Source organism: Callithrix jacchus, chromosome 12 (assembly GCF_049354715.1).
Source record: "Callithrix jacchus isolate 240 chromosome 12, calJac240_pri, whole genome shotgun sequence".
Lineage (NCBI taxonomy): Eukaryota > Metazoa > Chordata > Mammalia > Primates > Cebidae > Callithrix > Callithrix jacchus.
The window spans coordinates 60,388,633-60,460,062 of record NC_133513.1 but is presented as its reverse complement, the minus strand read 5'-3'; the positions used below and the strand labels follow the sequence as shown (position 1 = coordinate 60,460,062).

Sequence of the window (71,430 nt, the reverse complement as noted above, 5' to 3'; positions counted from 1 at the left end):
CTTGCCTCTGCCTTATTCCAGGGGACTTAGACTCTTCCCTTCCCCTTGGCTCCCAAGCCCTTGAGAAACCAGGGCTGGATGTACCTGGGCTCTACCTACCAGTGCCCTAGTTATGCAGGAGTTAGAAACTCAAATGCTCTCAGTGACCAGACAGGTGTTGGAGAACCGTGTGAAGCAGCTGGGTCCCAAGCACCAGGGAGGGCTGCGGTCTGTGGAGGCCTGGGCGGGACAGACCCCCCCGAGAGGCTTCATGGTGCTGCACAGCCCCTTGTGGGGTAAGGCTGTCACCACTGCAGCAGGGATGCTGGAGCTCCTCCTGGCTGAGGGCAGGCCCCAGGATCTGTGTTCTGGCTCCTTGTCCCCCAGGAACTGTGTGGCCTCAGGCAATTTAGCCCCTTGGCTAAGCCTCAGTTTTCTCTCTATAAATGGGGGGACATAATACCCCTCTTGGGGCTGATATGCAGGAAAAAGTGAAGTTTCACATTCCTTCAGTATTCCATAACATATTCTCAATATAGCAGCTCAGTTTGTTGTCTATGTCATGTCACAAATCACCACAACGTTAGCAGCTAAAACCAACACGCATTTAGTATCCCACAGCTGCTGGGCATGGCTTAGCAAATCCTTTGCAGAGCTGCCAACAGTGCCAGTCACAGCTGGATTCTTATCTGGAGGCTTGACTGGGAAGGGTCCACTTCCAAGCTCCCTGATTACTTATTGAAAGAATAAGCTGCGCTTTCTTGCAGCTGTGGGACTCACTGCAACTCGTTTCTTCACAGCCAGCAATGGAGAGAGACTCCGGAGCTAGCACCGGACATCCCCTCACCTTTGCCATGTTCTGTTGGTTGGAAGCCAGTCACAGGGCGTGCTGAGCAGGGGACAGGATTACAGAAAAGCAAGAACACCAGGAGGCTGGGATCATGGGGTCACCTTAAGTCCATCCTTCATAGCACCCGATAGCTTGATGGCCACAGTTACAATTGATTGGGTGCCCACCATGTGCCAGGCAGGGTGTAGAGGATTTCACGCATATGATTCCATCTGTTTAAATTGTTGTATGGATAAACTAAGACTCAGAAAGCTAGGCAACTTAACTCACTCAGCTGTTAAGTGGTGGGATTTAAACCCAGGTCCCTCTGCTGCCCACGTCTTGGGTCTTACCTGCTCAAGGTCACGGTCAGCATCAAGCCGTCCCGAGGAGCCTTCTAACACCTTAAGCTACTTGTTTCAGAAGTCTCTCATCTCCCTCGGTTCAAGTCTTTTAATTTGTTCAATCAGGGTCTGTCCTTGGCTGCTGAATCTCTGTCTCACTTTCCTTTGACTCTGTCCTCAAATGTCTCTAGAAATGGTTCAAGCTTCTTGTCCCAGATTTATACCCACTGCAATTTGTCTGTCCAATGATTCTCTGTCCCCTCTCAACTCCTCCCTGCTTAATAAGCTAATTCCACAAATAGGCACTGAGAGTCCTTCTATAGGAAGGCGCTGTGCTGGGTGCTGCACTCCATTTTCCCCAAGGTTCTTACAGTCTAATGAGAAGGTGGTGTGTGCAACACTAACTCCAGCAGTTCAGAGCTTTTTGAGGACAAAGACATGAAAATGAAAACAACAGCATCTTTAAACAATATAAGTCATTTGCTCTCTGTAAGTTAGGAGTAGAGAATACAGAGGGGGTTTAGGTGCCTTCACAAGGTTATCAGGAATGCAGACCCCTCATCCAGCAGCTCTGCCTCATCGTTCAAGATGGCTGCAAAGCTCCAGCCATCGTGTCCTCATTCCCATCAGTCAGAAGAAGAAAAAGGCAGAGACACATTATCCCTGACCACCCAGAAAAGGTCCACTTCCTGGTCATACGCTCCCTTGGCACCTTTGCTTCCCCATCACAATGGAGAGAAACTCATTCTTTGTGTTCATGTTTGATGTTGGTTCAGCAACCCTCCCTTGCCTCCCAGCAGGCTAGAAGCTCCATGAAGTCTGGCATTGTGTCTGTCTTCTTTATTGTTCTAGACCTGCCACAGTACTTGGCATGTAGTAGGTGCTCAGTAAGTGGTTATTAATGGAAGGAATGCTCAAGATTGTACTTTAAACATGCTCTTAATATTGGGATGAGTCGGAGTTGGCCTGGCCCAAATCTGAAGTCTTCTGAACTGAGTCTGTGATGATGAGTACCGCTAAGGGCTGTACATACACAACCTAGCTTAATCCTCAGCAGAACCCTGAGAGGAAGGTTCAACTAGCACGTGGGAAGACATCATGAGGTTGTGGAACTACTGAACGGGGAAGCTGTGATTTCAACTTGGCTCTCCAACTCAGAACCTCTATTCACTTACCTAGTGACTTTCCAGGGCACCAGGCTGACCACGGGCCCCTCCTGGCCCCGCTCCTGCAGCCCCGGCGGGCTCCCTTGATTGCCAGCAGGCAGCTCAGGAGCTGTGTGTTCGTTCAGCAGCAGGTGCTGAGGAAGCATCCTGCACTCGGCCCCTTGTCCTGAAGTGGTGCTTCACCTGCAGAAAATGGAGGAAGGACATGGGGTGCCAGCATCAACTGGGAGAATGCCAGTTCTCCAGGGCCTCTCCCTCTCTAGCAGATTTCCAGGAGCCTTGTGGTCCAGGGCTTCTTTCAGAATACAGAGGAGGGCAAGTGGGGCTGCCATGGTCTAGGGGGAGAGTTGGGGCATGTCTTGCAATGGGTGCTGGGTGTGTTACAGCTTCCATTTCTACCCGCTTCTTGGCGGGGCCCATCTGATAAAGGGTAGGTAATGGAAAACTGATGCCCACCTATCCTGGACCCCCTTGAACCACATGAGCCTTACAGAGCTCCCAGGCCATGGAGCAGTTTTGAGGGGCATTGGAGGAGGGGCTCTAGTGTCTCTCCTCAGACTCCACAGAATACCCCAGGTAGGGACTAGATTCTGGCTGGAGTCGAGGCACTCAGAGCTCTTGGGCAATTTGGTCCAAGCCTCTATTGCACAGATGGGACACTAAAGGCCAGTGAGGCAACAGGCTTGCCAAGATCACACAGCCCATCAGTGTCAGAGCTGGTGTTGGCTCTCTAAACTGGATGTGCTATGTGGCTTCTTTGACTGAGTGGTTCTGGCCCACAGGCCATGGGAGGGCATTTGGAGGAGGGTCCCAGTTTGATGCCTGGCTTGAAGAGTGGGTCCCTGGCTCTGCTGTGGAGGTCCTCCTGGGACCAGCCAGTACTGATCATGGCTGCCAGAAGGTGGCACTAGGCACCAGTTGCCACTTAATTCCCAGAAAAAGAGAATGGCAACCCAGGGTCTGGGTGTAATTAGTGCGAGAGGCCGGCTTTGGAGCTCAGCTTCCAATCACCGCCCCCCACCCCCCCACCCCCGCACACTTGTGCATGGGCACCCTGGGGCATGGGAGGGACTGGAGACAACAAATTGTGTTCCTCTGGTCCCAGACCCTTCGGAAATTTGCAGTGTGGGCAATGAATGGGCACCCCAGGTGTGCTCCATTTACTGGTCTTGAATAGGTGATAACCAGAGATGGAATAAAAGTGCCAGCATGGGTGGGTGCCTCTGCTCCAACAGTGAGACCCAGCCTGGGCCTCAGCTCAGGCCTTTCCACTAGGCTCAGCTCCCCAGGGACCCCCCACTTGGCACAGGGCACTTCATCCCCTACTGGGGAAGGACCAGAGAGCTCAGGATGCTCCTGAGAGAGGTTGTCTTGTTCCTGGGATCTTCCCTTTCTCCCTACTCCTTTCCTGCTCTCTCTCCATCTCTCCTTCCTGTCCTCTCCCCTCACTCATCTCTCCCACCCCTTCTTACCTCTTTCCTTATGCTCATCTCATCCAGTTCCCCCAGGGACCCTGCCAGTCTAGCCCCCATCCCTGACACCTCATCTGCAGAGGCAAACAGGGACCAATACCAGTGAGTTTCTAGGATGTGATTTCCATGGCAACAGTACCTCTCCTGCCTCCTTGGTGCTCAGCCCTGAGCAGGTTGCCGTGGCGACTCTCACCTCATTGAGGAGTGATTTGTGGGACTGTTTTTCTTTACTTCATCTTCTCTCCAGAAATACCACCAGCCCAGACAGCATTTTTCCCCACTCATGGCAGACCCGGAAGGCTTCTTCAAAGGGCTTCGCACCCAGGGCCACGGAGGCCTGGAAAGCATTTTATTTATACGAGGTATTCCTGGTAATCTCCTCCGCCTTTCATAGGATGCATGAGCCGTCACCACGGAGGAACAGGTCAGAGCTGACCCAGTGGCCACCTTTTCTGTCCACAGTGTCTTTCCAGGCCCCTGGCTTGTTCTGTGCAACCAACCCACATCCACCCTGAGAGCTTCTGCTCGGCGGCCATTTTCCTCGAGAATCCTTGGAGAAAGAGTGATAGTGAGAGGGTGAGCTGGGCACAACAAGCGATGTGAACAGGCAAAAGAGTTTGGTGAGAAGAGTGAGAAGTATTGGAAAGGGAGGAATGACAGGTGGACAGACTGGAGGAGATTGCAGGGAGAGGAAGAGGTGGAGGGTGAAAGTCGGTCACCAGAGAACGCCAGCCCATGAGGCCATAGCAGGAGTGTTTCTCTGGTGCTAATGCCCTTTATAAATCACTCCACAGCCCCAAACCCAAAACAGGCCTTTTCTTTCTCTGCCAAGTAGAAAATGTGTTTGTCGACATAAAAACATATTAAGTACATTGTGGCCCTCGTTCCCTCCAAGTTGAAAGCCATTACAATAATTAATTAAGGCAGGAGATTAATTAAAGAGTCGTTTCCCCCCATTTTCCCCGAATAGATCAATCAGGAGGCAGGAGGACATGTGCTACTCAGCAGACAGAGAAGGAGGGCTGGAGGGGAGGCCGAGGGGCAGCAAGGCATTTACAGACACCGGAGAGACAAAGAACTTTCATGCTGGGGGCTGGGGGCCAGGGCGGAGACTAGCTGGCAAGGAGGCCCCCAGGAGGGAGAGCTTGCTCTGCCTGTGATCTGGCTTCCCTTGGTGTTCACAGCATGAGGGTCGCTGTCACCATGGAAACAGGCCTAGGGACAGGAAGAATATCAGCCCTCTGCTCCTGGATTCCTGGATTCCCCTCTGGGAATGTGTAAAAGGCCCAGGAGGCCTTTCTGGGGGGTGGCATGAGGGCTGGTGGCCTCCCCACTCCAGTGCCAGCCCAAAACCAACTCCACATGCGCATTGTCAGGCTGACCACCAGCCTGAAAGTTCCTTTCCTCACAAGTGCCACCTGCAGACAGGGCAGGCTAGTACTAGCTCAGGCAGAGAATTGTTCATCTTTTAGGTAACTTTTCTCATTTTGCTCAATTTTGAGTTCTTAACGATTGCTTTCTCCCTTTCTCTCTCCCTGTCTTCCACTCTTTCTTCCTCTTTCTTATGCCTTTGGCCGATCTATTTTCCAGCTGAATTTCATATTTCTAAGAAATATTATAGCATGTAGTGTGTTTCATGTGCGCATAATGGGTTTAACCCGTTCCACCCCGTGTCTCTGCCTGGCTTACTTTTGAGCCTTCCAGAACTTCCTGATTGATTTGTTCAAAAGCACTGTTCTTGTGTTTCTGTATTTCGTATGATATTTTTCATATTTTTAATAAACATTACAAAGGGGTGATGCTCCATAGATGATTCCCCATGATATCCCAGGTGTTGTTTCCTCCTTTCTGCTGTTTTATTTTAGTTTATTGTAGCTTTGTGCATGCGTGAACTTAGCAGGTGGTTGGCTCTTGCTGTGGAGAGGAGAGGGTTCAGCAGAGGTGGCGATGAGGGAGCAGCTCGTCCAGCACCGTTCTGCTTCCTACTCTGCTGCGTCCGAAGTGTAACTCAGAATCAGGAAGCAGCAAACCTTTTACTCACCCTGTCATTATGGATGGGGGCTTAGTAGGCACTGGGCTTTGGAAACGCACGGTGGACAAGACAGACATGGTTCCTGCCTTCTGGGGGACGACAGACTGGTGAGAGAGACAGACATCAAACAATAAATACACAAGAATATAGCTACGAATTGTGAAAAACACCTCACAGGCAAAACCTAGGCTGTCTGCTAGAGAATAGCACATGCCTACTTTAGGCTAGGGGTCAGGAGGAGGTGACCTTCACATTGCAGCAGAAGCCAGCCAGCCAAAGTGAGCAGTGAAGAGTGACGGTCCCCAGCAGGGGTGGAGCCATTGGAAGCTGATGAAGCTTCATCCCTGGGGCCCTTCAGTGCACTGGAGCCGCACAAGGCTCTGGGGGTGGCCCTTGCAGTAATGGGTCCACATGGTCACATTTTTTGTAAAAATTACCCAAAGTACTTTAACTGAAATCAGTTAAGAAAGCACTGACACATGGACAGGTAGGGAACCACTGGGACGTGGCTAAGGGAATGCTGGGTTGGGGAGAGTCTATTTGGGTTTAGGGAGATGTATTTACATGCTTGTGGTGCTTCCACACATGGTCAAGGTCAAGGCCAAGGCCAAGGGGTGGGCAAGAAGATGCAGTGTCTGGGGTTGACCTGAGCAGGCCCTTTTGCTGGCAGGGAGTGTGGCAGGTGGGGCATGGAGGGGCATGTGTCTGGGAAAGTGCAGAGGCAAATTCAGGGTCTGGAATATTGTTTTGAATTTTGTGATTTTGTGGAATTTGTCAGCTTTTAAAAACTTGCAATTTGTTTGGACTTTTCTCATTCTAAACAAGTTTTTGTTTTTGTTTCTAATTTTGCTTTTGAGTTTCTGAATTTTCTTGTTTTTTTGGTTTTGTTTTGTTTTTTGAGACAGGTCTGTCTCTCTCTGTCACCCAGACTGGAGTGCAGTGGTGTGATCTCAGCTCACAGCAGCCTCGTTGTCCTGGGCTCAAGTGATCCTCCTACATCAGCCTCCCGAGTAGCTGGATCACAGGCATGTGTCACCACACCCAGCCAATTTTTGTATTTTTTGTAGAGATGGCATTTTGCCATGTTGCCCGGGCTGGTCTTGAACTCCTGAACTCAAGCAGTCCGCCTGTCTTGGCCTCACAAAGTGCTGGGATTACAGGTGCGAGCCACCACACTGGGCCCTTCACTTCCTTCTTATGGAACCCCTGCCCTCCACCCTCCAGCAGGCATCTGGGCTCTGCCCCTGTCTGCTGAGCCTGTCTCCTCTGTGGCTGAATGGTGCTTAAGGGGTCTTACTCAGGGTGGGATTGGCTGAGGTCCCACCCTGGAAGCTTCTGGGGCTGCTTCCAGGTGTCACCAGTTCCCTTACCTAGGGGAAGGTAGGGCCAGGAGGCAGACAGACAGGCCCTTGGCCCAGGACCAGGGTCAGCTGTTTCTGTTCGGACACCTGGCACACCCTGTGCTTAGAGCTTTTCAGAATTGGCATTTTCAGCCCTCTCTTCCCTCCCTCCACCCCCTGCCTTCCGGCCGCAGTGCCCTGAATAATCCCATTTAAGAATCATCTGGGGTAAGACATCACCTTCTCCAGTTGTTTTCTTTTAAAAAAAATAGCCAGTGCTATCGCTCAGTGTTTATATATAAAAATATGTAGGTGATATATCAGGTGGACAGAGCAAGATAAAAATACACACATAATTTTTATCCACGTTACATAAAATGATCCCAAAGGAATGTGTGTACACTGAGAAGGATGGGCGGGGATCCACAGTGGCATAGAGAGGCCTGTGTGTGTGCGTTTCAGGGTTGCTTGTGTTTTATGAGTATGTGTGTGTTTGTGTGTGTGTGTGTTGAGGGGAGCAGTCTATGGGGATAAATGCAAAGCAGCCTCAAGAATTTTCTAAAGAAAAATGAAAGCCACAACAGGCCTGGCTGTGGTGGCCTCTGAAGGGAGGCCCAGGTGTGCTTGGATGAGGGGCTCAGTGGGAAGCCTCACCCCGACAGGTGCCTTCAGCTGGCTCCCCTCAGGCCAAAGCCCTGACACACCTCGACCCCACAGGACAAAGCCTGGAACTGAAACTGGTTTGAAAAGTGGGGTTTGTACACAGCTCTATGGAATGTGGCCCATGCCCTTCACTGCCATTGGCTGTTGCCCAGAGCCATGTTCTCCTATGGGTGTGGACAGGGTTGAAGGGGGAGTGTCCCTCTGCAGTTCTTGAGGTTCTGCCTGGCTGCCCCCACTGCCCTCCAACGACTCCCCTCCAGCCTGAGTTTTCTCCCCAGCCACCATAAGCGTCCTGGGGCCCCAGAGAGGCTCAGCAAAAGCGTGTGCAGTGACCCCCTTTAATTCTTCCTCACCCTCTTGTTCAGAAGCCCCGTGCATAAAGCAGATGGAAGCTGAGCTGCTGGGGCTTAACTAAGTCTTTGAAGGGTGAGGGTGAAGCAGGGGCAGTGAGTGTCTGAGTGTCACCCTTCTCCCCCACCCTCCACTCAAAGTCAGAAACATAGACCCAGCTCCTGCCCTTCTCCCCCACCCTCCACTCAAAGTCAGGAGCATAGACCCAGCTCCTGCCCTTCTCCCCCACCCTCCACTCAAAGTCAGAAACATAGACCCAGCTCCTGCCCTTCTCCCCCACCCTCCACTCAAAGTCAGAAACATAGACCCAGCTCCTGCCCTTCTCCCCCACCCTCCACTCAAAGTCAGGAGCATAGACCCAGCTCCTGCCCTTCTCCCCCACCCTCCACTCAAAGTCAGAAACATAGACCCAGCTCCTGCCCTTCTCCCCCACCCTCCACTCAAAGTCAGAAACATAGACCCAGCTCCTGCCCTTCTCCCCCACCCTCCACTCAAAGTCAGAAACATAGACCCAGCTCCTGCCCTTCTCCCCCACCCTCCACTCAAAGTCAGAAACATAGACCCAGCTCCTGCCCTTCTCCCCCACCCCCCACTCAAAGTCAGGAGCATAGACCCAGCTCCTGCTCACCGTGCTTTACCCTGAATGCTAACCTGCCTGCAGTGCAAAATGCTTCCCTCTCCTGCTACATCTCCCTGCGGCTCTTGCCCTTGGAAAGGCCTAGAAGGTGCAGAGGAGCGACGCCACCTGTCAGACATCCTGCAGCTTTCTCCTCAAATTCCAGCTGCCTGGCTCCTAGGACACCGGTGCTAACTTGGGGCCCCTTCCTTGCAGCTACACTGCCTTGTCCCTCCTTGTCTACACTTTTCAAGCAGCAAGACACACATTGGTTGAAGAGTAAGTGGTATCTGCAGCTGCCTTGACGAAGAGCAGAAGTGTGTCTTGGGCTGCATGCTACTCAATTCTTAGTAGTGTTTTGTGTTCTGACCCTGTTTCTGCCGGTCAGCCCTGGGAAGCAGGGGCGGAGGGGGGAGGGTAGGCCGGGGGATAAGAATAGGGGGTCACGAAGCTGGTCTGTGTAGGGAGGTCTGGGGAGTGGCCCGCTACAGTCTCCAGATCCCCTTGGGCATGTGACTGAGCGCTTCCTTGGCTGATGGACTGGCGGAGGCCTGGGAGCTGGTACTGGATCCTGTCTGCCTTCACGACCCTAGGACAGGCCTGGCGAGTCTGGTGGGGTAGGGGCGAAGCTGTGGATCTCCGGCCACTGTTGGAATCCTGTGGACTAGACAAAGAATGTAGCAAAGGAGACAGGGACATTTGGCCCCCCATCTGGAGACCCCCCATCTGGAGGGTGTGTGATGAGCTCATGCCCACGGTGGGAAGAATCTTTGATCCTTGCCTGAGGCTGTTTTTAGCTGCATAGTCCAAGCTCGTGATGTGCAGAACTCTGGGTTTCCTGGGGCTGCCCCAGTGTCTCTGCTGCGTGGATGCCGTGATTGGGCTTGGGACCAACTGCAGTGACGTCATCTGCCACTCTGGGGGGAGCAGGCACCCGGAGGAAGCTGCAAATCTCCATCCGTCCTCTGCCCGGAGAAGGAGGCACAGGCAGTGAGGCACCTCCAAACCCACTTCCTGGAGTCAGGCTTCATTTCCCAAATTAAGAAATCATGCAAGGATAAGAATACACATCCGTATTTTAAAACAAACAGGAGATTGTTACGGCCACTTTGGGCAGAGGGACGTCTATGTCATGGGAGTCCTGCGTGGGCAGCTTTATCTGGATTTTGCCATTGAACAAGCATTGACCAAATGCCTGTCAAGTTCAGGGCCTGAGAAGAGTCCTGAGACGGGGGGATAGAGTGGTCAATAAGCGGTGGTTCTTGCTGTCACCAAGTTCATAGTCCAATGCAAGTGTGACAACAGTGCAGGGAAAGCAGGAGGCAGGGCTCTTGGGGGTTGAGAGGCAGGGTGACCAGCCCACCCTGGGGGCCAGGGAAGGTACAGCGGGCTTTTTATGGCTGCCACCGCCTGCCCCTCTGCTTTCCTCCCGGGGCCCTGTTACTCCCCAACAGTCCACCTCTCTCGCACAGAGCCCTTATGCTGCGCATGCAGCGAGCTCTGCTCCAGCTTCAGGGAGAAATGGATCCTGCTGGGTTCACTCCAGAAAGCTTATCCCATCCCTGGCCTTGGCCACTGGCTCCTGGGCTGACATGTGATTCAATCAGAGTGAATCTTGGGACTTCTGTGTTGCCAGCTGAGAGCGTCTCTCTCTCTTATCTCTGGTCTCTGTCTCTGATGTGAGAGATGAGCGTGTAGTCAATGTAGATTCTAGAAGTCACCTTGAGACCCCACAGGACATCAGCCTTATGATAAAAATAAAACCACGAAAAGCAGAGGTGAAAGAAAGAAACTATGTCCTTGCTGACATTTTTGAGCCACTGGTTTAAACTGACAAGAGCAGCAGGCTGTTTGGAGAGGCTGCTGCCACTGCACTGGCTGTGGCAGGGGAGTGTGGGTGGTGGCTGCAGGGCAGATGTGGGAGTGGCAGTGGTGGCAGTGGGACCCCTGTGCCCTGTGTCTCCTGTGCCCCTCATACCTGAGGCAGCTGACTGAGCCTCTCCCACCGTTGTATGGCTGGGTGGGACCCACCGCCAGTCCTGGAGCCTCCGATGTTCCAGACTCTGGCTCTATGTCACCACTCTCACCCACCACCACTGCAGGGAGGGTGCAGAAAGGAGGCAGACAGTCCCTGGAGCCCGCCCCTGGGAGGCACCCAGAGTCCACTGCCCTGGCGGCCATTGTGATGGGGCCAGGCAGAGTTGCCTGATGGTGGGGGAGCAGCACAGTAAGAGGCAGAGGGGCTGGCAGAGAGGGACCCTGGGGTAGAGCTGCACCCAGGGTGGGGCTGGCAGGAGCTGGATGTGGCTGCAGCTGCCTGTGTTGTTGCCATGGACCTGGGTCTCCCCGTGCTCTTGGGGGCCAGGAGCAGGCAGGAGCCCTGCCCTCCTGGGCACAGCTGCAGCTGCCCAGCTGTGACTGTGGACCCTGCATCTCTATACTTTCAGGAGCCTGGGAAGGCCCCCCTTACCCCTGCAGGCTTGGAGATGTCTGCTTCCGCTACCTGGCCTCTTCCTACTACCAGTGCCCACTCCAGTCTTGGAGTAAGGATGGGGTAAAGCCCGGCACTGTCACAGTCCAGCTGGGTGTGTGCATACCCAGGGCAGTGCTGACATGCCAGCCCCTGCCTCCTAGGCCCCCTCTGGACTTTGGGCACTGACAAGCATGAGAAAGAGGCTGAGGGGGTGCTGAGGACAGCTCAGCACTGGCCTGCAGGCAACCCTTGGTATGAACAGCCTGGGTGCCCTGAACTGTAGCAGGAGTCAGACAGGCTCCTGGGCGGAAGGGGTGGGTCCTCAGTGAAGCTCCACCTTCAAGCTGGAGATGGCCTGAAGCTGGGGGGACTGGGCCACCAGTCCTGTGAACCAGAGGGGCAAACTGTGGTGCTTTTCCTTGGGCCCACCCATGGCTGCCCATGGGTCTATCAGCACACATGTCCTCCCTTCTCAAGTCCATAAAAACCCCAGACTAGGCAAGACTCAACCAGAGGATGGAGAGAGGATGGGACAACCGGCTGCAGAGAGGAGCTACCCTCTGCTGAGAGCTGAAGAGACACTGGGACATCCATGGGACACCCAGCTGCAGAGAGGGGCTACCCTCTGCTGAGAGCTGAGCGCTCGTATGGACACCCCGGCTATGGAGAGGAGCTGCCCTCTGTGGGTCTCTAAGCTGTTTCATTGCTCAATAAAGCTCTTCTTCATCTTGCTCACCCTCCATTTGTCTGTGTACCTCATTCTTCCTGGACACAGGACAAGAACTGAGGACCTGCCAAATGGCACGGCTAAAGAGCTGTAACACAAACAGGGTGGGGGCACTTCCCTTGCTCTCCAAGTCTCGGGTGAAGAGAAGGAGAGAAGAGCTGCAGCCCTTCAGGGAGCCCAGACCTGGGAGCTCTCCGAGCCGGGACTGTGACTCCCTCTTTGGGGCCCTGCAGTTCCTGGCATCTCCAAGCTTCTGGGTGCCACTGCATTGGTGCCAGCTGGGGAGGAAGTGGCTTGTGATGCTCCTGGTCCAGCTACAGCCTTGCAGAGAGCCGGCACCCGTGCCTGCTGGCACCTGGAGCCCACGCCACGGCAGCAGCTAGTGTGTCTGACTGTGCACAGTGGTTGGACCCTACGCTCACTCACACACTCCTCACCGCTTTGCACCTGACTCACAGTCTCCCCGGGAGGCATGGAATCCAGGCCATAATGTGAACTGAGTGCAGACTGCTAGGCCAAGTGGGCAGAATGAGCAGAACAAACCCAAGGGGCCTGAGAAAACCGGGCAAAGGCGCCACCAGCCACAGAAGTTTCCAGCCAGAAAAAGCAACATCCCAAAGATCCTGTAACAAAACCAGTCCTGACAGTCACTCTACTTCTGAATTTCCCTGCTTGTGTGAATGACACACTCCTTTTTAATTTAAACCACTCCGAGATAGCTTTTGTTGCTGCTGCTGTTGTTACTTTTAACACAGAGTCCTAAATGAAGTGGGCTCTTGCTTTGTGATTAAGCTCATACTTGAGCTGGATCTTGCAGCATGTGCTCTAGAATGCTCCAAAGCATTGTTTTCTGGAGCCCTCTGATTTAAGCCCTCATCCATCACATCTGCACTGAGCAGCGACTCTAGGCCCTGTCCTCAACAGGATGCTGGGATGCACAGATAAATGAGATGTTGTCCTATGGTCTTTGCTGGAGAAGCTCACGCCTCACGGGGGGATCCAGATATGTATGCCTGCCACTGTGCAACAGGGACGCATGGAAGCTCTGCAGCCCAGAGAGCAGGGGGCAGCCCCTCTGCGGGGGAGTCAGTGAGGACTGCCTGGTCCATATTGACTCCCTTCTCCCTGACCTTCCTTTGAGAGCTGTCCCTCCCCCGCTGTCACTTCTCACTCGGTGGAACCAGGCCTGGCCATTCCTTCCCTCTGGCACAGGGACTGACTCCAGCATTGCCCCTAACCCCCCGCCAGATGGATGGAAGTGTCACCTGAATCTTGGCTGGAGTCTTGGGGTTGCTGGGATGATAAGATGTGAGTAGCTGTTGGGGTCACCTTAGGGCTTCCTCCCAACCAGAGGAACTAAAGTCTTCAGGTGGTGGCCCTGAAAGAAACAGAAACATTTGCTGCTGGAGGCTGTGATGTGCCTGTCTCCACAAGTCCCAGAACTGTTGAATCTGGGAGCAAAAATGGACCTCCAACTCTTCAGGTCTGGCTCACTCCTGTTACTGGTGAGAAAGCAGAGGCCCAGACTGGTTGGGTAGCATGCACAGGTCCTTCTGGAAGCGGGGTGGAGCTGGGAGGGAACGCCACAGCCCCCCTGTCCTGCCCCCTACTCACCATGCCCAGCACCTGTTCTTGTCTCTTCCAGCATCCCAGCATAAAGCCGTCCTCCTGTCTGAGGGGAGAAGTCTGCCTTTCTGGGCCTGCTGGAACTGCGGTGAAGGCTGCCCAGAGCCTAGCATGTCGCGCCCTGACCCTGCTAATCACTTTCCACAGATGGCAGGGTAGGGATCGGGGGAAGCACCTGAAGGGGGCGAGCTTAGCTCACTGCTTGGCTCTGAGCAGGTGGGGTTCTGCAACTGAGCTCAAGGTTGCAGCCGTGCAGCCTGGCCCAGTTTGGGAGGGCCATGCATGCACACATCTATCGCCAGGTGGTGGGGGAAGAAGGCTCCAGGAGCCTCAACTTCCTGCCATGCTGGGCCAGGGCCTTGGCACAGGGCAGGGGGATGAAGCGTTTGGCATTTCTCATGTGGCACTGTTCTGAGAAAGACACAAATTTAGGCCAGGCTCTGTGGCTCACACCTGTAATCCCAGCACTTTGGGAGGCTGAGGCGGGCAAATCACAAGGTTGAGACCATCCTGGCTAACATGTTGAAACCCTGTCTCTACTAAAAATACAAAAAATTAGCCGGGTGTGGTGGCGGGTGCCTGTAGTCTCAGCTACTCGGGAGGCTGAGGCAGGAGAATCACTTGAACCTGGGAGGTAGAGGTTGCAGTGAGCCAAGATCGTGCCACTGCACTCCAGCCTGGTGGTAGAGTGAGACCCTGCCTCAAAAAAAAGAAAGACACAAATTTAGAGCGTAGGTGACCCCCAGTAGATGCCCAAACAGAGCTGGGGTGAGACCAGGCAGAGACCAGTGAATGAAAAGTGACGGGCAGACAGGTGAGCAGCCGGCTTTCACTCCCGAGAATGACCTGGTCTGCCAAGCCTTCCACTATCAGCACTGGCTGCGTGATCCCAAGGGCCCTGTGCAAATGCAAGGTGTGGCCTCCTTTGTCAAAAATTATTCAGAATTTTAAAATGGCCTTGGCAGAGCATTAAACCCAGAGTGGGGCCAGAGCGACCACAGTCACATCTGTGAAGCCTGCCCTGTTGGTGCCATCTTGTGTGGGGAAGGGCTCAGGCAGCTTACGGGACTCTTCAGGAGCTGGCATGGGGATGAGCTTAGGAGCCCAAGTCTCTGGAGCCAGATTGGGTTTGAATCCTTAGGTCTCAGGATTTAACCTCCCAGAGCATGAGTTCCTTCGTCTGTAAGATGGGGATAGACAGGCCATCATGGGGATTTGGTGAGTCAGCTTGTAAATCACTTAGCACAGCGCCTGGCCCATAGTCAGGTTACACATGGGTTTGTTATTGTTATGAAGGTGAATCTTTGTCTCCACCTTCCCAGCTCACATCTGGGCCTTCTCACCTGCCCCCTGCAGGCTCCAGCTGCCCAGTAGACAAAGGAGGAGAGTGGTCATGTTTAGAGGCCAGGCTGGGTCCTAGGACCCAGCCCCACCCAGCACCCTCTCACCTTCTCTTCCGTCAAGAGCAGGCCAGCCTGAGCCAGGGCTAGTGGAGCGGAATCCACTCCCCTTCTCCAGGAGCACACAGCTGTGGTGGCCAGGAAGCCTGGCCTCATGCACCCGATGATCTGACCACTCAGCCTCTCTCCCTGGAGTGTGGAGGTGGGAAGGTCACCAGGGTGGTCTGAGTACCTGGCAGGGGAGGGGAGGGGAAGGCTGGGGCTGCCTTCTTCCCTGGGGCAGTGATGCAGGGAGGGGCAGTGGCAGGGAGAGCTGTGAGAGGGGAGAGGCTGGAAGTGGAGGCCACCAAGTGGGCTCCAAACCCTGGCCTCCTGGCCCTCCTCTGCCCACTGGCTGATCCCCAGCCAGTGCTCAGCCATCCCTCTGGGGTACTCTTACCCCTTTGCCAAATGTGATGAAGACTCCTGAATGCAACAGAGATTCTCTGATGGGCAAAAATATGAGAGTGAGAGCAAGAGTCGGGGAGAGAGAGAGAGAGAGACACAGAGAGAAACAAGAACAGAGACAGGAGGGAGGCGCCTGAATGCAGATGTGTGTCTACGCAGGTTATTTCTCTCCTCCTCACAGGCATGCTGGCTTCAGGAGGGGAAGCTCTGGACCTGGTGCCTAGAAGTGGAGGTGCCTCCTATTCCTGGGTCTGGTCCCCCCGGGCTGGCAAGCATTACTTTTAGGCCGGTTAACAGGGTGTCTGTGTCCAGGATGCCTCCAAGCTGGACACCTCTACGGAGCTTACCCTCGAAGTCTCCGCTTGGTGCTGACAAGCCATCTGGGGCTCAGCTGACCCGAATGACCGAATGTCCCACTGGGTCTACTTCTCTCCCATCTTCCCAGGGATGGCCCCGGGCTGACCTGGCTGCTGGGCCCCAAGACCCAGGCACCTTGAGGAAGAATAGCAAACAAGCCGGATTTCGGGAGGCAGAGGGCCAGTGTCTAACCTTGGAGTGTTTGCTTTTCTAATCTTACATATATACAATTTTAATTTTCATCATGAAGACAATTGTGTTCTTGGAACTTCCAGGCAGTCCCCGTCTTGGCCAGTTCCTCATTTAGGTGCCTCTTGAGAGGGAAAAAGGCAAAATACAATTACTGGAGGAACAATGGGCTGGGGCTATATTTAACCGGGGCCAGCCTGGGGGACAGCATGCCCACCCCCTCCCTGGCTCCTCTCCCTCCCTTCTTAGCTCTCACCTTCCTGTCCCTCTGTCTGGGTTCCCTGGTCTCCCAGCCACCCCCACCTCTATGTCTCCAGCTGTCTGCACCCTGAAGCCGTTACTGATGGACAATCAGACAAGTGTCTCCCAGGACGGCTGTAAACTCCTTCCTCCCAGGATCTGCCCAACAGCCTCATGACTCTTTGAGGTAGGTCACTTCTGAGTCAGAGATTGAAAAATCAGTGTCTCTGAGCAGAAGCAGCATCTCTGGGGGTAGAGTTATCTGAAAGAAACCCATCCCAGCCTCCACCTGCCACCTTCGGATCTCAGAAACACGCCATCCCCAACGCCCCCAACTCCTAGCTCACAAGAAGCACGCCCTGCCTTTGTCTTGGCTGGTCCTCATTGTAACCAGTGAAGCGGGCCCACTTTACAGTGGAAAGCACTGAGGCTCCAATAAGTTACAGTAGGAACAGAGTTACCACAATGCCAGGAGCTTCTGCCCATTTTCTGTTTCACTGGGGGGTTTCGGTGCCAGGTGTGCATCACAGGCAGGTGGTCGCTGAGGTCTCAGTTGTCAGGACTAATGAGTGTGATGTCCAGATGTTGGGGGAGGGGCAACTTCTTCATTTGTGGGCTTTTTATTAGCACGTTGGTACCCATAGGAGTAACCACCATAGATAAGGGACTTCATGCAGCTTGTTCAGTGAGGGCCATATGAGGAGGATGGCAGAGGAGGCGTGGAGCAGGCAGCTCGGATGCCTCCTCAGAGAAGCCTCCCAGGACCACCTGGTGAGGCCAGAACATGCTCCTCTGTCTTTCCCAGGGCACCAAAAATCTTTCCTTCATTGCGCTTCTCATGAGTCCAACTTCACCCTTATGGCCATGGGTTTTCATTTTGTTTTGTTTTTTACTCTCTGTCTCTTCAAAGATACTGTGAGCCCCTTGAGGACAGGGATATGTCCTTTTGTGCACACTGGGACAATTTCATAGCTCTTCCTGTTAGATGATAAGGACTACTCTAAATCCAGAAACACATCGAATGGGTGTTCGTTGATAAATCACGCCAGGCTTTGCGTGCCTCTGGGCTGTCAGGGACATGTAACATGAGGCACAGGGTTCTTCCAGTCACAGGCCAGGCTGGCTATACCCTAGTGCCCTCTGCATATTCCACTGGAACTCCTAATTTCTCAGGGATCCTCTGCTCGCACGTTGTGATCCTGGTTTAAATGGCCCTTCCTTAAAGTGTTCCTGACAAGAGGCTCCTTTTGACTGCATCAGTGTCTCACGTGCTTCTTGAGGGTGGGAGACTGCGGGGAGGGTGCTGAGGTGAGGGTGGATGGCGGAGAAAGTGATGGGGAGGCTGTGGTGGGGTGGAAGGTTGATGGCAGTGATGGGGCAGGTAGGGGTGTGGCTGCCTCAGTGAGCTCTGCTAGAGGAGGGATCCATTGGGAGATCCACCAGGTCAGACTAGGATCTGCCAGTGATCAGCTGGTGAGATGTCCTGGCTAATGTCTTCCTCTAAAGACCAAAGGTGGATTAAATACCTAGCTTATGTCTCATTTCCATGTGCTGTGTGCCCCATAGTGGAGGAAACAGACCAGCAGGAATTAAAACCCACAGTGATGCTCAACAGCTGGTAAAGGGAAAGAAGGACGCTGAGGCTGCAGCTCCTGTCACCTCTTTGGGAGGAGTCATCAAAGGAGGGAATGGAGCCAGAAATATGCTGGAGAGCATGCAGAGACCCCACACTGCCTGGCTCTGGGCCTCCAATTCCAGCTTCCAGTGCCAACACATCTCAGTTTCTCCTTAGAGACAACAGGAGGGGGCTCTGAGAACAGGCCACCATCGGTGCAAACAAGTGAGAACCAGGAGAGGAATCCCCTAGCCCTTAAATTCAGGTAGGCCAAAAGATAAGTTTTAAGAGACTCAGCTGAACTTACTCCAACCGCAAACACTAGACATACTCTGAAGCACTCAACAAGCGTGAAACTCGGCTAGCTCTGCCCTCCCGGCTTCCTTGTAACCCGAGGAGCCAGCGGCAGCCATCAGTGGTGACTAAAAGCATCTGGGTCACCACAGATGACCCAGAGAGAGACCTTGTTCAGTCCAGCTGATGCAGATCCCCCAGGGCCCCTCTCTCTGTGCCTGGCTCCTTGAAGCTTCCCCAGCCTGGATCTAACAGTAACGTCTTGGATTTATATTTCTCCTGGCTCCAAGGGGCTTTATATTGCTCCTGGCTCCAGGGGGCTTTATATTGCTCCTGGCTCCAGGGGGCTTTATATTGCTCCTGGCTCCAGGGGGCTTTATAGACATCATCTAATTGAGAGGAGAGGTGGAGTGGTGTTGCAGGGAGCAAGGATCCTTTTTTTAACTTGGAAGGCTGCTGGGCAGGAGAGAGAGACACCAGAAAGCCTGTTCCAAGTGGCCCCCTGAGAGCCACACAACCACAGCCTCAGGAGGAACGATCTTTACTGGGGCCTCCTCGGTACCAGCCCTGCATCTGGAGCTCAGAAGCCTGAGGAGTTAAAAGGCATGGGGCATAGACTCTGCTCCCCAGGAGCCCTTGACCTGGCACAGAAGATCAAGGCCCAGTCATGGACCCTAGGGTAGACAGGGGTGGTTAGAGGCCTGGACATGGGGTCCTGCCTGCTCTCTCCTGGCGATCCACCTTGCAGATTCCAACTAACCCTCCTCCGCTCTGCTTTCCTGGCTTGCACTAAAAGCTGGCTCTTTGGCCTGGGGCTGAAGCCATTTGACTGCTGGCCGCTGCAAGGGGTGTTCCCATCTTTCACCATCAGCCATTGCTTCTGAGCCTTTAAGACATGTGGGAGGCCCTTACCCCTGCAGTCATGCTGCTCCACGGTGCTAGTGAGGGCCATGGGGTCCCAGAGGAGCTGTGGTTTGCTGGACATCAGCTGGTGGATGGGAGCGTGGGATTCAAACCCAGCCTATGCCCTTTTGATAACATCCTAAAGAAAGCAGAGCCACCGACAAGGATGGACAGAGACTGGCTCTGGGAGGAGTGTGCACGTCTTTGGAGGTGCATGGGCTGAAGGAGTGTCCGGGACAGGAGGAGGGGCATGTTTAGAGGCTGAGCAAGGACAGAGCTGCCCATGTTGAAAGGACAGAAGGGAAGGCAGATGGCAGGGGAAGAGAGAGTCGGGGGAGGGAGGATGAGCTGGGGCCTGGAGAAGAGACAGGTCCTGGGGGCAGGTAGGGCCTGCCCTGAAGACAAAGCTGGGGCTATGTCCAGTCTGCCAGGAATGCCCTTCATGCTCCAGTTGGCATGGGGAGCCCCTGTCCTTATCACCTGCTTCCACTCCTTTTTTTGTAAAGTTGTTCTGGACAGCTGTACAAAAAAATGAGTGGAAGCAGGTAATAAGGTATTCGAATAAGCAGGTATCCAGCTCTGGACAGCCATAGCTCCACACAGCCAGCCTCATAGGCCACCCCTACCTCCATGCCTAGGGTAACTGCCTGCACAGACAGGCTGACTACAGATGAGTGTCAAAGGATGGAGCCCTCAGGGATGCTCAGTGGCTTGGAGCTTTGGAGGCCTGGCTAAGCACTTGAGTGAGAAGATATTTGATTTTAACTACTTGCGCAGTGGAAGCCCCGCACTCTCAGCTGCTCTGTGTGGCTTCATTTTCTATGTCAAAGAACCGGGGTAACAAAAGTAGCTATTATTTATGAACCATTTTCTATGCACTAGGCCCCGGGCTGGAAACGTTACAAACTGCTTAATCTTCATAAACACTGTACAAGGTAGGCTTAGAGAGGGAGGTAAGTTTCCTGAGCTCATTCAGCTAGAATGTTCTGACTATAATTTTAAGGTGATTTCCCCCAAAAGAGGACTCTTTCAAACGACCCTGCCCCAGAGTAGCTGCTTGAAACATATTAGTTGACTCAAAAATGGAACTTAATTATTGATTTTTGGAGGATGTGGGATTGCATTTGTTGAGACAGCAACCAGCAACCATGAGCTCTCCAGGTTGGGGAGCAGCAGGAGAGAAGACAGAGGGTGGCCAGGAGTGGGTGTAGGGGAGGCGTGAGGAGAGCTGCTCCTCAGTGGGAAACCTCTGCTTTGGGGAGGGACAGGAGGTAAAGCTGGTGACTCGGGGGTGGTGGGGGGTGGAGGGTGCTGCTGCTGCTGAGTTTAGAGTACAGGACAATAGGGAACCATTGTAGGTTCTGGAGTGAGGGCAGATGAAACTGGTGTTGGATGTTGGCTCTGAAGAATATGGGGATGGGCAGAGACTAGAAAAAGAGAAGCCAAAAGGAGGCTAAATCAGAGAAGAAAAGATAAACTAGAGTGCGAAAGAAAGAAGGAGCGCCATGAGGCCCCGGGAGAGGTGGACGCACCGGGAAGTGGTTAATTGCTACCATTTGTGCTCTGTAATTTACCAAGCCCCGGCATATACGTTGTCTCATTTGATTTAGTCCTCAAGCCCAGCCTATGAAGTCACAGTTCACTCCCACATACGGAGTCCTGCTGGATGCCAGGTACCTTATGTACATTTCCTGTAGCCCTGTCAGCAGCCACAAAGGGTAAGTATGATGCTCTTACAGACGATGTCCCTGCAGATTGTCAGGTTAAGGAGCTCACCCAAGGGATTGGACCTGTCTGGCTCTGTTCCCACAGAACAGGTCTGACCCACTGTCCTGGGCTTTATCCCATTTATAGAGGAGGAAGCTGAGAGAAGTCCTGGCTGCTGCAGGAGTCCCGTGAGCATCTTGGTGGCATCTGTTCCATTTGGCTGCACGCCCATGGCTTGTCTTGCTGAAACCCATTTCCACACTTGAGCCTTAGAGGCTTGGATGCCATGTGGCCCTTTCACCCCACCCAAGCCCCTGGGCCATTTCCGCTGGTCCCGTGATTCCTCAAATAAATGCCTCCCTTTAACGCCCTTGGAGAAAGCTCTTCCAGACTCACGTCGGCTCTTGAGACCCATGATAAAACCCTGGTGAGTGGAGGCAGGTTCTTGAGAAGAGGCAGACTTCAAATCTCGCCTTGCCAAATCGGGATCAGGGCTTGGCACTGTGAGGGTTGGAGGGCTCTTTATCAGGGTTCAGGCCCTGATGGGAAGCAAGCCCAAGAGACATAAAGATATTCAAGGGGCCAGGGAGCCAGACCAGCCAAGAGTTAGACCAGGGAACAGGCATAGGGAGGGTTGTCCACAGAGCTGGTGGAGGTGGCAGCCCTGGGGCTTAAGGGACTGTGTGCAGGACCCAGTGGTGGGTACCCTGCCAGCAGTATGTGCACTGTCTGTATCCAGCTCCACACAGCCAAAGCTCCAGAACTACTAACTGCCCCCTCAGCTGCCTCTCTTGCTGGAGGCTGAGGATTCTGAAGCTTTATGGGGCCTACAGAAGGGGGTGGCCTGCCTATGGGCTCTGGTGTCTTCTCAGCAGGGGAATGGGAATCTCCTGGGGAAGTGGGTGCTGGGGGTGGAAAGGTCACCATACCTGCCAAGGACACTAGTCTGCCCTGCCAGCTGCAGAGGCTTCCTAAATATCTGTTGACTGAGTAGCAGAAAGTGAGGTCAGTCTGAATCAGAGTCTACCTTGGAAAGAGAATGCGTGAATGGCATATTCAAATAAGACATTAGAAGTCCCTCTAGGACCTGCATAAGGAATAGAGAATGGCTGGCATTGGCATTTTAGGAAAGAACGTTGCGGGAAGGGAGCCTGGGCCTTCTTTAGTGGGTCAGAGTGCTTAAAGTCTGCTCTCCAAAATGTCTCTGTGTCCTCCTGGAGCTGTTTTGTGAGGTTCTGGAATCTCAGCAGAAAGCTTTGCTTGTCAGAGGCAAGCTTTAGCCCGGCTCTGCTGGAAGAGCTCCAGTCCTCCCTGCCCCTGCCCGCTGCAAGGTGAAGGTTTCTATAAGGAATTGTAGGATTCTGCTGTGTGTCCGCATGTCATCCCAAGCTGCCAGGTCACCTGAAAACAGACAAATGTCCCGTGTGCCAGTCCTCCTGTCTGCAGCTCTCCTTAGGGTCCAGGTGAGCTGGGCCAATGAGGATGGTCTTGACCCTCCCGACCATTGCTCCTCTCTGCCCAGAGTGCAAACTGAGGGTGACGACAGAGTTAGCTTGCAGGCCCCTGGCTGTAGGGATGGCACCAAGCCTACCCTGATGGACAGAATTTTATGTGTTGAAGGCAGGCTGGGCTGGGGTCTAACTCCCACCTCTGCCCTCTGGCTTCTTATCCCACTCTCCAGCATGGTGACCTGGCCTAAAAGAATGCTTCTCAGGTATGTGGCCAGCAGGGACTGTGTGTTCTGATGGCCCCATGCTCACAATGGGAAGCCAGGCAGACCTAGGAACCCCGACTATGGGTTCTAATCCAACCCTGGATTCCATGAATGGACAAGGATGGTGCTAGCATGCCTGGTGGGATCTGCCGTCCCCTGACCCAGTGAGCTAAGCAGGTGGGAAGTAGCCTGCTTTCCTTTCTGCCAAGGGCAAGCCCTTCCCTGACAAGGGTAACCCATAGAGCCCCATGGGGTGAATGGCAGAGGGATGCAGGCATGTTGAGCCCTGCCTTTCAGAGCCCACTGGGCTTTCTAAAGAGAACTGGCTCAGGCTATTCGGAGGGACAGAAGGCTGATGCTTTGGCCAAGCTGGTGGTTCAGGGGCATCAAGAGTGGGACTTCCAAACCAACAGCCCATGGGAAAAGTTGTTTTTAATAGGGCCATGCAGTATGGGTTTTTTTAATTTGTTTTGTTTCTCCTGTTTACTTCTTAAAATTTTGAGTTTTCTGTTGGCACTTAAATTTGAGAATTTTTTTTTTACACAGAGTCTTGCTTTGTCACCAGGCTGGAGTGCAGTGGCGCAATCTCGGCTCACTGAAACCTCCAACTCCCTAGTTCAAGCGATTCTCCTACCTCAGTCTCCCAAGTATCTGAGATTACAGGCATGCTACCATGCCCAGCTAATTTTTTTAGTTTTAGTAGACATGGGGTTTCACTATGTTGGTCAGGATGGTCTGGATCTCCTGACCTTGTGATCTGCCCGCCTTGGCATCCCAAAGTGCTGGGATTACAGGCGTGAGCCACCACGCCCGGCCTGAGAATCTTTTACATACAAATCTGGATTTCCAGTTTCTCTTGAAAACTCAGAAGACCCGGTCTGGAACTGAGTGGCAGGTGACCCTCTGGAGCTCCTTGCCCAGTTGCCCATCAACATCCCTCCAGCCACTGGCCTCACTTTGATCACCTGCCTGGCACTGGAGCCAGTGAGGCTGTGACCCTGGAACTGGTGCTTTGGGTGAGGACAGTCCTCACGGGTGCTCTGTGGGGACTGTCTTCTGGGGAAGACTGGCCTGGGTATGTGATGGGTGTGGGTGTGTGTGTGCCCGATGACTGGGGTGGCTGAGGCAAGTGCCTTTGCAGTTAGGCTAGGGGACCTTACCTCTGCAAGGACTTATGAGATCCCTGCCCCCACTCTCCTCATTCAGGTCAAAGCCTTTTTTGGGAAGGGGACAGCTTTCCCCAAAGTGCTGGGTTCCTAAACTCTGGCCTGATGAGAGCTCCTCCTCTTGCTAGAGGAGGAGGAGGGGGAGCCTTCCTCCAGTGTCAGGGCTCAAGGCCGTGGCCAGGAGCTCTGATCACCAAGGCCCCAGGGTGACGAGGAAGCCCTGTCAGGAGTACATCTAAGGCTGAGTCAGCTTCTGCCTTCCCCGTCTCTCCATCCCACCACCAAAAACTGCACAGAGTCTCCTTTGGCAGAGCCTGAACCCAGATTTTCTGTGGCTGCAGGTGGCTGGGTTCAAGTGAGGACTGGGCCTCAGGGAAGTGTGCAGAGTGCCCTGGGCTGCTGCAGTTTGGTTGGGGAGTGGGAGGATCCTCTGTTAGGGCTGCAGGCCACTCTGTCTTCCTCTGACCTGGGGGATCCGCAATCCTGTGTACTAAGCACCTGTGCTTGCTGGAAAGCCTTAGAAAGCAACGCTGGGGAAGAGGGGACAAAGGCCCCTGCCACGTTGTGTGCGGGTGTGGGATACAGTACCCACAGCCGTCGAGGGAGCCACTTTGTGGCCTTCATCATTAGGAGGGATGACCCTGAGTGGCTGGGCGCTGATGGAGTGTCAGACAGGGCACCCTCTGGGGACCTTGCCGGAGGATTTCAACTGCCCTCCCGCCTGTGACCTCCCACAAGTAGTTTAACAGTTCAACCTTTGTAAACAAGGAACATCAGAATAGTTTTCTCACTAGGTTGCTGTGAGGCTCAAAGGAGAGTGTATATAATGGCAGCCAATATTTGTTTTATTGATTACTGGCCATGCACCAGGCAGGAAGTCCCAGTCAGATCAAATATCTGCTCCTTAAGAAAAATGGTGTGAGCCAGGTGCGACCCTGGGGCCTCCAGAGGACCTGCACCAGGAGTGTGGCTGAGGCTGGAGGAGCCAGCGGACAGGGGAACTGGAGACCCTGAGGACCTGCTCCACGCCCACACATTGCCCAGGAGCAGCCTGAAGGAAGCAGGAGGAAGCACAGCATGGGATTAGGGCACCGGTTGTGGGGAGCACCAGGGTTCGAGTGCCAGCCATGCCCTACGCAGGCCTTGGGCACGTCGCTCACTCTTTCCGAGCCCTGGTTTTTTCATCTATAAAATGGGCATGACAGTGGCATTTATGTCACAGCACTGTGGCACTGCTCGGTGAGGCGCCATCTGATGCATAACATTTTGAGAGATCAACTGGTATTTTCCAGTCTGGATTTCCTCCCTTCCCGATCCCTCCCAGGGTCTGCAGCCAGGCTCCTCGGCAGTGGTGTTCCTCACCTCTGGGAAAGGACATGGCAGAAGAGGGCAAAGGGAAATGGAAAGAGCCTCTTCCTGAATTTTGTATGCAAAAGCCTTGGCTTTAGGGGAAGCCGTAAGGCAGCAGATTGAGAGAAAACATCCTGAATGAGTAAGAGCTGCCATCCCACCCCACCAACTGAAAAAGTGCTCCTGGAGGGGGAGGAGGGAAATGGGGAGCACTGACTCACAGCCAGGGCCTGGGGGAGGGTGGCAGTCCCACCTAAGGGCTGCGTGTGCGAGCAGAGAGCACTCATGCCTCCTGTCCCGGTGAGAGCCCTGAGGAGGCAGCTGGGCTTCTAGAAGGGAAAGGGCTGGGCAGTGCAACGATCTCGGGCCTTACAGAGCTCATTATGGGCTTTCCTCCCCCATCAGACTGTGGAAGTAGCAGATGGGTCACAATGCAACAATGGCCCAGAAGAAATAAAGAGCCCTCCCCACTCCCTGCCTGGAGGGTTCCTGAGACAGGATCACAGGCAGCTCTATGGCGACCAAGTGGACTCACGACATTGAGGTCTCAATACCTTGTCATTCTGACAACCCCATGTCTACCCACAGGAACTCAGACATCCTCCAGGGGAAAATGGCCTGAAGTTGGAGTTGTCTGAGATGAAGATTCACCCACTATTGGCAGGAGATTCAAAATGAAAATAAGGCTGAGTCACAGAAAATGAAGACCGTCCTATGTCCTGGACACTTGGATTTATGAACTGAGATTTGTGCCAGTTATAAATTAATGCAAAGGAGTTAGCACAATGCTGGGCACATCCAGGCTCTGGCTACTGTGTCCCATGTGGTTGGGGTGCCATGGTAGGCCCAGAACCGGATGGGATGCCAAGCTGGGACTCTCTATCAGGTTGCTGGTCGCCTTCCCTGCTGAGGGCATCAGGTGGATGCCTCTCCTTCCGAAAGGGTGTCTGAGTGGCCACTCAGCTCCTGGTGCTTCCCAAGCTGTCTGAGATCTGAATGTGACCATCCTCTCCTTCTCCCATCCCCCTCCACAAGCATCTCTCTCCATCTCCCAAGGCCCTGAGACCTGGAGCTTTCAGTCTGACATCTGGCACAGCCTCAGATGCGGTGATCGTGGTGCATTCTCTGGGAAAATGAGCCTCAGTTTTCCTGCCCTAGGCTGGAAAACACAGAGATCTCTGAAGACATCCCAGACTGAGCTCACCAGAGCCAGGGGAAGATGCAGCCTAAGCAAGTGCCATTTCTGCTTCTGGAAGGGGCCCCAGCTCACCCTGCTGTCACTCTGGAGTCCTGGGAGGCAATAGCCACAGTCAGCAGGCATCCATGTTATCTGGGAAGGGGTAGCTCTATCAGGGTCAACAGAGAGTCTCCCAGAACAGGAGTCTGGCCAAAGCCTCTAAAAAAGCTGCTGGGGGTTGAATATGGAGTTTTCTGTACCCACCCGGACACGACCTGAGGGTCCTCACCAGGCCAGAAGGGATGCTTGTGATTAGCTTAGATCACTCAAGTTCATCCATGAGACAGCAAAGGGGCTACATGTCCAACCGTGGAAGATCATGGGTCCCCAATAACTCAATGAAGCAGAGGCTGTGCCAGCAAGAGGTGTTTGTGTCAGAGCAAGGAAGGGGCCAGGCATTAGATGGGCAAATAATGGCACCTGTCACTCTCACAGCGGTCCTGCCTCACCGATCTTCTCCCTCCTGCCTGGAACATTCTTCCCCAGCTTGATCTCTTGCTGGCTGCCTCTCTTTTATGTATCAAAGAAGGCCTTCAGAGTCCTCAGTCTATGATAGTCCCCCACGCAGTAACTCCCTCACAGAGCATCCGCTCTTCTCCTTCAGAGCACTCTTCCTAAGGTAAAGTTTTTATATGTCCTTGCACCAGATAGGAGCTCCCTGAGGTGGGATTGGGTCTACTTTTGCTCCTCCGGAATCCCTGGCTCCACCAGAGCACATGGCTCAAAGTAGCGCGTACATCTATATTTTGAGTGAATAGTTGCATGAATGAATGTCAGATTTAGCCTTTTCAGATAGTTTCTTTTAAATTTTTCTTGATAACTCTTTGCCCTAGTTTTTTTTGAGATCGAGTCTCTCTCTGTCGCCAGGTTGGAATGCAGTGGCATGATCTCGGCTCACTGCAAACTCCGTCTCCCGGGTTCAAGTGATTCTCCGGCCTCAGCCTCCCGAGTAGTTGGGATTACAGGCACATGCCACCACACCCAGCTAATGTTTTATATTTTTAGTAGAGATAGGGTTTCACCATGTTAGCCAGGATGGTCTCCATCTCCTGATCTTGTGATCTGCCTGCCTCAGCCTCCCAAAGTGCTGAGATTACAGGTGTGAACCACCACGTCCAGCCTGCCCTAGTTATTTATTCCTCATTTTACATACAAGACCACTGAAGCAGAGTGTCTTGGTTCATGTGAGCTGCTATAAGTTAATGCCATAGACTGGGTGACTGAAACACAACAGAAATTTACTTCTTACAGTGCTGGAGGATGGGAAGGTACTGGTAGATTCAGTGTCTAGTGAGGACCTGTTTCCTCACAGATGGTCATCTTCTCACTGTGCCTTCACAAGGTAGACAGGGCAGGGCAGCTCTCTAGGGTCCCTTTTATGAGGGCACTAATCCCATTCCTGAGGGTTCCACCTAATCACAAAAAGCCCCATCTCCAAATACCATCACAATGGGTATTAGGATTTCAACATGTGAATTTTCAGGGATATACAGCACTGAGAGACACCAAATGACTTACCTAAGGTGGCGTGGATGGCAAGAAGCAGAATTAAAATTCACATGACTTCTTCTGATTTCAATTTCTGTGCCCTTTTCATACCCAATTCAGTGTTTTTGGCTAAATGACAGAAGACCTGACCCACACTGTATTAAGCTGGTTTACTGCAAAGCAACACATTTAAAATTGGTTTCCCTCAGTATGACATACACAGAAATGGGTGAAGGATAAACTCTTGAGACTCAGCTCTGCTAGTAGGAAGTCCCTTTTTGCTGCCCTGTGCTTCAAACCATGGTGATGATGACACCCTGGCATCACGCCTGCCCGGCCGAGATGCCTGCGGATGTTGCTTTAGCGTTGTCTGCATTCTTCTAGAGCGAAACAGGTGTTAGGCCGTCACCATTCTCACCAACTGTCAATAAGAAGATGTTATCAAAGGGCATCTTCGGACTCTCTGTTTTTAAAACCTTCCGAACCATGACTTGGAGCCCGCAGGGGAGACTTCGGCTACTAACTTCAGCGCAACCACAAACGCTGCTATTCAAGAAATCATAATTCATGTCTATCCCAAGTTGTAAATGCTAGTCTTTTTTCCCATTACCTTCAACAATTTTATCCATGAAGCTCCTTCCTCATGGTCTGTGGAAGCCCAATAGATGCCTGGAGAAAGACGGTGCCCTTGCTGGAGCGCCAGAGGGTGGGTGTGCTGAGAAACTCCCTCTGGCCTCCTCTTTCACTGCCCCCAGGGCTCATCTAGGGTGATTCTAGGCTTCTTCAGAGCACAGCTGGAAACCCCTGCTCTCCTCCAACCCCTTCACTATAGGGACTGAAACAGATCCTCAAGAGGGTTAATGTCTGCCTTTGTCACATGGCTAGTAGGTGGCAGAGAAGGCCTTGACTCTTGCTCCAGTGCTCCTTTGAAAGGAACCAGCAGACACCTCTTCAGGCAAAGGGGAGTCAAGACATTTAAGAAGCAATGTTGGCCTGGTGCAGTGGCTCATGCCTGTAATCCCAGCACCTTAGGAGGCTGATGCAGGTGGGTCACTTGAACCCAGGAGTTCAAGACCAGCCTGGGCAACATGGCAAAACCCTGTCTTTACAAAGTATACAAAACCTATCCAAGTGTAGTGGTGCACACCTGTAATCCCAGCTACTAGGGAGGCTTACGTGGGTGGATTGCTTGAGCCCAGGAGACAAAAGTTGCACTGAGCTGAGATCACGCCATTGCACTTTAGTCTGGGTGACAGAGTGAGACCCTGTCTCAAATGAACAAACAAACAAACAAACAAACAAAAAACAAAACAAAAACGAAGAAGCGGCAATGCTAACCCCCCTTCTCTTACTTTTCTGCCTTCCACTCATGAGCTCTTTGTAGCTTATTTTCATAGGCCCCAAAGGTGTTGGGCTGAGCCTGACATAGCAGGATGACTAGCAGACGGTCACATTTGTTATATGGGTTCAGGGAAATTGAAAAAGACACCCAGTTCTCATTAAACATGATCAGCCATATGAAGAGCTTAGCACAGGGGATGAACTCAGCAGACTGAGCCAGCGTCACTGCTGTCAGTTCACATTGTGACTCTGAACATTCTCATCCCAGTTGCCTTGCCTGTAAAAGGATGACAATGACATCATCCTCTTGGGGTTATTTTGAGGACCATAACAGTGGATATACAACTCTTTTGAAAAATATAAGAGTACGCTAGCATTATTGTTACTTGGCAAATAATTGCATTTTCTTCCGATTACACATCAAGTGAAACACAGTTCACCTCTCAGGATTATCCCTGCAATCATTCTTGATGGGAACTTGCATGTGAATTTTACAGCTCAGGCTTTAACCCAAGGGGAACACTTTCTTGACTTGCAAGCTAATGCCTGTGATCAGGGCAGAAAACTGAATTTAAAAAAAAACACAAAGCTTAAATTTGGAAATTGGGGCATAAGTAGGAGAATGTGCCAACTTGTGATTTCTTTAAAAGCTCACCAGAGTTTGGTAACACATAACTGAAATATGAGCTTCTAGTTTTGTTTTGTTTTTTGGACAGAGTCTCACTCACCACCCAGGAGTGGAGTGGTGCAATCTTGGCTCATTGCAACCTCCGCCTACCAGGTGCAAGTGATTCTCGTGCCTTAACCTCCTGAGCAGCAGGGACTAAGGAACATGCCACCACACACAGCTAATTTTTGAAATTTTAGTGGGGATGGCTTTGCTAGGTTAGTATGGAACTCATGGCCTCAAGTGACCCACCTGCCTTGGCCTCCCGAAGGATTCTAGTTTTTAATATCAATTTTGTCTTTGTGTTAAAGTCAGGTTGGTGGTCAATCATTGAAAAGTCAATATTGTCTTCTGATGTCCTCCTCATACTTTATTTTGTTTTCGGTTTTAAGTTGCAGTTGAAGTCACTTGTTTACTTGACAATCAGCCTCTTTGACTAGAAGTTAAAGGGCTTGAGTTCTAGTTTAATTACACCACCAACTAAGCGTCCTGCCTCTTGTAAATGACATACCTTCCTGGGCATCATATCCTTCTCTCCTATACAACGGAGGTGTGTGGTGTAGTGGTGGTGGTAGTGTCGTGATGGTGGTGGATTTGGTGTAATGATGACGGTGTTGGTGTTGCCTTGGGTTGTGGTGGAGCTGGTGGTGTTGCTGATGGTGCAGGGTGTAATGGAGGTGGTGGTGGTGAGCATGGTTCTGATGACTCTGAACTATGGGTTGTGGTGGAGCTGGTGTTGCTGATGGTGCAGGGTGTAATGGAGGTGGTGGTGGTGAGCATGGTTCTGATGGCTATGATGGTGGTGGTGGATATGGTGATGATGGTGATGATGGGTGTGGAAGGAAATGGTGGTGGTGATGGCGGTGGTAGTGGTGGTAGAGGGCATGGAAATGGATAGAGAGCTAGTGGTCCAGGAGGGTTAGCCTGGGTGGTCTCTACATTCCTCTCAAGTCCACTATTCTATGTCCTTTGATATCTGCTGCCATTTGTGTGGCCAGTGGTTGTCCACTGGAGCAATCAGTGAAACAGGGGAAAGGAAAAAGATTCAAAATTGGCATTGTTGAGAGTTGTTTTCACTCACTTGAATTCTCTTTGTAAGGTCTCTGTTCGGGGCACTAGGAGTCCTACTCTATAGCATTTGTGGAGTAGGAAGAAAGATTTGATCAGGGAGGTTGTGTTTGGCTAAGAGTCCATCAGACTTCATCTTCTACCAGTTCCCAGAATTAAGATGAAAGGGCAGCCCTGTATTAGAATTTTGGTATAAGAAAATTTGAAATTGGGGCACATGTAAATCAGAGTCCCAAAAAGAAACAGATGGTACAGTAAGTTAGGGTAATTCAAGGAGATTTAATTTACAAAGAGATATTTATAGAGTGTGGCCAGGGTAGAGGGGAACCATAATGGATGGTACAGTAAACCTGGGCTAAAAACAGGGGTCACCATCCTAGGCTTGCTTACAAGAGGGAGAGTGTATTAGGGTTCTCCAGAGAAACAGCCAATAGGATGAATATATAGGAAGATATTTATTATGAGGAATTTACTTACTCAAGGCTGAGAAGTAAGAGCTGAGCTAGAGACCCAGGAAAGCCACTGGTATAATTCAGTCCTGAGTCCAGAGGCCTGAGAACCAGGGATGCTGATGGTACTAATCCCATTACAGGGACAGGAACTGATGACCCAGCTCCAGCAGGCAAGTAGGAAGAAAAGAAAGGGGGCCAATTAATTCCTCCTTCCTCTGCCTTTTGTTCTATTCAAGCTATCTGCAGATTGGATGGGGCCCACCCACACTGGGGAGGACCATCTACTGAGTCCACATATTCAAATAGTAATGCCATCTGAAAACCCTCTCATGGACACACCCAGAAACAATGCTTAGTCTGGGCACTTCCTGGTCCACTCAAGTTGATACATAAAATTGACCATAACAGATCCGTTATAAGCACTCATGAGAGATATTTGTGTAGCAGACGCTGCCTCAGGAGAGACTTCTGTGGAGGGTCCCAGCCAGCAGAGGTGATGCTGCAGGGTGGGAGCCAGGCACCTGGTTCTCACTCGCTTCCCTCTTCCTGTCTCCCACCTGTGCTCACAATTGGCCAGACCCAAGCACAGCCAGGGTAGGGAGCCTACTGAGCTGGTTCATGTCTGTTTGTCTCCTGGGCAGAGAGCCAGGTGGAGTGGGAAGCAAAGTGGACCAGGAGGGGGAACAGAAGGCACAGAATCCCATTACTGTTCATTTATCCACACAGCACAGGGTTCTGAGCATCAATGTCCTGCTAACTAATGTTCTAGCATGCCAGCCCTCAAGCAGTGTCGTATGATGGTTTCTGTTGAATGCATTGAGATGGCCATTGAGTTTGGAGTGGATACCCAGCCTGGTCTCCCTCTGTCCCCAGTGCACATTTTCATCACTGGTGGGGCCAGGACAAAAGGCTGCCCCCACAATCCTGCCTTCCCTGAGCAGCTCAACGTGCATCTCACCCTCTGCATAGCCAAATCTTGCTTGAGGCTGACTTATTGAGGTGACTGTGCTGTAGCTTCCTGTGCGTGGGAGCCAGGAACACTGGAGCTCAGTGTCCCGTGCCTTGAAGGCTGCCTGGTGTTTAATAAGTACCAGTAACAGGCACTCCGTAGGTATTTGAAAAAAGCGTAGCAAATGCTTTTATTCTCTCACAAAAACATCATGCTTTCTTGTCATCCTGCTTTTGGTCCTGTCCGCCTTTATCCTTCTCCTATCTTTTTGCCGTGTCTTTTGTCCAAGTGCCACATTCCCAGGAAGACCTCACGGACACCAGCCCACAGCAACCAGCCCTTCCGTCGTAACAACAGTGGGTTCCAGTCCAGTGCCAGATAGTTTCCTAATTGTCCTCTGTGTGTGCCACTCTCCTCCTCGGCCCGTCATGAGCTGGACTTGAAATCCAGGGCCATGAATTTAGGGGCCTCATCTTTTATTTCATTTGTTCCCAATACTCCACTGCCTGCCCCCAGAGTAGATGATGCAAGAACAATGACAATAACAACAGTGATCCTAATAATGAGCCAACTGAACCCACGTAGAGCCCTTCCCTCCCTCCCCTCCTCCTCCCTCCCTCCCTCCCTTCTTTCTTTCTCTCTCTCTTTCCTTCCTTCCTTCTTTCTCTCTCTCTTTCCTTCCTTCCTTCTTTCTTACTTTCTTCTGTTTGTTTGTTTTAAGATGGAGTCTTGCTCTGTCTCCAGGCTGAAGTGCAGTGGTGCCATCTCTGTTCACTGCAAGCGTTTCCTCTGGGTTCAAGCCATCTTCCCCCCTTAGCCTTCGGAGCACCGTGCAGGGCTGCTTTTTGTATTTTTTTGTAGAGATGGGGTTTCACCATGTTGGCCAGGCTGGTCTCAAACTCCTTGGGCTCAAGCGATCCACCCACCTTGGCCTCCCCGAGCACTGGGATTACAGGTGTGAGACACCGCACCTGGCCTGTGTGAGTTCTTTCTTTCAATTCTCACAACAACCCCATGAGGAGAGTCATGTGCTAGCATCCCCGCTTTAGGGGTGTGTAAACTGAGGTTCAGAGAGGTTTTCAGTAACATCTCACAGCTGGTAGGCAGAGAAACCCGGTCCAATTCCAAACCTTGCTCTTGTTACCCTGACATGAACTATTTCCACACCTTTACTCTTTTGACATTCTTTCACTCTTCATCCCTCCCTTCCCCCTCTCAGCATCTAGAACAGGCTTGGGCATGTAGAAGTTGCTTAAACAATGCCTGTAGATTCATTGCTAGGTGAGGTATCCCATGATTAATCAATGAACCTGCCTTTCTATTAACACCACGACGTACAGGAAAACCTTTGCAGCCAGGCCTCATCTCCGGAAGTCAAGCATGTTATCCTCCCATAGCCCGCCAGCCCCTTTGTCTCCCCAGATTGGGGCTCTGGCTGCCTTTCCAGCCATCCCAGGACACTGCTCCCGACAATTGCCTTTTGCTTCCAGCACAGCAACAGCCTGCAGGAAACCCTCCGTTGAGCCCTCCAGATCAGAGCGACAGGGGCCCGTAAAGCCAGGTTATGAAGTGTCGCAGTGTCTGAAACAACTGCTTCTTTATTGTGTAAGCACACACCAGAAATCTGTTCATTTCTGGGCAGCGGCTGATGGAAAAACAGAAAGATTTTCCATGTATTTATTATGTGAAACACAACATATGGGGGATATGAATGGCGATATGTAATTAAACATAAAACGAGCCAGACTTGAGAAATTGCCAAAAATCCGTGGCAGGATCATGAAAGTGGTATCATTTATTTCACAATCTGTCATTGCAATCGATGGCCTCAGTAACCTGTTGAATGCCATGGAAACAGCTGGGAGTTCATTCACGGGGAGCTGCCTGGCCAGGCACCATCTTTGATTAGTTCCTGTGTCTTTTCCAAGTTAAAGACATATTCATCTTGGAGTCCTGGTGGCAAAGGAGCTGGATGAGGAGAGGGTGGGAGTGGAGGCCCATCCCCGGCAGAGGGTGGGTGGAAGGCTGTCTGTTGATTTCCCCAGCTGGACTGGGCTGCACTGCTGTCTTTCATATCACATCCGCAAGGAAGGATGAGAGCAGGGGCCCCGTGGCAGCTTCTAGTTCCAGCTCTGTGGCAGTCTCCCTTTGCAACCTTCCCAGACCACTGGAATTCCCTGAGCCTCACTTCCCCTCTCCACAGAACAGGAAGATTGACCCAAGAACATTCACATGCTGGGATGCATGCCAGATGAGTGGGGGCCACGGTGAGAAGACCCTGATGTTCTGGCCCCTTTTATAATAATCCTATCCAGCTTGTCATTCATCTCTGAGGGTGTACATCAAGACTTTCAGATTAAAAATAGAGCTGATCCATGCCAGGTGCGGTGCCTCACATCTGTAATCCCAGCACTTTGGGAGGCCGGGGTGGGCAGATCACTTGAGGTCAGGAGTTCAAGACCAGCCTGGCCAACATGCTGAAACCCGGTCTCTACTAAAAATACAAAAAATTAGCCAGGTGTGGTGGTGCATGCCTGTAATCCCAGCTACTCGGGAGGCTGAGGCTGGAGAATCACTTGAAGCCAGGAGGTGGAGGTTGCAGTGAGCTGAGAGCATACCACTGTACTCCAGTATGGACGAAAAGAGTGAAAACTCCATCTCAAAAAAAGCAAAAACAAAACCAAACAAACGAACAACAACAACAACAAAACATGCCAGAGCTGATCCTTGTTGTGGTTTACTTTTCAATGAACTTTGAAGGTCTGCTACACATACACCTGGCACTTAGCAGGTACCCAAGTTCTTCCTTCTTGCAGTTAACTGCTCACCAACTCTTGTCTGTCTTGCTTCCCTAAGCTCCTCCACATTTGTCCCCAACACCACCTTTGCTTCTGCAACTGCCCTGTCTCAGTCTCTCACTGTCTCTTTCCCAAGTGGTCTGGGCTGGTGCGTCTTCCCTGTTGGCCTCTCTCCCTCTCATTCTCTCTCCATCCTTCTCTGCCCTGCTCAGTGTCCCCAGACTGAACCCCTGCAGACTCCTTCACAGCCAGTAGCCAATTCCGGTTATTGCCCATGGAAAGCCCCAGGAGAAGATCTAGGGGCTGTTTTTTGCACCATTCCTGCCCGGATCATGTTTCCGGCGGTGGCTGCATCCTCGAAGGTCTGCAGCTCCTGCCGATGGTGCCTCCACGTCTTACCAGGTGCACTAATGGGATTTCTGGCCCTCGTCCACTGCTTTGGAGCTCTGGGGGCCCTTTCATCCCTCACCGGTCCCACCCACCCCTCCATGAGCAATAGCCTTATTCATCCATGAATTGAGCCCCCCAAGTCAGACTATTTCCTGCCTGAATCCCCAGTGTACATGCTGTCCCCTGCTTCTGCTGATGTCATGCATAATTCTCAAAGCACAGTCCTGACTGCATCTCTCCCATGCCCAGACACCATTGCCTCTCCACTGCTACAGTCAGAGGCCGCTCACAACCCTCTGCAGCTTGGCTCAGATGTTCTCTTCTCTGGTCTCTTTCCTCTGTTGCCTGCCATCTCCCAGCAGAACAAGCTGCTCTCCCTAGACACAATCCCCACTGCTCCCTCTCCCCAAATCTCCACAGCTCCAAATCACCTATCCTTCGAGGCTCAGCTAAAATGTCACCTCTTCCATAAAACTTCCCATCTCCTTCCAGCTGGAAGCAATTTTCTCCTCATCTGCACTCCTGGGGGATATTATCTGTTTGTCTCTTGGTCACTTATCACTTCCCCAACCTATATTAGGATAATTTATATACAAGCTGTATCTTCCCTTCTGGGCTGTAAATTCCGATGGTGCCTCTTTCATCTTGCCGAGGGCCTTGTGGCATGATCATTACAGAGGTGTGCTCTGGAGACAGCCCGCCCAGCTTCAAAGCCTGGCTCTGCTGCCTTTTAGCCACATGAATTCAGCATGTTATGCTATCCCTCGGAGCCTCTCATTGCTCATCAGCAAAATGGGGGTGTGCATTTGGGGGGTAATAATACCATCTGTCCTATCGGATTGTGGGAGGATTACATAAGTTAGTGCATAGAAAACAGTTTGAAGGGGGTTGGCACATCATAAGCAGTCCCATCTCTTCTGTTCTCCATCTTATTCTCAGTAGCACGTGGCTAATGCATTCCATGTGCTGTCGAGATAACAAGAGAGAGATCGAATGATAGGGCAATGCCTGGAAAACAAAAACGTCCTCATCATAATGATTTTCCTAGATTGGTCATGTTGGAGAATGTGACCATTTCCAAAGCTGGAATCCCATTCAGAGACAAAGATTGACTTGTCATTAAAACATCAGGCAAACTGATGCCTACAGCTGATGAGTGGCCAGAACTGAGGCTTGACGTTCTCCCACAGCAAGTGTTCTTCTTCTATGCTCTGCCAAGCTTTTGAATAATTACAGTTTTCAAACTTCCAAGCCCTAAGAGAAGTTGACCTCAAGGAGACCAGCCTGGAGGATGTGACCCCAAGGGGACAAGCAGCAAGGAGCCATAGCCCTGGGGTTTCCCCAGGACTTGCCCCATCTCCTCATAACTTGGGAGAGAAATCCAAGGGTCTGCAAATGCTGCCCCGTGTTTGCCTCCTGGTACTTCACTTCCTGCTCATGGGAGCAGTTTACCCTCTGAGCAGCTCTCAAAATAACATGAGATCCCTTCACTTTGAGTGAGAGGCCTGGGCATCTTGGGGAGGAGGTTGACACAGAGTCACCAGGAAGAGATGGAAGAGAAAGAGCCCGCATTCGTGATAGCCAGTCAGAAAGCAGAAAATAGACTTGGTCTGATGACATATGGGCAACAATTGACCTTGTCGTGGGGTCCAAAGGCGTTGGTCAGGTGGGCAGGGATTAGGTGGCAGCATTTCAGAGAGAATGCTTCTGAACCTCTGCTGCCAGGAGAGTGGTCATCCCTGACCTTCAGTTGACCGGCCCTCTTTGGGGGCCATCTAGCCACCAGAGTGGATACCCAGAAAACCAAGGGTGATGGGACAGTGTCAGTATAGGGTAGGGGCAACCCCACAGGTCACCCACTGAGCTGGAGCTGCAAAGCCAGGCAGTGTGGGCGCAAAGCTGGGCTCTGCTTTGTGAGGCACATATGGGACAGGTGTTCCCTTTGGGCAGCATGGAAGTTGGAGAATGGAAAGCCAGACACCCCTGCCTGGCCTCTGTGAGATCTCCGGAAAGTCTCCTAAAGCCACCAAGGGTCAGTTATTCTCATCTTTAAGATGGAACATAAAAGTTTCTCAGAGTTATTGGGGGCAGGTAACAAGGCGTGGAGATGGGGGAGTGGAGTCAGGGGCGGCGGGTCTGGCTTACCTGAGAGAGGTGAATTCAGATCCTGGTTCTACCACATAATGCCGTGTGTCCTTGAGAAATGGATCAATTCTGAGTCTTGTCCTCATCTTTCCAAAGGTGTCATTGTGAGGGCCAAACAGCGATTCATGTGAAGAGCTCGCCACGGTGTCTGTTCATGTGATTATTAGCAAGGCACAAGGCCAGGCACAAAGTGGAGCCTCAGTAGGCCTTAAGAGAACGAACTATGCACTGGAGGGACTTTGGCCATTACAAAGGCCCGCATAGAAGCAAGGGCTGTTGTTATCATTCCCAGGCAATGGGGGCACTTTTGGGTAGCCTGTGGTGGTTTCTGTTCCTGGGAGACCTTCACCTAGCCTTCTTTGCATCTCATGTTGGTGTTCAGCCTGGACTTGGAAACCCATGCGACTGACCTTTATCTAGGAGGCAGAAGGACCCTGCTAGAAAATGACTTACTAGACAGGAATTAAACTGTGATCCAACCTTAGGTCTCTGGTCAGGACACCGGATCCCCTTGGTACCTTTCCACCAAAGTCTAGCTGCAGGTTGCAACAGTGGAGAAGTTTGGTGGGAATGCAGCTGAATGAGACAAAAGGAGGACCCTCTGGCTGAGGTGGGCTGGTTGTCTCTTGGTCTGCTTCCCAAGCCCTGGGGGCTGGGCAGAGCCGGCCATGAGGGAGGCACTCAGAGGTGTCTCCCATCCCTACCCCTGCATCCATCTTTCAACTTTCAAACACCAGGGAGCCACTGTCACTTCTGTCCACATGGAGACAGGAGACAGTCATGGGGGAGGAGGAGCTGAGAGATTGTAACAAGGCAAATATATTAAAGAAGGAGATGCAAGAATTTCACCCACCATGGCTACCATGCCCTTGGTTCACAATGAGCTCACAAACACACATGCAGGTACTCGTTGATACAGTATGTGTAGCTATATAGACTTACTTTGAATAAATATTTATTCTATTCCTATAGGGCCCTGACACTACAAAAATGAATTCAGTTCAGTCTTCAGGGAGTTTGCAGTTTGGGGTAAGGTGGGGAAAACTGACTTAAGTTTGTGGTGTTGGTGTCATCTCTTCTATTTGCAAAGCCCATAAAGTTTGAATGAGAGAGAGAGAGAGATAGAGAAAGAGAGAGCGAGAGAGAGAGAGAGAGAGAGAGAGAGAGAGAGAGAGAGGAGTGACATTTAATCTGCTTGAGTATCTGGGAGTGCTTCAAGGAAGAGGTGCTACTTGAGCTGGATATTGAAGGATGAGTAAGAGTCCTCCAGGTGGGCAAGACAGAAATCTAGTTCAGTGTTGCCTCCCACAGGAAGCCTTTCCTGATTCTTTTTCTTTCCCCACCACCTGGCCTAGGTGTCCAGGGCCTCTGCCACTGTGAGCCACTGAGGACAGATACTGAGTCTTTGTGTCCCTAGCTTCTGAATCATGTCTAACATATAGAAGACTTTCAATAAATGCTGAATAAGCATGAAAAGGAGAAGGAAGACATGCTGGGCACCCAGCACAGTGAGCAAAGGTGAGGAAGAAGGAAAATGAAGGGAAGTGGAAGCATTTGCCCAGGCAGGACTCAAATAGAGAAACACAGAGACATAAGACAGATGCTGCTGAAAATGGGAGCCCACAGTGCCTTTTACCAATGCTTGCATTAAAGACCTTACCTCAGAGGGAGGAATAAACAGCGACTGCTCATACCTCAAACATCCTCCCAAATGTCTGCCTTCTCTTCCTCCCTGGGGAAGTCAAGCAAGACCAGTGTTGCCACAGGAGCTGCTCAAGGTCAGGAATAGGACCTGGTTTCTCCACGGGCATTGTCCATGGCCTACAGCCTACAGCCTGGCAAATACCAGCACTGTGGACTGATGACTGTTTGGCAAATCTGGTTCCCACTAAGATGCCAGGAAAGAGGCCCAAGAGGTTCATGTGGCAAAGTCGGACTAGACATGAGCAGATTGACAGAAGTCCCAAAGAACAGAACTAGTCCCATGGCTCTGATGCCCCTGGTGGGTTTGAAAATATCCAGGGCTCCCTTGGTGCTGGGGTAAGGTCAGGGCATAGCCCTTGCTTTCCAGTGTTCCTAAAAGAAGATAAAGTCACACTATCAAATAACAAATGCCTCATCAAAGCACAACCCAGAGAGCAGCCCAGTTCTCCCAACAGGAAACTGGCCAGTAATGACAGTATTATAACTATGATGACGAGGAAGGGAATGCTAGCCAACCATCCCTCTCCCTGCCCCCGGCCTCTATCAGTGTGAGGGTAAGCCCAGGAGGCAGGAGTGCAGAGCAGCTGAGGGCAAGGCCTCTGCCCTGTTGGAATAGCCTGGGCCTGCCCCTTCCTAGCCTGTGAGCTGTGATGAGGAATCAGTGAGGGTCTTAGGCTGCACACAGCCCTGGACAGTGCCTGGCTCAGAGTGAGTGCTCGACAAGCTTAAGCTGTCATTAGTATTCTTGCTAAAAACCTGAAAACTGACCCTAGAGGTAAGCAGTGGAATTCTGCCCATGTTGTGGGTGAAGAGAGCAAAGTTCAGAAAAATTCATTAACATGTCCAGATCATACAGCTGGAACAGGAGAACAGGCAGGGCTGAGCTCCAAGCCCAGACAGGCTGAGCCCAGAGCCCTTGCTTTGAAGCTCTATTTTATACGACTCCTTAGCAGGAAGCTACTCAGGGCAAACTGACTCAGGAGCATTGTTGCCTAGAACTCCTGACACCAAGACCAAGAGCTGGGACAATGCTGGAACAAGGAGAAGGAAGGCAGAGAATGCTGGTGGAGGGAGCAAGGAAGAAATAGACATGAGAATATTAGAAGATGTGATAAGAGGGATAAGGAACCTATCACACCTCTGTCTTGCCCCATCCCCTCCCTAGGTGAGAAGGGCTGACTCTGCGTGAGACTTGAGTGTCAGACAGGGTCTTGGTGCTGACCGCTCAACCCTGTGCCTAAGGACAGCCATTCAGCCTCCCTGACAATTTCCTGTGATTTAGTCTGGGTCTGAGGGCACCTCCTCATCTGGCCAATTCAGGGTAAAAGAATTTGGAAAGCTCAAACACTCAAGAAGTTTAGTTTTTGGTTAGAGACAGCGTCTTGCTCTGTCACCTAGGCTGGAGTGCAGTGGCACAATCACCATCACTGCTCACTGCAGCCTCAAACTCCTGAGCACAAACGATCCTCCCACCTTAGCCTCCCCAGTAGCTGGGACGACAGCCCTGCGCCACCACACCAGCTAATTTTGTATTTTTTGTAGAGACAGAGTCTCACTGGTTGCTCAGCCTGGTCTCAAAGTCCTGTGCTCACACAATTTTCCTGCCTCTGCCTCACAAAGTGGTGGGATTACATGAACCGCTGCATCTGGCCAAGAAATTTAGTTTTTAAAATAACAATCAGTAAAATAGGTTAAAACTTTTCAGTCAAACCTGTCAGGTGGGATGAAAATTTGGGAAAGCCAGACCACATTATTTTCAGTTAAGTTCTGTGAAAACTTCTGCAAAATCAATCAGAAACTCCATCAGTTCATCTCAAAGCCCTGGGAGTCTAGACAGAAGTTCAGGCTTCGCATGTACTGGGGTGGTTGGTTGGAAATTTGGTGAGGTTGGTCCAAAATCCAGCAAGGTCAATCCAAACTCTGGATCAGCCCAAAGTTCAGTGCAGCAAGGCGAAGTCCAAGCGGTGTAGTCAAATATTTAGTCAGATCCATCATGATGTCACCTCGACCATCTGGGGTTGAGTAGGCCGTCAGGGGTGGGACTGGGTTTATGACGGGCAGACAGAGAGGCAGAGGACTGGCAGTGCGCACAGGCCTGGGAACCCAAGTGGAGACTGAATGGTACTTTCTGGGGGTTTCCAGAACCACCTTCAGCAGGATCCCAGCCTGGGAGATGGTGAAGCCAAGAGTAGTGCACAGTGCTCCCAGACGTGTCCCTGCCACTTCCTGGAGGAGACCTGAAAGGCTACTCTGTTGATTCCTACAACCCCAGTGCATTGCTGAGCTGCCATCCTTCTAATGCCAGCCCCTGTCCAGCCACTGGACAGCCAGCCAGTGTGTCCTGGCCTAAAGGACAGCAGCTCTGTGCACATGTAGCACATGCTTGTCCCCACACGGCCTGCCTGTCTGTTCTCCCACGCTCCTTTCCCTCTCTGGCCAGAATCAAGCAGGCAAAGCCAACAGCTGGCCCGGTGCCCTGGTGCATGGAGGTGTAGCTGGGCTCTGACCCAGCTCCTCAAACAGGTTCCATATGGCCCTCCTGGCTGCCCCCACTCCCCTTCCCTACCTTGACTGTTTCTGAGATTAAAACCCTTTCCTGGTTTCCCAGCAGTGACAAGGAGGGGCTGCCATACTGCCGTTGGGGCTGAGCTGGTGTGGAATACTCATCAAAAGGTTAGCCGGAGGGGGACGGATTTGCTGGGCAGTTGGGTGAGGGGGCATGGAGGTGGGCACATGGCTTGAGCATGGGAGAGACCTCGGTCTGTCCCCGCAGCCCAGCTGCAGCCTCGAGAAGCTCCTGAGTGTCTGACGTTGGCATCTCTTTTTTTTTTTTTTTTTTATATCTATACAATTAAAAGTTGCTTTTACTGTAAAATGTTGGAGAGAAAAATGTTCTTTTAAATGGTTAGCTTTCCAAATCTGCCATCTGACACGTCTCTGCGATGCCCTGAAGCTGGGTTCCTGCTGTTGATCTTGTACATGGGAACCCCAGGAGGACCCTGCTCTGAATCCCCAGTCCCATGCTGATAGCAAGAGAGGGAGGCAGAGAAAAAGAGACCCTCACTGGCCACCACAGCGCCTCTGCACCCCCACATGCATGCACCCCTGCAACTCTGCAGGACCCTTCCCATGGAACTTTCCCCTGAAACTAGCAGGAGTCAGCGCCCCGGGCTGCTTCTGTGCTGCTAGAGAAGGCGGGTGCCCTGAAGCCCCACTCCTTTCTTCACAGGGGATGCCTGGAGCCCCCTTCCTCCCGCCTGCTCACTGACACTCGTGGAAAAAGCATATGCACCAGTCTCCTGCGACACACCTGCTGTAACTCTAATGACAAGGTTAGAACAGAAACCTAAAATAAGAGGAAAACCTCAAGACTCCAGTGGGACAGGCAGCTGTCTGAGTCTCTCTTCTCTCCTGGCACCCAGAATTCCTCCTACAGCTAAGAGGGGTGTGATGAAAGCAAAGAAAGGGACCGCTGAGATGGGAGGGGCCCTGTGGGGAGTAGGGAGGCTTCCCCATATATGTACCCACCAGTAGCACTTAGGCCCTGGAAAGTCAGCAGAGATACAGATATGGCACTGGAGTGGGGTCCTGGGGCAGCCGTCCCTGCTGAGCCTGGTGCCTACCCTCTGGTGGCAGGGCTGTGGGAAAGCCTTGGGATGCTAGGACCAGAATAATAGGGTGTGGTGGGAGTGAGGGGTGCTCTGGGAGCTTGGGACTGCAGCTACCTGCCCCTGGTACCGAAGTATTTTAATACTTTAACAGCCAGTTTGGTGGTCCTGGCGGCCCCCACTGAGCCCTAGCCTTGGGTTAGAGCCCATCTCTGCTGTAGCTCTGTCTTGTTCCCTGGAAAGGAGTTTGTTGACTGTGAAACCTGAAGACACATGCACACACAGACATGTGAATGTGTGTGTGCCTGCCTGCCTGAGTGAACTCTCCGGGCTCCCAGTGCTTCTAAGTGTCCAGAAAACCCACAGATACATGCCTACCTTTACACTTTGCCTGCCCTTGTCCTCCTGCCCCACCCCACCAAGTCCAGCTCAGAGACAAGTCCAAAGACACAGCTGATCCACTTCTGAGCCCCTGGCTCACCCATGTCCTGGGACTTCTTAACTCTTATCCCTCCTCTATCCTGTCCCAGACTTGTGCCCAGGAGCTGGCTGGCATAACTGGGGCTCTGAACATTTGGAAGGCTTCCATTTAAACAGTCTTCCCACCAGACTATCCTCCTGCCCAGCCAGCTACACCACTGGCCCAGCTCTGGGACCCCATCCCACTTGCCTTGGAAGATCAAAGCAGGCTACGCATCTGTTTTCAGTGATGACATCTGGCTTCAACAGGTGGTGATTTAGAATCTCAGCACTGGAAGGCCCCCAGGATCTCCATTCTGGCAGTCTCATTTTCCTCATGGAGACCCAGAGAGGAGGAGGGCGTCAATCTGGTGGCTGGGCTGAGACTGGAACCCCAGTGTCCACAGCACCTGGAATTTCACCAGGAGAAAGGGAAAAAGTGGACAAGGAGACTCATCTAAGCAGAGTTTTCCTTCTCCTCCTAGAACAAGCTATGGGTGGAGGAAGGAAAAGACTCTGGAGATTGATGTCTAATGGCTTTGTGGTCCTGCCCATGCCCATGCCTTGGCTGCTTCTCTGAATCTACATGGGGTGCCAGGATATCATGGTGTCTCAGGCAGACCCGCAAGAGGTAGCAGGGCAGTTTCAAGGGCACAAAGGATGCCTGATCGGGGAAACATTTTGCAACATTGATGCAGATGAGAGACCCGACAGAGCAGCTCAAAGAGCCTCAGTCTCAACTTCTTGCCCTGTGACTCCTGCTGTGGTTTGAATGTTTGTCCCTTCTGAAACTCACTTTGAAACTTGATTCCCAGTGTAACAAAATAGAGAGGTGGGGCCTTTAAGAGGTGATTGTGTCATAAAGAACTCTGCCCTCATGAATCCATTCATGGATTAAGGTATTAATGGGTTATCATGGGACTGGGTTAGTCATCAGGAGAGTGGGTCTGTTATAAAAGCCAGTTTGACACACTCTCGCCCTCTCACCACGTGATTCCTTCCACCACGTTATGACACAGCAAGAAGGCCCTCACCAGATGCAGCCCCTTAACCTTGGACTTCCCAGACTTCAGAGCTGTAAGAAATAACTTCCTTTTATTTATAAATTACCCAGTCTCAGACATTCAGCTAAGCAACAGAGAATGGACTAAGACAACTTCCTTCCTCTCACCCTCTCTTTAGCTGTTAAAGCTATTGCTACGCACAGGGAGAGAATGCAAGCTGAGTTTGTTTTTTCTCTGGGGGTGCTGTTTGGAAGTCTGGGGCTGAGGAAGGAGCAGTCATGGCCCCAGCCAGCTCCTGACATATGTCAGGGGGTGGGGGATGATGGGGAAGCTGTGCACCTAGTGTAGCTTTGCACTGCCGTGTCCGTCGAGCCCAGTCTCCCTTACAGAGCATCTGGAAGCCCTTGCAGCAGTCCATTTCCAGATGTTCCAGGTGTAGTCACCGTGGGCAACTCTGAATTCTCCTTCCATCCTCTCATATCTGGTCTCTGATCATTGGTTTCTTCCCCAAGATGTCTTTCCAGGGACTTCCCTGTTCCTTCAGCTCTGCTCGAACTGCTGAAGGGCTTTGGTTTTCTCCCCTTCACCTTGTTTCCCTGTAACACTGCATTCCTCTCCTATCACTCTGATCCCAAAGTCACAGTGAACGAGGTGGGATAGCCTTGATGGAGATGTTAACAGGTCTGTTTCTCCTGAGGATTTTCTCTCCACTCCATTCCAGCCACTGAGCCTGATTAGGAAGAGGGGCAGGACAGATGGTGGGTGGAAACAATGGAGCCTGCCTAGCTTTGTACCCTGCAAACCCCACACCTTGGAAGACATGAGAGGATGTAAGGGCTTATTGGAAATGTGGGAGCAAGATCTGGAATGGCAGCAGGCAGTGAACATCGAGGAGGGGCTTCCCTGGAGAGTTCCAGAAGGCAGCAAGATGCTAAGTGGGAAGGGCTGGGTAGCAAGTACAGGCAGACAGCCTACCTGGCTTCGCATACCAGGTGAGGCCCAGACCTGAGAAATGGGTCCTGGGTCTTGGCACCTTGCAGGGAAGAGGCAGAGGAAGGCAGGCCTGAGGATCACTTGGTGAAGAGCTTCAGGATGCGCCCACTGAGGCATGACCCTGTGGGTCAAATGCTTCAGGGAGATGCCATCACCTCTCAGCACCTGGGGTTATATAAACCCTCGTAAACCAGACTCCTCCTAGGGAAAATTGGGAGGTTGCCCCTAATTCAATGGGATTGTGTCTATTGCCACAGCTGAGTGGGAGGCTCAAGCCAGCCATTAAATTGCTATGGAAAGAGAAATGATTTTGCCTTGCATGGCTGAGCTGCAGCCCGAGCAGGGAACCTGTTGCACTAACACTGACAGGTCCTGGGCAGCGTCTTCTTTGATCCTCACCATTAGCTTCAGGAGCATATGCTGTGATTCTTCCCATTTTACAGACAAGAAAATGAGCCTCAGAGGCACCCAGCAACTTGCCCATGGTTGCAGGGTTGGTGCGAGGAAGCGATTCAGATGCAAGCCCATGTATTTGACTTTCAAGTCCGTGCTCCTCTCTGTCCCTCTCTGTACCATTCCACTTAGAAGGACATGGGGTGAATTTAAACATCTTAGCCACGATGTTGGTGGTTAGTCAGTGGGTCTATGCATGCCTTTGTCAAAAACATATGCTTCAGCCTGTGTTTTCTCTGTACCATCAATGTTTGGATTCTCTAGAAACCCAACCCCAGGGTATCCCTCCCCATCTGTCTTTTTGCCCTCATCACAGGCTTGGGAGCAGATCCACACCACTACAGCTGTGACTTGGAAGGAACACAGCCATCATTAATATCACAACAGTCCCTGCAATTCTATAGCACAGTGTTGATTTCATTGCACCACAGGGTAGCTCTAGGAGGCAGGGCAGGATTCGTGCTCATTTTATAAACAAAAATGCTGTGGTACAGGGCTGGACCTAGGCCCTATGGAGGATAGTAATATGGTTTGGATGTTTGTCCACTCCAAATCTCATGTTGAAATGCGATTCCCAGTGTTGGGGTGGGACTTGGTGGGAGGTGATTGGATCACAGGATGGATTCCTCATAAATGGCTTAGCACCGTCCCCTTAGCACCATCCCCTTGGTGATGGGAGAGTTTTTGCTCTGAGTTTACATGAGATCTGCTTGTTTAAAAGTATGTGGCACCTCCTCTACCTTCTTGCTCCCGCTTCCACCAGGTAAGACATGTCTGCTCCTGTGTCACCTTCCACGGTGAGTAAAAGCTCCCTGAGGCCTCCCCAGAAGCCGAGCAGATGCTGGTACTATGCTTCCTGTACAGCCTGCAGAAACGTAAGCCAATTAAACCTCTTTTCTTTATGAATTACCCAGTTTCAGGTAGTTCTTTACAGCAATGCAAAAATGGCCTAACACAGGAGCTGGAACTCAAAGGCAGATTCTTCTTTTTTCCCCAAAGTCATCTAAAGGTGCAAATCTCCTGTTACATTTCCTTGGACCCCAATTCGGACCTTAAAATAAGAATTTCAGGGAAGAGAGTGCACAGCCCCTGCCTCTTCAGATAAAGTTCTCTTGCTAGATATTTGCAAATTTATTTGAAGTCTTGGAACATTTTATTTAAAAAATCTTTATGCTGTAGGAAAAAAACAATGGATCCAAGGGGAGCGTTATGTCATGTCTACTCTCCATCCTACTCAGAGCCCCAAGGGTGCCGCTGGGCCTGGGTCAAGCACCATGAACCACACTCTCGTTCAGATCCCTGGTCTGCTACTCATCAACAGTGGCCCCAAGAATTTTGGCCAACTTCTCTGTGCCTCAATTTTCTCATCTGTACAATAATACTATCTGCCTCGAAGAATTGCTGTGAGGATCAAATGGGCAAAAATGTCTGTTAAGTACTGAGAATAGTGCCTGGCATATAAGAAGCGCTAAATAAATAAATGTCATTCACTGGGCCACTGTGTCTTGGCTGATTTTTTCTTTTTTTTTTGATAGGGTCTCCCTCTGCTGCCCAGGCTGGAGTGCAGTGACATGATCTTGGCTCAGTGCAGCCTCCACCTCCTGCGTTCAAATGATTCTCATGCCTCAGCCTCCCGAGTAGCTGGGATTATAGGTATGGACCACCATGCCCAGCCAATTTTTCATATTTTCAGTAGAGAAAGGGTTTCACTATGTTGGCCAGGCTGGTTCGGAACTCCTGGCCTCAAGTGATCCAACCACCTCGACCTCCCAAAGTGCTGGAATTATAGGCATGAGCCACTGTGCCCAGCCTTGGCTGATTATTTTTTGAGGACTGAATCCATGTGTTGGCTGATTTAAATGGTTGTCTTGGTTAAAGAAATGATTAAATGGCATCATCCTAATGAATCAGAAAGGAAAACAGTCAAATGAATTGTGAGATTTAATTGGTCTGTTTGGGGTGGATTAAAATAATACTGATCAGATTTGGTGGATGTGGTTGCTTTGCACAGGGTGACCAGCCACCTCTGCAGGCATGGGCAGGCTGGGCTGTGAGCAGATCTGCTTCTGAGCCCCCACCAGGCTTCTGGGAGAAGTTTCCGTGGAGGCAACAGACATCAGATGGAGGCCCCGTCGCCAGCATTTCCTTGGTTGCTCAGGCCCTCTCAGAGCTGCTGTCAGGTCAGATCCTGGAAACTCTGAGTGGTTTCCCAGCTGAGGCCTTTGAGTGCTGCTAATTCATTCTGCCCTGTTTCCTCTGGGGGAGCTGAGCAAAGGGATGGATTAATCACTTTCCTCCTCTCTTCCTCCATGGGGTTCTTCTTAGAAGGGGTGGATTGGTCAGCTCTGGACAGGAAGGGTGGTGAGGGAGGACAAGGCCAACTATTTCACCTCCCACTCTCTTCTCCGAGGGCCCTAAGAAGTGGCTGGGGAGGGGACATCCAGGACCTGCGGTGCTTCCAGGACAGAGGCTTCAGGCTGCCATGGTTGCCCTGGGGTTGGCTGGAGCCAGGACCTCTCCGGAGAGGCACAGAGGGAACTTTAGGGGAAGCCACATTTACATCCAGGTGAAATCTGTTAGGCTGATGGTCAAAGAGGTAGGAAGGAAGCCAGAGAGGAAGTGAGAGATCTAGTTATGTTGCTTACTTCCCTGGTCAGTGGCTTCTATTGCCTTGAGGATAAGGTCTCCAATCTTACAGGCCTGACCTACCTGACCAGGCTGCACACCTGCCTTGATGTGTAAGGGCCCCTGTGCCACAAGCTCAGCTCCATGCCTCTTCTTGATGCTCCTTCTGCCTCGGGCCTTTGCACATTGTTGCTCTTCTCTGACCCTTTACCTGATGCAACTCCTCCTCAAGCTTCAGGCCTTGGGTGAAAGTCACTCTGGGAGAAGCCATCCTTGACATTCCTCCCCAGCCCCGGTCCAGACCAGACGAGTCTATTTGCTCTTCCCCTTACTGCGTATACTCCTTGATGTCTCCTTCAGGGTCTAAGCACAGTTGTAACTCTTAATTTAGTGACCATCATTCCTTTTGTAAGAGGACACTAGCGATGTCTGCCTGATTCATCATGACATTACCAGCCCAAGACAGAGACATAGTAGATATTTTTAAATGTGTGGTAAATGATAGATGGGCATTTTGGCCCACCCATTTTAACAGGTGCGTTGAAGATGGCAGAAGTTACAGGGAAACAGCATATGGCTTCACCTTTGGAAGATCTTTCTAGTACAGTTGGCCAAGAACTAAATGAATGTGTTGCTTTGGGGAGTAGTGAGCTCCCTGTTGCTGGAGGGGTGCAAGCTGAGGCTGAGTGACTGTATGTGGAAATACTTAAGAAAGAATCTGAGCTTCTGGTGAGGAGTGAGCATAGACCCTGGAACAATCTTTCCAACCTTGTGAAAGTGAGATTCTAAGGTGGCAGTGGGGTGATGGGGATGGGCTGGCATGGACTGGTTGCCTACATAAAAGCCCCTGTTTTTCTGTAGCCCAGAGAGGGAGAACTACCTCCTGGTCTCTGGTTTGTTCTTGAGTCACTGCCCAATCAGTAGGAACTTCTAAAGTCAGAGTGGCCAACCCAGTGCCCATACGGGCCAGGCTTGGAACATATATATGTGGGGATACCCAGGTGCCTAAAAATGAGGGTAAAGCATTGTGGCATGGGCACATGGTTATCAGAGAGGCTACAGGGAGTGGTGGGGACTATGGCAAATTAAAGGGTACAGACCCAATTTAAAGTGGTAACTTCAGGCTCTGGAGAGGCATAAACCTGATACTGTCTAGACATTTAGCTTTTTAAAGAGAAGCAGGAAATACGAATTTTTATATAAAATCGATTTTTCTCTTTCTTTCCTCTCTCTTTCCTTCCTTCCTTTCTCTTTCTTTCCTTTCTCTCTCTCTTTCTCCCTTCTTTCTTTCCTTCCTTCCTTCCTTTCTCTCTCTCTTTCTTTCTGCCCTCCTGCCTTCCTACCTTCCTTCTTTTTTTTTTTGTCAGAGTCTTGCTCTGTTGCCCAGGCTACAGTTCAGTAGCACTGTCTTGGCTCACTGCAACCTCTGCGTCCTGGGTTCAAGCGATTCTCCTGCCTCAGCCTTCTGAGTAGCTGGGATTACACGCCACCACGCCCAGCTAATTTTTGCATTTTTAGTAGAGATGGGCTTCACCATGTTGGCCAGGCTGGTCTCGAACTCCTGACCTCAGGTGATCCACCAGCCTTGGCCTTCTGAAGAGCTGGGATTACAGGTATGAGCCTCTGCGCCTGGCCAAAATCTCCTGATTTTCAAGTGTTAGCAACTTGTGAGCCAGACAAAATGCATCTCGAGGCTACATTTGACCCTCTGTTCCGATTCTAAGATCTGGGGATGACCTCTTCTTGTCCCCAAAACAACTGAACTTCTCCACCTTTCCTACCAGATTCCCTTTTCCCCCTGCAGTCCTGAGTCAGACGTCCTAGCTCACTGCTCTGTCTTAAGACCATCTCTTCTCCTTCTGCAGATGGCCTTGAACTGAATAGTGAGGGGCTCTAGCCAGGCCCGCCCCACAGGGCTGATCACCCATCCTCCAGCTGCTGGGACTTTTAGATGCAGATGGCTTACAGCTGCATTCTGTGGAACTGGAGACTGCTTCCCTCTGGGTCACATCTGCTGCCAGAGGTGCCGACAACCAATGACAATCTATTAGGATATGAAGGCCCACCCCGTGCCTCAATTTGGGACAATGCTGAAGGAGCATCTCAGCTGCAGAGCCCCCATAGGATGGCTGAGGCCTCAGATGCAACGTCATCATGGTTCACCTTCTCCCTTTCCCAGTCTGGCCTCGCTTGGCTCCTTCTGCAGGGATCATTTACAGAAGGTGTAAGGAACCAAGTGAGGCAGGACTGGTTCTTCTTCCTACACAAATCTCTGCATCAGTATCTCCAAAGGGCCCCATCTGAAACACCCAGCCTACCCACTCTTCTCAGAGACCGAATTTTTTCTTTTCTTTTTCTTTTTTTCTTTTTTTTTTTTTTTTGTGACGGAGTTTCACTCTTGTTACCCAGGCTGGAGTGCAATGGTGCGATCTCGGCTCACCGCAACCTCCGCCTCCTGGGTTCAGGCAATTCTCCTGCCTCAGCCTCCCGAGTAGCTGGGATTACAGGCACGCACCACCGTGCCCAGCTAATTTTTTGTATTTTTTAGTAGATACGGGGTTTCACCATGTTGACCAGGATGGTCTCGATCTGTTGACCTTGTGATCCACCTGCCTCGGCCTCCCAAAGTGCTGGGATTACAGGCTTGAGCCACCGCTTCCAACCCGAATTTTTTCTTACCAAAACTTCTTTCAGGAGAGGCTCTGATAAGCTGGTTCACATGGAGGTATCCATGGTTGATAACAGCTCAATGGATTTATTTTTCCAGAGTCATCTGCTATTTATGAGAATCTTAAGTCAAAGAGTGAATGAACTTTCTAGGTAATGAGGTAAGATTGGGGCATTTCTGATTTATCAGTGAATTAGGGACTGCGCCACACCAACAGTGTAAAGTAAGACGGGGTGATTCTAAGCCTCGTAAATGTTAATTGAGACATGCTAGACTGGCTCTTGAGATCTGCCATGTTGTGGCTTTTAAAGAGAGAATCAGCAAGGTGTGACAAATAGGGACCCAGCTAGCTCTGTGACTTTTCCTCTCTGGAGCTCAGTTTCATCAACTGATTAATGGTAATGCTCATTATAAAACTGTATCCACACATGAGCTTAATTAAGAAGAAGATATTAATATACACATTTTCGTACACACAGAAAAGTTAGATGTAAATGCCCTGGAATGGAGACTCCCAAACTTCCTCTTTTTATACTGCCCTTAGTGTCACAGTAATTTTTTTTATTATTTATGTGCCCCCAAGACAAAAAGAAATACCAAAGAGATCCATTGATTGAGTAGTTAGGTCTAAATAAATCAATGTGTATATCTGTCCTAATAGCTTGGTAGCCATTTAAAAGCATACACATAAAGGAAAAGATACTTTTATTCCATTCTTAACCACAGTTATTTACTAATGGGATGTATACTATGTTGGATGCTGCACAGCTTCTCACGCCTTGGGATTATATTGGACGCCATCACCTCATTTCCTCATCCGCAATGATTTGCACATGGTATTTGCTTTTTATCACAGCAACCACCAAAACACTTCGCAAAGATCTGACGTCACTGAAAGGAATGCATTGGGCCCTAATGCTGAAATTATAGTGCGTGGAGCATCCGGCAGCTGTCACTGCGTTTCCCACAAAATTGAAAATATCCCTGCCGCCACTCTGTGAATTGGCGATGGTGCCCCTGGGGGCCTCGGTGCACAGTTTGGGACCCATGTCCTCAGGTATTCAGAGAGTAAACTTTTAGATAATCTTTACTTCTTTCTACTCTTTTCCCATCCCTTACATAACAAGCATCTAATAATACTTAAATAAGAGCCAAATCAGAGAGATGGTTGTACAACGTTGTGGATGTATTTTAATGTTGCTAATGATAAATTTTGTCATGTGTCTTCTACCACAAAAAACTTTTTAAAAATCAGTGAAAAATGTAAGATTATACACACACACACACACACACACACACATCCAACTTCCCTGAGGGGTTCAGAATTATATATATATATAAAGGATTATATATATATATAAACTCCTTTATATATATATATAATTCTGAACCCCTCAGGGAAGTTGGATGGATGAGGCAAGGGCAGGATCTGTGAGCTGAGATGCTGTTGGGAGTCTCAGCAGCCAAGGCTCTCGGCCTTGCATCCATCCAAATTTGTACCCACCCAGCCCTGCACCCACCCACCCAGCCATCCATGCCAACCCGCTGCCTGCTTCCCAGGGAAACGCACCTGCACCAGAGCATTTAACTCACCACTCTCACATGCCACCTCTCCCTGGAAGAAAGGCCTGTTTGCCGTTCTGCTGGCTGGCTTCCGTGTTGGTGCAGCTGGAAAAACCAGGCTCTGGGAACCCAGCAGACATGCTGTCAGGAGAACTTCCTTTGCAGTGGGAGGTGAGCCGAGGCAGCAGGAGACCACCGCTTTGAGTTATATCCCCTGACTCAACAGTGAGCACAGGGAATCTCAAATGTGATGTTTCTCTTATCGGTGCTATGCCTGTCCTTTCGGCCAGGTGGATCAAGTCATTTGCTGCTCTAGCTGCCACGTAAATGTGCAGAAAGATGGAGCTGCAATTCTGTGTGTGGTTGCATGTATACATGCTCGTGCCTTTGAGAACACAAGGCCATACTCTGTCCTTTGCTGAACCTCCAAGGGTAGCATCTTCTGCTAGCCCCATTTTACAGATAGGAAAATGATGGCCCATAGGGCCTCTAGAAATTGCTGAAAGGCCACCCAACTCATGGACTGAGCAGACATTGCTGGAAGCCCAGGTAGAAGCACAGTAAAGAAAAAATGCAAAGAACGAGATTATGATCTTAGCACTGGACCACCTGCTTCTTGGATGTGCCTCTTTATAGTCTGGGACAGGTCCCTTCCATCCTTCCTTCTCTGGGAGGAAGAGTGAGCCAGGACTCCCTGGTTGGCCTGAGGAGAACACTGGAAGGCATTCGTGTTGCCACCAGTGGGCAGCAGGAGCCAGGGGTGGAAAAGCACCTGGTGGGGAGTAGGGAGATGTGGGCTCCAGTCCTAGCTTGGGAAATGAGGTCAGTGTTCTCAGCTAGAGATTTTGCAGCAAGGAACTCTTTTTTTTTTTTAAGTTATTTTCCCCATGTAGCACATAGATAAATTTTTTTTTTTGTTGAAAACTAAATTTGCATTGTCCAAGAAATAGTTACAATGTTGTGTGCTCTGGAGCGAGCACACCTGGCTTGTAACTGAGGCTCTGCCTTTCACTGTGACACTGGGTGAGTTACTCTAACATATTGCAGCTTCAGCATCTGCAAAATAGGGATCGCCTGACTTCTTAGAGCATAGACTCAGGAAGGCAGGTGCACTAAGAGGCTCAGTCTCATTCAATCCTAATTGCAGTGGTTCTCAAACTTTTAGTCTCAGCACACCTTCATATTCTTAAAAATTGAGGCTGGGTGCACTGGCTAACACCTGTAATCCCAGCACTTTGGGAGGTCGAGGTAGGCAGATCACAAAATCAAGAGATCAAGACCATCCTGGCCAACATGGTGAAACCCTATCTCTACTAAAAATACAAAAAATTAGCTGGGTGTGGTGATGCATGCCTGTAGTCTCACCTACTCAGGAGGCAGAGGCAGGAGAATTGCTTGAATCTGGGAGGTGGAGGTTGCAGTGAGCCAAGATCATGCCACTACGTTCAAGCCTGGTGATAGAGTGAGACTGTCTCTACAAGGAAAAAAAAAAAGGTGAGACGATCCAAGATGGTCAAATAGGAACAGCTCTGAGAACTGCAGTTCCCAGTAAGAACACAGAGGTTGCCGCAGGTGATCCCCAGGCAAGCAGGGTCTAGCATGGACCTCTGGCAGTCCTACAGCAAAGGGGCCTGACTGATAGAAGGAAAACTGAAAAACAGAAAGAAATAACTTCATCAGCAATAAAAAGGACATCTATTCAGAGACCCCGTCTGAAAGTCACCAACTACAAAGACCACAGGTAGATAAATCCACAAAGATGGGAAGAAACCAGTGCAAAAAGGATGTAAACACCCAAAACCAGAATGCCTCTCCTCCTCCAAGGGATCATAGCTCCTCACCAGCGAGGGAACAAGGATGGATGGAGAATGAATGTGATGAATTGACTGAAACAGGCTTCAGAAGGTGGGTAATAACAAACTTCTCTGAGCTAAAAGAACATGTTCTAACCCAATGTAAAGAAACTAAGAACCTTGAAAAAAGGTTTGACAAAATGCTAATGAGAATAAACAGCTTAGAGAAGAATATAAATAACTTAATGGAGCTGAAAAACACAACATGAGAACTTCACAAAGCATACACAAGTTTCAATAGCTAAATCTACCAAGCAGAAGAAAGGATATCAGAGATTGAAGGTCAACTGAATGAAATAAAATGAGAAGGCAAGATTAGAGAAAAAAGAGCAAACAGCATTGAACAAAGCCTCCAACAAATATGGGATTATGTGAAAAGACCTAATCTACATTTAATAGGTTATCTGAATGTGACGGAGAGAATGAATCCAAGCTGGATAACACTCTTCAGGATATTATCCAGGAGAACCTCCTCAACCTAGCAAGCCCAACCACCATTCAAGTCCAAGAAATACAGAGAACACCACAGAGATATTCCTCAAGAAGAGCAACCCCAAGGCACATAATTGTCAGATTCACCAGGGTTGAAATGAAGGAGAAAATGCTAAGGGCAGCCAGAGAGAAAGATTGGGTTACCCACAAAGGGAAGCCCATCACACTCACAGCAGATCTCTCGGCAGAAACCCTACAGACCAGAAGAGAGTGGGAGCCAATATTCAACATCCTTAAAGAAAAAAACTTTCAACCTAGAATTTCATATCTAGCCAAACTAAGCTTCATAAGGGAAGGAGAAATAAAATCCTTTATGGTCAAGCAATTGCTCAGAGATTTCATCACCACCAGGCCTCCTGCCTTACAAGAGCTCCTGAAAGAAGCACTAAACATAAAAAGGAACAACCAGTACCAGCCACTCCAGAAATGTACCAAATGGTAAAGAGCATCAACACAAGGAAGAAACTGTGTCAACTAATGGGCAAAACAGCCAGCTAGCATCAAAATGGCAGATCAAATTTATACATAACAATATTAACCTTAAATGTAAATGGGCTGAATGCCCTAATCAAAAGACACAGACAGGCAATTTGGATAAAAAGTCAAAACCCATCAATGTTCTGTATTCAGGAAACCCATCTCACATACAAGGATACACATAGACTCAAAATAAAGGGATAGAGGAAGATTTACCAAGCAAATGGAGAGCAAAAAAAAAAAAAAAAAAAAAAAAAGCAGGAGTTGCAATCCTAGTCTCTGATAAAATAGATTTTAAGCCAACAAAGATCAAGAGACAAAGAAAGACATTACATAACGGTAAAAGGGTCAATGCAACAAGAAGAGCCAACAATTCTAAATACATATGCACCCAATACAGGAGCACCCAGATACATAAAGCAAGTTCTTAATGACCTACAAAGAGACTTAGACTCCCACACAACAATAGTGGGAGACTTTAATACTCCATTGTCAATATTAAACAGATCAACAAGACAGAAAATTAACAAGGATATCCAGGACTTGAACTCAGATCTGGACCACGCAAACCTAATAGACATCTACAGAACTCTCCACCCCAAATCCACAGAATATACATTCCTCTCAGCACCACATCACACCTATTCTAAAATTGACCACATAATTGGAAGTAAATAACTCCTCAGCAAATGCAAAAGAATGGAAATCATAACAATCTCTCAGACCACAGTGCAATCAAATTAGAACTCAGGATTAAGAAATTAACTCAGAACTGCACAACCTCATGGAAACTGAACAACTGGCTCTTGAATGTTGATTGGATAAACAATGAAATGAAGGCAGAAATAAAGATGTTCTTCGAAACCAATGAGAATGAAGACACAATGTACCAGAATCTCTGGGACATGTTTAAAGCAGTGTCTATAGGAAAATTTATAGCAATAAATGCCTACATGAGAAGCAAGGAAATATCTAAAATCAACACCCTATCATCAAAATTGAAAGAGCTGGAGGAGCAAGAGCAAAAAAAGAAAAAACTCAAAAGCTAGCAGAAGACGGGAAATAACCAAGATCAGAGAAGAACTGGAGATAGAGACACAAAAAACCCTTCAAAAAATCAATACATTCAGGAGCTGTTTTTTTAAAGATCAACAAAATAGACAGACCACTAGCCAGATTAATAACAAAGAAAACAGAGAATAATCAAAGAGATGCAAGAAAACATGATAAAGGTGATATCACCACAGATTCCACAGAAATACAAACTACCATCAGAGATTACTACAAACAACTCTATGTACATAAACCAGTAAACCTGAAAGAAATGGATAAATTCCTGGACACTTGCAGCCTCCCAAGCCTAAACCAGGAAGGTCAAAACCCTGAATAGAAAATGAAATACCACATATTCTCACTCATAGGCGGGTGATGAACAATGAGAACACATGGACACAGGGAGGGGAGCACTACACACTGGGGTATTGGGGGGAATAGGGGAGGGACAGCGAGGGCGGGGAACTGGGGAGGGATAGCATGGAGAGAAACGCCAGATGTGGGTGAAGGGGATGAAGACAGCAAATCACACTGCCACGTGTGTACCTATGCAACTATCTTGCATGTTCTGCACATGTACCCTAAAACCTAAAATGCAATAAAAAAAACAGAAAGAAAGAAAATATTGTGTGTATATATACAAACAAAAAAACACACAAATGGGTGTGTATATATACATATATATGAATATACACATATATGTACCTATATAAATAATATATTGACTTTGTTGACTTGGTGGATTACAACTTTCACTGACAATGAAGGCTTCCATGTTCTAAAACAAACAAACAAACAAACAAACAAACAAAACCCTGAATACAAGGTCTGAAGTTGAGGCAGCAATTAATAGCCTACCAACAAGAAAAAGCCAGGTCCAGATGGGTTCACAGCTGAATTTTACCAGACATAAAAAGAGCAGCTGGTACCACTCCCTCTGAAAATATTCCAAGCCAAAAAGAGGGTACCACTCCTTCTGAAACTATTCCAAACCAAAAAGAGGGAATCCTTCCAAAATCATTTTATGAGACCAACATCATCCTGATACCAAAACCCAGCAGAGATTCAACAAGAAAAGAAAACTTCAGGCCAATATCCATGATGAACATAGATGCAAAAATCTTCAATAAAATACTGGCTAACCAAATCCAACAGCACATCAAAAAGCTTATCCATCACGATCAAGTAGGCTTCATCCTGGGATGCAAGGCTGGTTCAACATATGCAAGTCTATAAACGTAATTCACCACATAAACAGGATGAAAGACAAAAACCACATGATTATCTCAATAGATGCAGAGAAGGCCTTCAACAAAATTCAACAGAGCTTTATGCTAACAACTCTCAATAAACTCGGTATCAATGGAAAGTATCTCAAAATAACAAAAGCAATTTATGACAAACCCACAGCCAATATCATACTGAATAGGCAAAAACTGGAAGCATTCCCTTTGAAATCTGTCACTAGACAAGAATGTCCTCTCTCACCACTCCTATTCAATATCGTACTGGAAGTTCTAGCCAGAGCAATCAGGCAAGAAAAAGAAATGAAGAATATTCAATTAGGAAAAGAGGAAGTCAAATTGTCTCTATTTGCAGATGACATGATTGTATATTTAGAAGACCCCATCATCTCAGCCCAAAATCTCCTGAAATTGATAAGCAACTTCAGCAAAGTCTCAGGGTACAAAATCAATGTGCAGAAATCACAAGTGTTCCTATACACCAATAACAGACTTAAAGAGAGTCAAATCAAGAAAGAACTGCAATTCACAATTGCTACAAAGAGAATGAAATACCTAGGAATACAACTAACAAAGGATGTAAAGGACCCCTTCAAGGAGAACTACAAACCACTGCTCAAGGAGGTAAGAGAGGACACAAAAAGATGGAGAAACATTCCACACTCATGGTTAGGAAGAATCAATATTGTGAAAATGGCCATACTGCCCAAAGTGATTTATAGATTCAGTGCTATCCCATCAAGCTACCTATGACCCTCTTCACAGAACTGGAAAAAAACCACCTTAAACTTCATATGAAACCAAAAGAGAGCCTGTATAGCCAAGTCAATTCTAAACAAAAAGAACAAAGCTGGAGGCATCATGCTACCTGACTTCAGATTATACTACAAGACTACAGTAATCAAAACAGCATGGTACTGGTACCATGAGAAATATAGACCAATGGAACAGAACAGAGGCTCAGAGACAATGCCACACATCTGCAACCATCTGATCTTTGACAAACCTAACAAAAACAAGCAATGGGGAAAGGATTTTCTGTTTAATAAATGCTGTTGGGAAAACTGGCTAGCCATGTGTAGAAAGAAGAATCTGGACCCCTTCCTGACACCTTACACTAAAATTAACTCCAGATGGATTAAAGACTTAAACATAAGACCTAATACCATAAAAATCCTAGAAGAAAACCTAGGTGAAACCATTCAAGGCATAGGCATAGGCAAGGACTTCATGACTAAAATACCAAAAGCATTGGCAACAAAAGCAAAATAGATAAATGGGATCTAATTAAACTCCAGAGCTTCTGCACAGCAAAAGAAACAATCATTAGAGTGAACCAGCAACCAATAGAATGGGAAACAATTTTTGCAATCTACCCATCTGACAAAGGGCTAATATCCAGAATTTACAAAGAACTAAAACAGATCTACAAGAAAAAAACAAACCCGTTCAAAGTGGACAAAGGAAATGAACAGACACTTTTCAAAAGAAGACATATATGAGGCCAACAAACATATGAAAAAATGCTTATCATCACTGGTAATTAGAGAAGAACAAATCAAAACCACATTGAGATACCATCTTATGCCATGAGAATGGTGATCGTTAGAAAATCTGGAGACAATAGATGCTGGAGAGGATGTGGAGAAATAGGAACAGTTTTATACTGTTGGTGGGTGTGTCAATTAGTTCAACCATTGTGGAAGACAGTGTGGCCATTCCTCAAGGACCTAGAAATAGAAATTCCATTTGACCCAGCAATCCCATTACTGGGTATATATCCAAAGGATTATAAATCATTCTATTTGAAAGATATATGCACATGTATGTTCATTGCAGCACTGTTTACAATAGCAAAGACCTGGAACCAACCCAAATGCCCATCGATGATAGACTGGACAAGGAAAATGTGGCACATATACACCATGGAATACTATGCAGTCATAAAAAATGATGAGTTTGTATCCTTTGTAGGGACATGGATGAATCTGGAAACCATCATTCTCAGCAAACTGACACAAGAACAGAAAATCAAACACTGGCTGTTCTCACTTATAGGTGGGTGTTGAACAATGAGAACACATGGAAACAGGGAGGGGAGGATCACACACTGGGGTCTGTTGTGGGGGGACTAGGGGAGGGACAGTGGAGGGTAAGGGAGTTGGGGAGGGATAACATGGGGAGAAATGCCAGATATAGGTGACGGAGATGGAGGCAGCAAACCACATTGCCATGTATGTACCTATGCAACAATCCTGCATGTTCTGCACATGTACCCCAGAATCTAAAGTGCAATAAAATAAAATAAAATGGTATAATCAAAAAAAAAAAATTGAGAACCCCAGAGTGATTTTGTTTATGTGTATTGTCTCTATCAATAATTACCATTTTCAAACTTAATTTTTAATTGATTAAAATTAAGGAGCTGTAGACATTTTTATTAATCTATTAAAGTAACAATAATAAACCCATTATATGTTAATATAAAAAACATACTTTATGAAAAATATCTATATTACAGGCCCAGAACCCATTGACTGAAAACAGTAAAAAAAAACAACAAAACTAAACTAAAAACAAGAAAGAAATATCTATAATTTTTAAAACACAAACATTCAGTGAGAAGAGTGGCACTGTTTTACATTGCGGAAAACCTCCTGTATGTCTGGCTTAATATGACACGGTGAGATTCTCATACTTGTTTCTGCCTTCAAACTGTTCCCGTGGGCTGTTTCTGGAAGAAAATCTGGTCCCATATGGATATGTGGTTGGAAAAGAGAACACCTTGTGGGGCCCCCTGAAATGGCTGGGGGACCTTAGACCATACTTTGAGAGTCATCACCTTTCAGTAATTGTTTAAATAAGCAGAAAAAGCTTTCCTCGCCCTCATGTAACAGCTGAGGAAACTGAAGGCTCTGAAAGTGACATGGTGTGAAGCTCTTACCCTGCCTTAATGCAGGAGGCAAGGCTAGGAATTGGGTCTTCTGACTCCTGCTTTGGGGCTATTTTCATTACCAAAGGAAATGAGATCCATGATGCTCCTGAAGTACAGTCTCCTTAGGAGTTCCTTTTAGGAAGGTTAGTAGAAAACTCTTAGTTTTTATTTACCTGAAAATATACTTTTTGAAATGGTAGTTTTGGAAGATAGTTTTGCTGTGTATAAAATTTTGGGCTGATGGCTGATTTTTTCCTCAGCATTTGGAAGGTGTTCCCCCAGCTTTTGGCCTATCCCATGGCTGATAGCTGGCAATCTAATTGTAATTTTTTGGCAGATGAGTTGTCTTTTCTGTCTGGCTGCTTCTAAGATTTTCTCTTTATCTTTGGTGGTCTAAAATCTCCCTTCAGTAGGACCTGGTGTGGATTTCTTTTTATCCATTCTGTTGAATGTATGACGTATATATGTTAGAAATGTGTTTTCCTTTATCTGTGGATCTGCATATGTAATTCTCAAGCATTCTTTCAAAATCTTTCTACTTTCAGGACTCTGATTACACCTGTGCCATATACGTTCTTATTCTATTGTCTACATCTCTGAGCCTTTCAAATGTGCTCTTTCTCTCTCTCTCGTTTTCCAGATTGTTCTTCCTCCTCCTCCTCCTCTTCTTCTTCCTCCTCCTCCCCCTCCCCCTCCCCCTCCTTCTTCTTCCCCTTCCCCTTCCCCTTCCCCTCCTCCTCCTCCTCCTCGTCCTCCTCCTCCTCCTCCTCCTTCTTCTTCTTCTTCTTCTTCTTCTTCTTCTTCTTCTTCTTCTTCTTCTTCTTCTTCTTCTTCTTCTTCTTCTTCTTCTTCTTCTGTGGGAGTGCAGTCATGCAATCTTGGCTCACTGCAACCTCCACTTCCCAGGTTTGAGCAATTCTTCTGTCTCAGCCTCCTGAGTAGCTGGGGCCACAGGTGTGTGCCACCACACCTGGCCAATTTTTATATTTTTAATAGAAACAGGGTTTGCCATGTGAGCCAGGCTGGTCTTGAACTCCTGACCTCAAGTGATCCATCCACTTCAGCCTCCCAAAATGCTGGGATTACAGGTGTGAGCCACTGTGCCCAGATAGGGTTATTTCTTTCTTTTTTAAAATTAATTAATTTATTTTATTGCATTTTAGATTTTGGGGTACATGTGAAGAACATGCAAGATAGTTGCATAGGTACACACGTGGCAGTGTGATTTGCTGCCTTCCTCCCCTTCACCTATATCTGGCATTTCTCCCCATGCTATCTCTCCCTGCTGTCCCTCCCCTATTCCCCCCAACAGTCTCCAGTGTGTAGTGCTCCCCTCCCTGTGTCCATGTGTTCTCATTTTTCAACACCCGCCTATGAGTGAGAACATGCGGTATTTCATTTTCTGTTCTTGTGTCAGTTTGCTGAGAATGATGTTCTCCAGTTTCATCCATGTCCCTACAAAGGACACGGACTCATCATTTTTGATTGCTGCATAATATTCCATGGTGCATATGTGCCACATTTTCCCTGTCCAGTCTATCGTCGATGGGCATTTGGGTTGATTCCAGGTCTTTGTTATTGTAAACAGTGCTGCAATGAACATTTGTGTGCCTGTGCATGTGCCCTTATAGCAGAACGATTTATAATCCTTTGGATATATACCCAGTAATGGGATTGCTGGGTCAAATGGAATTTCTATTTCTAGGTCCTTGAGGAATGGCCATACTGTCTTCCACAATGGTTGAACTAATTTACACTCCCACCAGCAGTGTAAAAGTGTTCCTATTTCACCACATCCTCTCCAGCATCTGTTGTCTCCAGATTTTTTAATGATCGCCATTCTAACTGGCGTGAGATGGTATCTCAATGTGGTTTTGATTTGCATTTCTCTAATGACCAGTGATGATGAGCATTTTTTCATATGTTTGTTGGCCTCATATATGTCTTCTTTTGTAAAGTGTCTGTTCATATCCTTTGGCCACTTTTGAATGGGCTTGTTTGTTTTTTTTCTTGTAAATCTGTTTTAGTTCTTTGTAAATTCTGGATATCAGCCCTTTGTCAGATGGGTAAACTGCAAAAATTTTTTCCCATTCTGTTGGTTGCCAATTCACTCTAATGATTGTTTCTTTTGCCATGCAGAAGCTGTGGAGTTTGATTAGGTCCCATTTGTCTATTTTGGCTTTTGTTGCCAATGCTTTTGGTGTTTTGGTCATGAAGTCCTTGCCTACTCCTGTGTCCTGAATGGTTTTGCCTAGATTTTCCTCTGGGGTTTTTATGGTGTTAGGTCTTATGTTTAAGTCTTTAATCCATCTGGAGTTAATTTTAGTGTAAGGTGTCAGGAAGAGGTCCAGTTTCTGCTTTCTGCACATGGCTAGCCAGTTTTCCCAACACCATTTATTGATCAGGGAATCCTTTCCCCATTGCTTGTTTTTGTCAGGTTTATCAAAGATTGTATGGTTGTAGATATGTTGTGTTGCCTCCGATGCCTCTCCTCTGTTCTGTTTTGTTGGTCTATATCTCTGTTTTGGTACCAGTACCATGCTGTTTTGATTCCTGTAGTCTTGTAGTATAGTTTGAAGTCCGGTAGTGTGATGCCTCCCACTGTGTTCTTTTTACTTAGAATTGACTTGGCTATGTGGGCTCTCTTTTGGTACCATATGAAGTTTAAGGTAGTTTTTTCTAGTTCTGTGAGAAAGGTCATTGGTAGATTGATGGGGATAGCATTGAATCTGTAAATTACTTTGGGCAGTATGGCCATTTTCACGATATTGATTCTTCCTAACCATGAACATGGACTGTTTCTTCATCTGTTTATGTCCTCTCTTATTTTGTCGAGCAGTGGTTTGTAGTTCTCCTTGAAGAGGTCCTTTACATTCCTTGTTAGTTGTATTCCTAGGTATTTTATTCTCTTTGTAGCAATTGTGAATGGCAGTTCGTTCTTGATTTGGCTCTCTTTAAGTCTGTTATTGGTGTATAGGAATGCTTGTGATTTTTGCACATTGATTTTGTATCCTGAGACTTTGCTGAAGTTGCTTATCAATTTCAGGAAATTTTGGGCTGAGATGTTGGGTCTTCTAGATATACTATCATATCGTCTGCAAATAGAGATAATTTGTCTTCCTCCTTTCCTATTTGAATACTCTTTATTTCTTTTTCTTGCCTGATTGCTCTGGCTAGAACTTCCAGTACTATATTGAATAGGAGTGGTGAGAGAGGGCATCCTTGTCTAGTATCAGATTTCAAAGGGAATGCTTCCAGTTTTTGCCCATTCAGTATGATATTGGCTGTTGGTTTGTTCTAAATAGCTTTTATTATTTTGAGATACGTTCCATTAATACCGAGTTTATTGAGGGTTTTTAGCATAAAGGGCTGTTGAATTTCTTCAAAGGCCTTCTCTGCATCAATTGAGATAATCATGTGGTTTTTGTTTTTGGTTCTGTTTATGTGGTGAATTACATTTATAGACTTGCATATGTTGAACCAGCCTTGCATCCCTGGGATGAATCCTACTTGATCATGGTGGATAAGCTTTTTGATGTGCTGCTGCAATTGGCTTGCCAGTATTTTATTGAAGATTTTTGCGTCTATGTTCATCATGGATATTGGCCTGAAGTTTTCTTTTCTTGTTGAATCTCTGCCGGGTTTTGGTATCAGAATGATGTTGGTCTCATAAAATGATTTGGGAAGGATTCCCTCTTTTTGGATTATTTGGAATACTTTCAGGAGGTATGGTAACAGTTCCTCTTTGTTTGTATGGTAGAATTCAGCTGTGAGCCCATCTGGACCTGGGCTTTTTTTGTGTGGTAGGCTATTAATTGCTGCCTCAACTTCAGATCTTGTTATTGGTCTATTCATGGTTTCAACTTCTTCCTGGTTTAGGCTTGGGAGGATGCAAGTGTCCAGGAATTTATCCATTTCTTCCAGGTTTACTGGTTTATGTGCATAGAGTTGTTTGTAATATTCTCTGATGATGGTTTGAATTTCTGTGGGATCTGTGGTGATTTCCCCTTTATGGTTTTTTATTGTATCTATTTGGTTTTTTTTCTCTCTCTTTTTTTAATTAATCTAGCTAGTGGTCTGTCTATTTTGTTGATCTTTTTGAAAAACCAGCTCCTTGACTTATTGATTTTTTGAAGGGTTTCTCATGTCTCTATCTCCTTCAGTTCTGCTCTGATCTTAGTTATTTCTTGTCTTCCCCTAGGTTTTGAGTTTTTTTGATCTTGCTCCTCTAGCTCTTTTAATTTTGATGATAGGGTGTCAATTGGATCTCTCCACTCTTCTCATGTAGGCACTTATCGCTAAATATTTTTCTCTAGAGACTGCTTTAAATGTGTCCCAGAGATTCTGGTATGTTGTGTCTTTGTTTTCGTTGGTTTTGAAGAACTTCTTTATTTTTGCCTTCATTTCATTTTTTTTTTTGAGATGCAGTTTCGCTCTTGTTACCCAGGCTGGAGTGCAATGGCACGATCTCGGCTCACCGCAACCTCTACCTCCCGGGTTCAGGCAATTCTCCTGCCTCAGCCTCCCGAGTAGCTGGGATTACAGGCACGTGCCACCATGCCCAGCTAATTTTTTGTATTTTTAGTAGAGATGGGGTTTCACCATGTTGACCAGGATGGTCTCGATCTGTTGATCTCGTGATCCACCTGCCTTGGCCTCCCAAAGTGCTGGGATTACAGGCTTGAGCCACCACGCCTGGCCCATTTCATTGTTTATCCAGTCAACATTCAAGAGCCAGTTGTTCAGTTTCCATGAAGCTGTGTGGTTCTGAGTTAGTTTCTGAATTCTGAGTTCTAACTTGATTGCATTGTGGTCTGAGAGACTGTTACGATTTCCTTTCTTTTGTATTTGCTGAGGAGTGATTTACTTCCAATTATGTGATCAATTTTAGAGTAGGTGTGATATGGTGCTGAGAAGAATGTATATTCAGTGGATTTGGGGTGGAGAGTTCTGTAAACATCTATCAGGTTTGCTTGTTCCAGGTCTGAGTTCAGGTCCTGGATATCCTTGTTACTTTTCTGTCTGGTTGATCTGTCTAATACTGACAGTGGAGTGTTAAAGTCTCCCACTATTATTGTGTGGGAGTCTAAGTCTCTTTGTAAGTCATTAAGAACTTGCCTTATGTATCTGGGTGCTCCTGTATTGGGTACGTATATATTTAGGATCATTAGCTCTTCTTGTTGTAGCGATCCTTTTACCATTATGCAATGTCCTTCTTCGTCTCTTTTGATCTTTGCTGCTTTAAATTCTATTTTAACGAGAATTGCGACTCCTGCTTTTTTTTGCTCTCCGTTTGCTTGGTAAATCTTCCTCCATCCCTTTATTTTGAGCCTTTGTGTATCTTTGCATATGAGATGGGTTTCCTGGATACAGCACACTGATGGGTTTTGGCTTTTCATCCAATTTTCCAGTCTGTGTCTTTTGATTGGTGCATTTAGTCCATTTACATTTAGGGTTAATATTGTTATGTGTGAATTTGATCCTGCCATTTTGATGCTAACTGGCTGTTTTGCCCATTAGTTGATGCAGATTCTTCATTTTGTTGATGCTGTTTACCATTCGGTATGTTTTTGGAGTGGCTGATACTGGTTGTTCCTTTCTATGTGTAGTGCCTCTTTCAGGAGCTCTTGTAAAGCAGGCCTGGTGGTGACAAAAATCTCTGAGTACTTGCTTGTTTGCAAAGGATTTTATTTTTCCTTCACTTATGAAGCTTGGTTTGGCTGGATATGAAATTCTGGGTTGAAAGTTCTTTTCTTTAAGGATGTTGAATATTGGCCCCCACTTTCTTCTGGCTTGTAGGGTTTCTGCCAAGAGATCTGCTGTGAGTCTGATGGGCTTCCCTTTGTGGGTGACCCGACCTTTCTCTCTGGCTGCCCTTAGCATTTTCTCCTTCATTTCAACCCTGGTGAATCTGACAATTATGTGCCTTGGGGTTGCTCTTCTTGAGGAATATCTTTGTGGTGTTCTCTGTATTTCCAGGACTTGAATATTGGCCTGCCTTGCTAGGTTGGGGAATTTTTCCTGGATAATATCCTGAAGAGTATTTTCCAGCTTGGATTCATTCTCTTTGTCACATTCAGGTACACCTATCAAACGTAGATTAGGTCTCTTCACATAGTCCCATATTTCTTGGAGACTTTGTTAATTCATTTTTGTGCTTTTTTCTCTCATCTTGCCTTCTCATTTTATTTCATTGAGTTGATCTTTGACCTCTGATATCCTTTCTTCTGCTTGGTCAATTTGGCTGTTGAAACTTGTGCATGCTTCACAAAGTTCTCATGTTGTGTTTTTCAGCTCCATCAATTCACTCATATTCCTCTCTAAGTTGTCCATTCTTGTTATCATTTCCTCAAATCTTTTTTCAAGGTTCTTAGTTTCTTTGCATTGAGTTAGAACATGTTCTTTTAGCTCACAGAAGTTTCTCATTACCCACCTTCTGAATTCTGATTCTGTCATTTCATCACACTCATTCTCCATCCAGCTTTGTTCCTTTGCTGGTGAGGAGTTGTGATCCCTTGTAGGAGGAGAGGTGTCCTGGTTTCAGGTGTTTTCCTCCTTTTTGCGCTGGTTTATTCCCATCTTTGTACATTTATCCACCTATCGTCTGTGTAGTTGCTGATTTTCAGATTGGGTCTCTGAGTGGACGTCCAGAATGTTGATGATGAAGTTATTTCTGTTTCTTATTTTCCTTCTAACAGTCTGGCCCCTCTGCTGTAGGACTGCTGAGGTCCACTCCAGGCCCTGCTTGCCTGGGGATCACCTGCAGCAGCTGCAGAACAGTAAGGGTTGCTGCTAGTTTCTTCTTCTTCTATCTTTGTCCTAGAATGATGCCCACCAAATGTCAGTCTAATCAGCCTTTTGTGAGGTGACTCTTTGGATATATGGGGGTCAGGGAGCTGTTTGAGGAGACAGTCTGTTATTTATAGGAGCTCAAGTGTTGAGCTCTGAGCTCCATTGTTCTTTCAGAGCTGCTAGGTAGGTATGTTTAAGTGTGCTGCAGCAGAACTTATAAACCACCTTTTTTTCCCCAGGTGCTCTGTCCTGGGGAGTTAGGGGTTTATGATTGTCTGTTGTGCTGCTGCCTTTTTTTTTTTTTTTCAGGGCTGCCCTGCCCAGCAAGGAGGCAGCCTAGTCACTGTCTGCCTGAAGAGGCTTTGCTGAGCTCCACCCTGCTGCCGTTGAGCTTCCCTGTAGCTCTGTTTATATGGGTGTGGTTAGAACTGCCTCGGCAATGGTGGCCCGCCTCTGTAATGGCGGACTCTCTCTGTTATGGCGGGTTGCCTCGGCAATGGCAAGCTGTCTCAGCAATGGTGGACTACCTCCGTAGGGGTGGAGTGCCTCGGTAATGGTGGACGCCCCTCCCCCACCGAGCTGCACCGTCCTGGGTTCAGCTGTGCTTGCTGTGAAACTCTCAACCCAGAGCGTTTCCAATTGCTGTTTTTTTGTATGTTTTTCTGGGAGTGGGACCCGCTGAGCCTGATCACCTGGCTCCCTGCCTCAGAGCCTTTTTTTTTTTTTTAAGTTGAACGGTTTACTCTTTCCTTGGTGTTCCAGTCGCCTGCTGAAAGGGCTCTAGGATCTGTGTGATTTCCTGTGTGGCGACCCACTGTGCCAGCTGAAACAACGGTGCTGCCTGGGACTCTCCTGGCCGGTTAAAAGGGCAACCAGACCAGTGTATTTTGTATGGAGAGCCTCCATGCTGTGGCACCAGCGAAACAGCCACGCCGGCCAAAACAGCCACGCTGGTGACCCATAGGGCTCCTCCGCCTAGGAATCTCCTGGTCTGTGGACAATAAAGATCCATCTGGAAATGCAGCGTCCACTCACCCTCTGCACTTTCCCTGGGAGCTGCAATCCTGAGCTGCTCCTAAAAGGGCCATCATAGGGTTATTTCTTTAGTTCTATCTTCTAGTTCATGAATTATCTTTTCAACATTGTCTAATCTGCTGCTTAACCATTTACTGTTTTCTTTTGTTTGTTTGCTTTCAATACTGAGGGTGCAATTAAGTGAGAAATGCTCATTTTGAAGGACTGTCATATAATTATGAGACTTTTAGCATCCTTTGCTTTCCTCAACTGAAAGTCCAGCTTCAATTAATGCCCCAGACCTTGCCAAATATCAGGAGGAAGGGGGAAGGCAAGAAGTACCTCACTTGGTTGAAGACAATTTGAGGGAAAATAAACACTAACTTCAACCCAAAGTGTGTTAGCTCAGACTGCCATAGCAAATACCGTTCAGTGGGTGGCTTCACAGCAGATTTATTTCTCACAATTTTGGACACTGGAAAGTTCAAGATCAAGGTACAGCAATTTGATTCCTGGTGAGAGCTCTTTCCTGGTGAGAAAGTGAGGACCAATTTCTCACTGTGTCTTCCCATTGTGCTAACCTACTCTGTGTTAGCCTGACAGACTCTATCTTGTAGAGAGCCAGACAGACTCCATCTTAACCTCTGCCTTACCCCTCCCACCATTTCTCCTTTAAGTTCATACCTGGGTTATGCTACTGTGCTGGGTCATGCTGTGCTTAGAACTATAGAGGCATATAACCATTGTAAGCATATCCTGCTTGGCAAGCCCAATTGCTATTGTGAATACCCCTTGATTGATTGTATGGCAAGTACCTAAAACCCCCCACCCTTGGTAACCAGCAATCATGGGAACCACTTGTGTATACTCTCTTTAGTATTCAACAATCCTGGGAACCTCCTGCCTCCTGGTTACCAGCCTCCTTATCTAACTTGCCTGTTCTGCTTCTGTACATTCTGCTTCAGCTAGGCTCCCCATCCCCTATCTTAAGCAAGGTATAAAAAAGAATCAAGCCTCTTGTTCAGGGCTGAGAGATTTTTGAGTGTGAGCTGACTCTTGGTCTCTGGCAATAAAGGACTCCTGATTCAATCTCAGTGCATGGTGCTTTCCTTACAACTCACTCGGTTACACCATGACAAAGAGATCTCTCTCTCTTTTTCTCTCTTCCACTTCCTAGAAAGCTACTAGTCCTATTAGATAGTGCCCCATCCCCATGACCTCATTTAGCCTTAATGAGATCCTAACACTCATCTCCACAACTGAAGTTATGGATATCTGGAGGAAGAAAACCACAAAGGTAATATGCCCTTCTTACAGCATCCCACTATAGAGTACATGATATCAGTGTCTTATCACTAATGATTTTAATTAACCTTGATCACTTGGTTAAGATGCCATCTGCCAGGTTTCTCCATGATCAATGTTGCTATTTCTTCCTTTCCCTAGCTATTACTTAGAAGGGAGACATAAATGCAACCCCCCTCAAGAGAGGAGAGCTAAGCTAAACTCCCATACAGAGATGCATCAAAGAATTTGTGGACATATGTTAAAGCCCTCACAGTAATTAATAAGTATTTGAAGGGAGATAATTGGAAGCTATGTGAATAACCTCTTTCTGTAGTTTGCTCACTAATTTTAGCATTCGTCAATGGATCTTGACTGCAGAGGTTATTACTGTCATCTTCCAATTGTAATTGTCTATTGCCCTCATTCACTCCTAATTTATCAATTAGAATACTTGTATAAAAAAGGGTTCTCCCAGCTGGGTGCAGTGGCTCACACCTGTTATCCCAGCATTTTGGGAAGCCGAGGTGGACAGATCACTTGAATCTAGGGGTTAAAGACCAGTCTGGGCAACATGGCAAAACCCCATCTCTACTCGAAATACAAAAATTAGTCAGGCATGGTGGCATATACCTGTAGTCCTAGCTACTGTGGAGACTGAGGCATGAGACTTGCTTGAACCTGCGAGGCAGAGGTTGCAGTGAGCCAAGATTGCACCACTGCAATATAGCCTGGGGGACAGAGTGAGACCCTGTCTCAAAAACAAACAAACAAAACAATAAACAGCATTCTCTCTTCTCCAGCATTTTTTTTTTTTTCACATAAAGCACTTCCTTACTTTCTGGCACAAGATACTTTAGGTTCATCTTATAGTTTTTCTGCCCCTGACATAGCATCACACATTTTTATCAAGGTTCCTTTTATTGGACTTTGGAAATTAGAAACCAATACCTGGGCATGGAATGTACTTATTGCCCCTGGGTGTCATTGCTTCTAGTTCCTCTCAGTGGACAGAGCTAGAAAACGTATGCATTTATACTAACCCATGTAAACACATACCTCTGCCTACTAGGTATCTTTCTATCTGCTAGGATTTGAATGTTTGTCCCCTTCAAAGCTCATGTTGAAACTTAATCCCCAGTGTGGCAGTATTGAGAGGTGAACCCCCTAAGAGGTGATTGGATTCTGAAGGCTGCCCTCATAATGGATTAATTCACTCATGGATGCTGGATTAATGGGTTATCATGGGAGTAGGTCTGGTGGCTTTATAAGAAGAGGAAGAGAGACCTGAGCTAGCATGCTGTGCACGGCCTCAGGACTCTGCAGAGAGCTCACCAGCAAGGAGGCTCTCACTGAATGTGGCCCCTAGATTTTGGACCTCCTAGCCTCTAGAACTGTAAGAAATAAATTTCTTTTCTTCATAAATTTTGCAGTCTCAGGTATTCAGTTATAGCAACAGAAAACAGACTAAGACACTATTTCTCTCTGGCTCTCTCTCTGTCTCAAAATAAATATGAGTTCATACTGATATCTCAGACTCTAACCCAGCACAACGTACTTTGAGTTCCCAATTTGGACAATCATACATCTTTTTCTCCAACAGTTCAATTTGGTTCATTGGTAGTCTGTCACCCATTTTAAGTGTACCATCTGTTGAGTTTTGACAAGTGTATA

The 71,430-nt window shown here is 48.6% G+C and overlaps 1 long non-coding RNA gene across 2 annotated transcripts; it reads left to right on the top strand.

The window, feature by feature from the left end:
* The first annotated feature begins 44,286 nt into the window (after positions 1-44,286).
* Positions 44,287-51,760, top strand: LOC118146309 (uncharacterized). 2 transcript variants are annotated; one of them, XR_008475504.2, is made up of 5 exons: positions 44,287-44,383; positions 46,520-46,631; positions 47,292-47,409; positions 47,768-47,936; positions 50,247-51,760. It is a non-coding gene; the product is annotated as an uncharacterized LOC118146309 (long non-coding RNA). The 2 variants fall into 2 exon arrangements; XR_013524391.1 differs by having other exon boundaries at positions 47,768-51,760.
* The last annotated feature ends 19,670 nt before the right edge of the window (positions 51,761-71,430 follow it).